This window comes from Carcharodon carcharias, chromosome 12, assembly GCF_017639515.1.
Source record: "Carcharodon carcharias isolate sCarCar2 chromosome 12, sCarCar2.pri, whole genome shotgun sequence".
Classification (NCBI taxonomy): domain Eukaryota; kingdom Metazoa; phylum Chordata; class Chondrichthyes; order Lamniformes; family Lamnidae; genus Carcharodon; species Carcharodon carcharias.
In genome coordinates, this window is record NC_054478.1 from 55,461,964 (window position 1) to 55,523,075 (window position 61,112).

The 61,112-nt window shown below is 42.3% G+C and overlaps 1 protein-coding gene across 1 annotated transcript; it reads left to right on the plus strand.

Moving 5' to 3' along the window:
* The first annotated feature begins 9,736 nt into the window (after nt 1–9,736).
* tmem37 (transmembrane protein 37) lies at nt 9,737–56,311 on the plus strand. The gene is made up of 2 exons (XM_041201064.1): nt 9,737–9,888; nt 53,232–56,311. The coding sequence occupies exons 1-2, from the start codon at nt 9,865–9,867 to the stop codon at nt 53,799–53,801; spliced, it is 594 nt and encodes a 197-aa protein (XP_041056998.1). The 5' UTR covers nt 9,737–9,864; the 3' UTR covers nt 53,802–56,311.
* The last annotated feature ends 4,801 nt before the right edge of the window (nt 56,312–61,112 follow it).

The following is a 61,112-nucleotide window of genomic DNA, read 5'->3' on the forward strand; positions in this document are numbered from 1 at the left end:
GCCACACATGGACAATTATGTTTTGGAGATCCATTTTATATTTATTCCTCACTATATTTTGCACATTATAGTCCATAAATCATTGTTACATCTTGCAGAGGATTGTTAATTCTTTGGGGAGGCTGGATGGGTAGGTGTTGTGATAGATCATGCATATACAGTGCTAAATGCTATTGTGATCCTTGGAGATGTGCACTTCTCCTTCATTTCCACACTTCAGTAATGTTTGCAGCAATATAATGTCTAACTCATTGTGAGCAATGCCACAGAAGATCTGCTAGTAGTTGTAAAATATGATAGTTAACTCCCTGAAACTAAAATAAAAGCAAAATACTGTGGATACCAGGAATCTGAAATAAAAGCAGAAGCGATGGAAAAACTCTGCAGGTCTGGCAGTATCTGTGGACAGAAAAACAAGACTAAATGTTTCGAGTCTAATATGACTCTTCATCAGAATTGGAGACAGGTAGAAAAGTGATGGGTTTTATGCTGTTAAAAAGAGGGGAGGGGCAGAAGGAGCAAAATAGAAAATCAGGGATAGGTTGGAGGTCAGGAGAGATTAAATGGCAAAGATAGCATGGAACACAAGGCAAAGGGAGGGGAATAAAGGCAGTGCTGACTTTTATTCCACTATTAACACCTGCTTTAATCTTTAATACTATTATTACCACTCCCTTTGTCTTATGTTCCACGACATCTTTGTTATTTAATCCCTCCTGACCTCCAACCTATCCCTGATCTTCCATCTTATTTCACTTTCCCTTCCCACCTTTTACAGCAGGATAACACCCATCACATTTCTATCTCTCTCCAGTTCCAATGAAGAGTCATATTAGACTCGAAACGTCAACTCTTTTTCTCTGCACAGATGCTGCCAGACCAGCATTTTTTATTTTTATTCTTGAAACTAAAATTGATTGAACTAAAGGAGATCACATAGCAAAGATCATAAACAATGTGCACAGTTAGAGTTATCAAATGGAGCGACTGCATAACAATGCAACATGTTTCATTGATACTGTGCCTTTCATATAAAAAAATGTCCCAGAGTGCTTCACTGAGGCATAATTTATAAAATACATACTGAGTCAAAGAATGAGTTGCTCGGAGTGGTGACCAAACATTTTGTGAAAAAGATGAGGTATAAAAGGATCTTAAAGGCAGAGAACAAGATGGAGAGCTGGAATTCAGAAATTAAAACAGAAAATGCTGGAAATACTCAGCAGGTCTGGCAGCATTTGTGGGGAGAAAAACAGATAACAATGCAGGTCGATAATCTTACATTAACTCAGGATTGTTTCTAACATCATAAAACCAGAGAAGAGTACAGCACCACGGGGGCTGCTCAGCCCTTGTGTCTGTGCCAAGGCTTTGGTGAGAGTAATCCCAAACAATCCCATTACTTTATTCACTCCCCTGTATCTTTCTGTTGCTCCTAAGAACACTCACAGTAAGAGATGAATATATTAAACAATTCCATACACAATCACTAGATGGAGTCAGTGTACTTCTTCAATAAGTGAAATTTTACAAAGCTACATTCACTCTGAGTACGTAATCGCACATGATTTATCGTTCACAAACTGTATAAACAACCCATAAACGGAGCTTGTGGACCTCTAACTCACTTAGGCAGGATTTTGAACTTTGGTGCAAAATGGGCACAAAATTGGCAATACATCGTGCCATTTTCCCAAGTCGATAACCAGGTGGCCTGAAAAATGGGCAGGATTTTTCTGCCCTGCAACCATTTAACATTCCATGGAGTATTAATTATCTGCAGATGACACATCCGCCCCCTCACTCGGCTGGAGGCCCTGCCTCAGTGAGCTGCTGGCCGGAGGCTCTGTAGTCCCAGCAATGCCAGTGGCAGCAATGGCTGGGACTGGAACAATAAGGGGAGGTGATAGCAAAGTGGTATTGTCTCTGGGCTAGTAATCCAGAGGGGTAATGTGCTGGGGAACTGGGTTCGAATCCTGACATGGTAGGTGGTGGAATTTGAATTCAATAAAAAACTGGAACTTGAAACCATTGCTGATTAGGGAATGGTTAGGGAAGAAAATCTGCCGTCCTTATCTGGCCTGCATGTGATTCCAGATCCACAGCAATATGGTTAACTCTCAACTACCCTCTGAAATGGCTGATTGCTGTTACTCAGTTGTATCAAATCACTGCAAAGCCTCAAAAAAGGAATGAAACCTGAAAATATGCAGATGACCTGGGCACCAGAAATGACAACAGCAATCAGCCCTGTTGACCCTGCAAAGCCCCTCTTACTAACATCTGGGAGTGGGTGGGTGTCAGTGCCAAAATTGGGAGTGCTGTCTCATGGACTAGTCAAGCAACAGTCTGAGAAAGTCATCCTTGTGGATTCATATCTTATAGATAATGTTCCCAGACACCAACACCATCCCTGCATTTGTCCTGTCCCACAGGCAGGACAAACCCAGCAAAGGTGGTGGCACGATAGTATACAGTCGGGAAGGAGTTTACCTGGGAGTTCTCAAAATCGACAGGACCCCATGAAATCTCATGGCATCAGGTCAAATATGGGCAAAGAAACCTCCTGCTGATTACCATGTACTGCCCTCCCTCAGCTGATGAATCTCCATGTCGAACACCACTTGGAGGAGCACTGAGGATGGCAAGTGTGCAGAATGTACTCCAACTTTAATGTCCATCACCAAGAGTGGCTCGGTAGCACCACTGCTGGCTGAGTCCTGAATAACATAGCTGCTAGACTGGGTCTGCGGCAGGTGGTGAGGGAAAAACATACTTGACCTCATGCTCACCAATCTGCATGTCGCAGCTGCATCTGTCCATGACAATATCAGTAGGAGTGACAACTGCACAGTCATTGTGGAGATGAAGTCCCGCCTTCATGTTGAGGATACACTTCATTGTGTTGTGTGGCACTACCACCGTGCTAAATGGGCTAGATTTCGAACAGATCTAGCAACTCAACACCAGGCATCCATGGGGTGCTGTGAGCCATCAGCAGCAGCAGAATTGTACTCAAACACAATCTGTAACCTCACGGCCTGGCATATCCCCCACTCTACCATTACCATCCAGCTAGGGGGTCAACCCTGGTTTAATGAAGAGTGCAGGAGAGCATGCCAGGATCAACACCAGGCATACCTAAAAATGAGGTGTCAACCTGGTGAAGCTATAACACAGGACTACTTGCTTGCCAAACAACATAAGCAGCTGGTCATAGACAGAGTGAAACGATCCAACAATCAACGGATCAGACCTAAGTTCTGCAGTCCCGCCACATCCAGTCGTGAATGGTGGTGAACAATTAAACAACTCACTGCAGCAGGATGCTCTGCAACTATCTCTATCCTCAACGATGGAAGATGCCAGCACGTCAGTGCAAAAGATAAGGCTGAAGTATTTGCTACAATCTTCAGCAAGAAGTGTCGAGTGGATGATCCATCTTGGCCTCCTCCGGAGGTCCCAAGCATCACAGATGCCAGTCTTTAGCCAATTTGATACAGTCCACATGATATCAAGAAACAGCTGAAAGTACTGGCTAGTGCAAAGGCTCTGGGCCCTGACAATATTCCGGCAATAGTACTGAAGACTTGTGCTCCAGAACTTGCTGCACCCCTAGCCGAGTTGTTCCAGTACAGCTATGCACAGTAGACAGAACAAACCCAACCCAATCAATTACAGCCCCATCAGTTGACTCTCCATCATCAGTAAGGTAATGGAAGGGGTCATCAACAGTGCTATCAAGTGGCATTATCTTAGCAATAACCTGCTCACTGACGCCCAGTTTGGGTTCCAGCAGGACCACTCAGCTCCTGGCCTCATTACAGCCTTGGTTCAAACATGGATAAAAGAACTGAACTCCCGAGATTGACTGCCCTTGACATCAAGGCAGCATTTGACTGACTGTGGCATCAAGGGGCCCTAGCAAAACTAGAGTCAATGGGAATCAGGGGGGGAAACTCCCCGCTCATTGGAGTCATATAGCACAAAAGAAGATGGTTGTGGTTGTTGGAGGTCAGCCATCTCAGCTCGAGGACATCACTGCAGAAGTTCCTCAGGGTAGTGTCCTCGGCCCAACCATCTTCAGCTACTTCATCAATTACTTTCCTTCCATCATAAGATCAGAAGTGGGGATGTTTGCTGATGATTGCATGATGTTCAGCACCATTCCCGACTCCTCAGATACCGAAGCAGTCCATGTGCAAATGCAGCAAGACCTGGACAATATCCAGGCCTAGGCTGACAAGTGGCAAGTAACATTTGCACCTCACAAGTGTCAGGCAATGACCATCTCCAACAAGAGAGAATCCAACCATTGCTCCTTGATGTTCAATGGCATTACCTCACTGAATCCCCAATTATCAACATCCTGGGGGTTACCATTGACCAGAAACTGAACTGGACTGGCCATATAAATACAGGTCAGGGGCTAGAAATCCTGCAACAAGTAACTCACCCCCTGACTCCCCAAAGCCTGTCCATCATCTACAAGGCACAAGTCAGGAATGAGATGGAATACTTCCCATTTGCCTGGATGAGAGGAGCTCCCACAACATGCAAGAAGCTTGACACCATCCAGGAAAAAGCAGCCTGCTTGATTGGCATCAAATCCAAAAACATTCACTCCCTCTACCGTCAATGCATGGTAGCAGCAGTCTGTACCAACTACAAGATGCACTGTAGGAATTCATCAAGGCTTCTTCGGCAGCACCTTCCAAACCCACGACCACTACCATCTAGAAGGACAAGGGTAGCAGAAAGATGGGAACACCACCAACTGGAAATTCACCTCCAAGTCACTCACCATCCTGACTTGGAAATATATCACCGTTCCTTCACTGTCGCTGGATCAAAATCCTGGAACTCCCTTCCCTAACAGCACTGTGTTACATGGACTGCAGCGGTTCAAGAAGACAGCTCACCACCACCTTCTCATGGGCAACTAGAGATAGGCAATAAATGCTAGCCCAGCCAACAAAGCCCATATCCCATGAATTAATTTTTAAAAAAGCAGTCCCCAGATTCTATGTCCCGGAGTCCTGGGCTAGGTAAGTGTGGGAGCGTCTCACATGGGGAGGGGAGGGGAGTTGAGACTGGAGGAAGATAGGGAGAGTGGTGGGGGTCTTGATGGAAAATCCCGGGGCGGGGAGGGAATATCCTTGGGGATGGACCTTGAGTGGGGCACCCGATGTGGAAAGGGTGCCCTTGAGGGAGGCATCCACCCCCCATACCCAAAGCCTGAGCAGGGTGACTTGGCAGCTTCCCCCTGCACTCAGTGTCTGAACTCCTTCTGTCAGCCTCAAAATTGAGGCCAGGTGGGAAGCAGGCCACTTAAAGGCCTCAATTGAGATGAGCGAATGGGTGGTGGGAGGGTCACCTGGGGAATTTTACCAGCCCACACCCGCCCCTGCCTGCAAGCCCACCGGTAGGGGACTGTAAAATTCTGCCCCATTTTCCAGTTCAGTCCTCATGTGAATTTTCATGGTGAGCTGCAGGCACCAAAAGATCACCCTAGAAGGTATTTCACCACCTTAGAAGCTTTTTAGATGCGGATCCATATGTGTGACACTCTAATGGTGTCCAAGTCCATGTGGAGACAGCCAACTAAGAGGCTGCCTTGAGCAGTCCTGCCCAACTAAGGATGGCAAATAGACTCAGCAGGTGGAGGGCTAAATGGAGCAATTGAGGCTCCAGTTGGCCAGCATTCCCAGTGAAAAAGGTAGGCACTGCTAATGTTGGATGAAAACAATGAGGACACCTTAAGATAAGACAGGTTTTTATTTGTTTTTAGACCTCCCTGGTGACAGGAAGTGCATTAATTATACATCTAGCTCCATAAAGAATCTTCTGGTTTGTTGCTGGTCCATTCATGCCCTCAGTCCCCAGAATCTTCACCATTCCCCTCCAGGCTTCTCTATACAAGAACTAGACAATTTTCCACTATTAGTAATTGGCAAGCTACAGGGCCAAATCCTAACAGCTGCTGAGGAGCATTGTTAGAGGCAGGAGAATTTATGAAAGCTGTATGTTGGGTCACCACCTGACGTATTTTTGCCTCCGAGACATATAGCGAAAGGCTTGTCTAGAATGGCAGTATCAGCAATTAAGTGCTCAGTTAGAAGCAGAGTGGTCACGTTGCCAAAATCTCCCATCTCCAGCCTTCAGGCTTCAGCCTCAGTCAGGGGCCTGTCCAGTAGATCTTGGCAGCATGACCATTCCACCCCCAATCGAACACTTAATGCCAATAATTGTTACCTGGATAGCCATTGCCATTCTGAACGCACCTGCGGCAAGATTGTTGAGAGACTGGAACCCATCAGGTATACGACCTGACATACAACTTTCACAAGTTTTCCCTCCATCCCGTCTCCAAAGTCAGCTTTGCATGGCTGATAAGAATCTGCCTATGATCCAGCTTGTCCACAGGGGGCCGGTTAGCTCAGTTGACTAGATGATTAGCGTGAGATTCAGAATAATGCCAACTGCACGGGTTTGATTCCTGCGCTGCCTGAGGTAGATTTGGAACCTGCCTTGTGACCCTGCCCTGAGAGTGGAAGGCAATGGCAAACTACCACTAATGAAAAGGCTCAGGATGAAGCATCAATAGACAATGAGACAAAGGACCCTCTTTTGGGCAGAACACTCATGACATGACACTTGATACAAGCTGCCAGTTACTGACAATGGAAAATCACCTCATATCTACATGGAGAACATGGTGGGGAATGGTGAAGATTTTGAGGGTGTGTATGAACTGGGGACATGCCTGAAGATTTTTTTTGTGGAGCTAGATGTAGCAATAACACACCTCCTCTCACCAAAAAGTTCCAAAAAGAAAAACTTACCTTTTCCTAAGCACACTCCAGGAGTTCCTTAAGAACTGTTAGTTAGGCTGCTAAATACCTGGTACATCTGGGTTTATAATGCACAACATGTGGAGTGCCTATTTGTTAATTAAAATTACAATTGAAATCGTACAGCCTAGGGTCCCAATTTACATATTTAAACAACCTCCCACTTGTCTTGCGCAGAAAGGCTGGGCCCCAATTGGAAGTTGCTGGGAAAATGGGTGTCCAAGATGTCCTCCAGATATTCCTTTACCAGTCATTCCTTTGTCAAGTGAGAAATGAGCAATTAGCAGTCAAATACCCCACTGGCACCACTTATGTTAATCTTAATGCCGTCCATTGTGCATTTTTTCTTCAGCATCACCATCCAGAATAAAATCTCATCATGAATACATGATAATATCAGCAGGAGAGGTGTCTACTTTTAATGGTGGCACCATCCTTTAACACTTTAAGGAAGTGCTCAGGTAGCATGTTCAGTGGTACCAAGTTATAGCTAATAAATGTTACATCATTTACAGCACAAATAATTAACAGGACCTCTGGTTAAAGGTGACAGATTCTATTATTATTACATGATATTATGGAATTTGTAGGTGTGTTGGAAAAATCAAATTCCTTAATTTTATCATCTATTCTATAAAAATAGTAAATAATTGGCCTCGATTATTATTAAATGTTTTTATATAACTTTAAAAATAAGTTTTGCTTCAAGTTTTTTGAAAATACAATATTCACAGCAAGATCATGGGCATATTAGAGGTAGATATCTGGAAGTTGGTACTTATTGATGATCACTCCTGTGAAGCATCTTGGTGCGTTTTATGATGTTATATGCATTCTATAAATGCAAGTTGTCATTATTATTGTTGGCAGTAATGGGCAGTGAGGAGAATATTGTGGGATTTAGCAACAGTTATGGAAAGTTTTAAGCGTTGGTAGTGTTGGAGTTTGTTTTGTGGCAGCACTGCAGAGGGGAAGCTTGGGGTGTAGTAACACCAAGGGGAGGAATGTAGGCTTTGGCTTACTGATTAATTGTGGTGTACAACATGGAAAGATTGGGAAGTTTTTGGACTTTACTTCATATTCTCAAGTTCAATTCCAAAGGCCACTTGGATAGATGATCTTCACATTGTGCGGAGTAGAGTGTGCTTTTATCTGCTCATTATCTAGGGAACTGTAATGATTAAACATTCTCTCAGGCCAAGCTTCAGGCTAAAATGTACAAAATAAATGTATTATTAGCAAGTAACAACTGTTGTTACAACTCAGACTGCCAGGCAGTGAAGGGTATAACTGGAACCTAGTCTTTATGTGCATGAAAGCTTTTATTTACAGAGCTATACATTATATATCATGCACCGTAAGATCCAACAACCCTAGCTATTTCCTTTGGAACATGGGCTGAAAGTCCATGGGATGGCAGGGAATGCACTGCTAAGTGCAGAGGGTGAAAATAGTGTAGAAAGAGATCAGGGTCCAGAATTGAACTTGTTCTGAGCTTTTGGATGTGCATGCATTAGTGAACCAGATGGGTTTTTATGACAATCTGGCAGATTTATGGTCACCATTACAGATGCTGTTTTTTAACCCCAAATGGAAATCGAGTAGAGATCACTGATTTGTGATAAACTTCAATGTTTTATGTTATTAATTTCATTCTAGAACTCCTTGGAAAAGTTATAACTTGGTGATTGACGTGTAAGGGATTTTAGCTGTGTAGTAAGTTACAATTACTCCAGAAAAACTCTCAGATCCTGAAAACCTCATATAGTTGTGGAATGTTAAATGTCTGTATTCCACACTAAAAGAGCCCTTGGATTTTTAAATTAATAAAATTTAAGTTGTTTTTTGATATTTCAGCTTCACTTTCTAAAAAGTTATAAAATGTAAATGTTTAAAACCGCTGCTAATTCCTGATTTGCCCTTTCTGAGAATTCTTCAATATGATTGGGCTGCTTAGTGTCTGCTTGATTGCATCACTGTTGCTCGAGGTCAAGAGATTCCCTGATGGTGGCACTAGACTAAAATAAGCAACAGAAAAGGTGAGGTCTCCACCAGAAAGCTCACTGGATCTCTGTAGATAGCTTTCTTCAAGATCAGTTGTCGGCAGTGTCACTTTGTCCTCTGACCACAGAATCTGGCTGTTATCTCCCATGGTAACTAGGTGTAGGAATTGTGACAATCATTTCATAACGGCAGGCACTGCACAATCAACAGTTTAATATCTCACAGGTCAGTCGGTCTCCCCAAATGTCGTACGCAACCCCTCAGTTCCAAATTACAAAGTGCATTAGTTCAAAAGGGGTCATCAGTGTGCGTCATCCCCGTCTTTAGCATGTGATATCCTCCCTGCAATAGAGAGTCTTATTCCAGTTCACTGAAGTCAGTTGCAGCCGCACCAATTTGACAGTGTAATACAACACTGTCAGGGAATTGGAGTTGCTGAGGATTTCTAGGCATAAGTGGTGTAGCTGGCCCATGAAGTTCGTCAACACATTTTTTGCTCGCGGATGTTTACACCACACACATATAGATTAGGGATTCTTTGTACATGGGTTGCAACCTTTCAACCGTCATCTAATGAGTTTCAACCTGGTAACTGGTGATTAAGTCACCGTCTCCAACTTCAGCCGTGCGTGAAGCACGCAGCTTTTACAAAACACCAGTAAACAGATGTTTCTGCACCACCGAAATCAAGCCTAGCCCCGTATGAATTGACAGTTTTCCATGTCGGCTCCACCTAGTCCGCCCTGAAGCCACTGCCATTCTGTTTACCATTGAACCGTGCAGCGCCTGACGTTCCAGTCAAGTCAGCAAAATAGTAGCTTTTCCGGACCGCCCGTCTTCTATGTAGCGCATTCGTTAATCATAAACCACCCCCCCCCCCCCCCCCCCCCCACCCCGCCTGCAATGTTGGACTCTTGACTCCAGAAATGATCGCGAAATCTTCAATGTTTGCAAAGAAACAGCTTCGCCTTTCTTAACCATCTCTGCCGGCCGTGCTCCAAACACCATGAAGCCTACTTTCCTCTTAAAGGTACATTCAGTCTCAAAATGTTTTGTTTTGCAATCCTGCAATAAGGAAAAATAGGGGAACTTTGCAGTTATTTACCCGAAGAGCGACAAATATGATTTTTAAAAAATATATATCGTACCTGTCAATTTAAACTCAGTATTTTGTGAGATTAACAATCCAATGGTTCGAATTTAGGTATAGGTCTGCGAGGGAGGGAGAGGAAAGTCTGGAGGATGGGATAGAGTGATTGCTATTAAACCATTTCAACATTCTTTTAAAAGTTTTGATTGTCCTTTAATAGTCTCAAGAAAATCTGATCGACTTTCTAGCTTCTCCTCTTCTGCCCTCCAGTAATTGACAATAAGAAAAATGAATTGCGAACAGCCCCTTAAAGGGGACCTGGTAATATGAGGCACAAAGACTCAACAGGCTGGTCAATGTCTGAAAATAAATTAAAGGACTCCAGCCCCGATTGTTATTTGCTGACCTGATGGCAACTCCTAATTTTATGTCATTGCTTTGATTTGAAAGTTTCTTCTCAGCTTAGTATGGAACAAATTGTTTAAACAAATTGTAGTGTTCCAGAAAAAGTGCTGCTGGTGAATAAATGCTATACATTTGCAAACAAGGCAGTTTCCTCCTAGATTATATGTCACAATGTACCCCTCATAATATGACAGTTGGCTGCAGCTTGAGCACTTCACATTGCCCCCCATTTTGATTTTAACTTTGGATGAGCACAACAATCACCCACCCCATCTGAGGTATAGGTCTGAAAGCATTTGGAATAGTTTTACATATTAACAGTTTGTGAAAACAACAATGCAACTTTAAAGCCCCTCTCCCGCCTCCATTTATAGACTGGTAAATGCAAATTGGCAATTGTTTATGGTCTCTTATCAGAATTTGCTGGAGGAACACTAACTGGAATAAAAATAGAAAATGCTGGAAAAACTCCGTCAGGTCTGGCAGCATCTGTGAAGAGAAAAATTGGACTAACTTGACATTTCAATGAATCCCAGTGACTGGCTTAAAAAAAGTGACTGTAGAACAGAAATCTTCAATGTGTACTAGAGTCACTGACAACTTATTTAAGTTCCATTTCACAGCAATTACAGTTGCGATACTTGTAAAATAAAATCTGAAACCTCAAGTGAAAAGAAAAGAAAAATTATGCTTCAATGATAGCATAAAAATGCTCTGTTTAAAACACCAATCGTGTTTTTAGTACTCCATGTTATGCATACTTTCAAATTGTATATTTAAGTGAGGAAGAAATGTTATGAGTTTTTTGTTTCAGTTTCAGATTTGTCATGCATTAATTGGATTGCAGAAACATGGAAAATGGCCCTCAGATATAGTTTTGAGAATTAAAAACGATCCTTGTTCTAATTTGTAAGATGCATGTTCTCAGAGCTTGGTGTAATCTTAAAGTAGGAGCAGTGAAGTGTCTGATCACCTTCTCAAGGAGTTATACAGTAGTTGTTGAAATGCCTGCTATTATTTAAAATTCATAACTTGCACAGAACATCTTACATGAAAAACTGAAATAAATAAGCAATTCCTTCTGAGTAGAATTCCTGTTTACAGTTACCAATAATACCTAATCTTGTCTGTTGATTTAGGATTTGTTTCTTCCTATGTGGCCTGGTGGCAGGTTTTATTTGCTAATGCTGTATGAAACTACTTGGGACACTTTACCAGACAGAATTTTCTGGCTCCGCCTGCCGGCAGGATCCTCCAGTCCTGCCAAAGCCAATGAACTTTAGGCTGGCTCGCCGCATCAGTCGTGGGGGAACCCGCTGTGGCAGGGCCAGAAAATTCCAGCCACCATGTTAAAGCAGCTATTTAAAAGCAAGTTCTTGCCCTTTGTATTTCTGACTCTTAACCTTACAACTTATAATTTTATGTTTTTGACAATACAGCTTATGTTTTCCGTCTAAAGGTGCGTAAATTGGGAAAGTACATAGAATCACTGAAAAAGCTTCTGTTTATTTGTGCTCAATAACATTCAAACAGTACAAATCAGTGGATAGCATCTTACGACTGCCGGGGTGGGATGGCAGCCATCAAAAGGTGTGTAAAATTGGATGCCATAGCAATGATGTTATTCCCAACGCCTACCCATCCCTCTGCCATTTTACCAGCGTTAGGGGAGGCAAGGGTGGCTCTCTCACCTACGAGTCAACTGAGGCCCTTAAGTCGCCAATTAATGGCCATTTAACGGCCTCTTGTTGGCGCTGGGATTTTGCCTGTGACAGTGGATGCAGGCACCAAGGGTTGAATTTAATGGTCTCAGTGGTAGGCCCATCCAATGGTAGAGAGCTGGTGGCAGCTCTCTCACTCTCGGGCGTTCACGCCTGGTGCCTTCTCACTCTCGAGTGTTCACGCACCATCCCCCCCCCACCCCCCAACCTGATTGGCCAGCTTGATTGGCACCACATCCGCAAACATTCACGTCCTCCACCACCAACGTTCAGTAGCAGCGGTGTGTACCATCTACAAGGTGTACTGCAGGAATTCACCATGGCTCCTTAGACAGCGCCTTCCAAACCCACGGCCTCTACCATCTCGAAGGTCAAGGGCAGCAGATGGATGGGAACACCACCTGGAAGCCCCCCTCCAAGTCACTCACCACCCTGTCTAGGAAATATATCGCCGTTCCTTCATTGTCACTGGGTCAAAATCCTGGAACTCCCTTCCTAACAGCACTGTGGGTGAATCTACACCACATGGACTGCAGCGATTCAAGAAGGCAGCTCACCACCACCTTCTCAATGGCAACTAGGGATGGGCAATAATTGCTGGCCCAGCCAGTGAAGCCCACTTCCCGTGAATGAATTTTTAAAAAAATTAATACCAATCAGGCACTATCTTTATTGGCAATGAGGTCCTCAAGGTGTTCAGGGTGGATATTTTGCCACTGAAAGCTGCCAGCCTACCAGAAGTGGTGTTGCTGGGACCAGAGAGCTGCCAGCCAATCAAATGGCCAGCAGCTGTCTAAGGAGGGACTCCCCGAATGGGAACAGAAATCTTTCCTCAAGCTAATGGCTGTTAAATGGCTGCAGGGTGGGTTAGCCAAGTGGGGGCTTGCCCACCCCTGGTTTTTACAGAAAGGAGCTTGGGTGGGGAGGTGGGGCTGCGGGTGACCCTGCCCCCAGCCTAAAATTTGGCCTGGTGTTGCTGAATTGTATTGCCAGTTGACATTACGTTTTCTCCATGTACTTTTAAAGACCACAAGATTTCCCTCGGCATTCTTCATAGTGAATGGAGGAGGATGAGCTGGCTGATTTATAACAAAAGGGTTGTTATGCCATGTAATGTATGCTATGTTATCAGCACCACTGATTTACAATACATAAAATATTCTTTTTTATTCCATGGTTTTTCACAGCAGCATGTGTTCGAATATAGGTTTTGGTTCCCTGGTGAACTACTGAGGTTTCTCAATTGTGAAAGGAGGATAAAATAAGGGTCAGATTTCAATTATGGTTACATTATTTCTTCCCCTAGATAATCAGAGAAAATACCAACTATTTCTAAAAATCTTAAAGCCTACTCAATATTCATAATAATCAAATTCTATATAGATAAGCAGTGATTGTTTATTTTCAACAAGGTGTAGGTATACATTTTTCAGTATTATTTTAAAAATACATAGAATTACATACTCCAATATCTCCTCAAAAAATTCAAAAGCTTAGTCAAGCAAGATTTTTTCTCTTGAAATCTATGCTGACTATTCATCATTGTATTTTTCATTTCTAGATGTTCTTCTATTGTCTCCTTTAGTACAGATTCCATTCTTTTTCCTATCGCTGATGTTAAGTTGATGGTCTGTGATTCTGTGGACTTTTCTGTCCTCCTTCTTAAATATAGGAATTACGTTAGCTTTCCATCAGTCCTTTGGCAATACACCTTTTTCTAATGAATTATTAAATATGAGCAGTAATGCATCTGCTATCTTTTCTCTAGATTTTTAAAAAATACATAGATGCAGTCCATCTGTGCCAGGGGTTTTGTCCTCTTTGAGTTTGTTTGAATTTATTTTATTTGTTCAGTACATCGCTTTTTAATTTTAAATGCACTTATCTTATTACTCATCTCATCATTCAATATCAAGTCTACCTGTTCTATTTCCCTGCTAAATACTGAAGCAAAATAATTATTTAATATTTCTGCCATCTACCTCTTGTTACCTCTGGTATTATCTTTCCTGTCACTCCATGGTCATATTCCTATCACAATCTTCCCTTTTGATTGATGTGCCTGTAAAATATTTTACTTTTTTTAATGTGCCAATCACACTCTCCCTTTCCTGAACCTATTCCCCTAGGCTGTGGCTATATTCTGGGTAAAACTGTCCAGAAACTTCTTCCTCTCCCCTATGTGTCAGAGTCTCTCCAATTTGAACTCCAGCTCACTGACTTGGAGCTGGAGTGATTTGAGAGTGAGACATCTCCTGCAGATATGTTTGCTTCAGACAGTCTCACTGCCCACAAACTCCCACATTCTGCAGTCCAGACACACAACCTGCTCTGCATATCTTAGACTCGCTTTATGTGTTTAATTAATTAAGGTCTTTATTCAACAAATTTGTCATTATATGAAGTAGTTAACTAGTTAAGCTATAATTTTAATAGGGTTCATATACTTTCCTAGTCCTAGGTGAAACTATTTCCCTAGTTTAGAGAAGATGAAAGAAACTCACCAATCAATCACCCATCTACTTACCTATTTAATGCCTCTGGACCAAAGCTCCAAGGCACATTGCTCCCTCTCTCAGACTACTCCTTGTTCCATAAAAGACCAGGACAGCACCTCTTCCCTCACTGCGCCAAATTCCCCAAGTTAAATAAATACTCTGTCACAGCAGTACTCCATCAAGTTGGGCTTCATGCTACTTACTGTGTGCATAAGCAGTACCTCCTGTATTTATATTATCTGAAATTTCAAAGACCTGAGTTAGGCCCTGCTGACTAGGGAACCAGTTCAAACTAGCCACCTAATTATTTAACTAACTGTGTGACGGCCACCAGCGGGCTATTTGTTTACTACTGACGAAGACTGAAAGAAACTACATGTTAGAGTTAATGTTAAGTTAAATGCTAAGTGCAAACTTGACCAGATTTTAGAAAGAGATCTACCCTTAAAATTCTCTTATTCACCAAATTCCCCAAGTTAAGTGAGTACTCTGCCACAGCAGTACCCTTTCAAGCTAGACTTCATGCTACTTATACAAGATATGTTTTAAAACCTCTGGAAGGCTAATGTTTGTTAAATTTTGTTTTATATTGCGGAGAACAGAGACCAACAACCTTAATCCTTAATCCTTAGGGAATCATGCAGACTTGATGAGGGAAGGAGGCAAATATATTTTGGAACGTGTACTATTCATGTTTGTTATTGCTGTGCTAATCATTCATAATTTCCCTGTTTGTTAAGGTCATTAACACAGGTATGGCCTGAAGTCAAATATTTGCTTGTCAATCTGACCCTGAGGAAAAATGCTGAAGTTATCTTTGTGCACATACCAAACATCAACTTCTTTGTAATAATAAAAGCAAAAAAAACTGCGGATGCTGGAAATCCAAAACAAAAACAAAAATAAAAATACCTGGAAAAACTCAGCAGGTCTGACAGCATCTGCAGAGAGGAATACAATTAACGTTTCAAGTCCGTATGACTCTTCAACAGAACTGCTGTCAGACCTGCTGAGTTTTTCCAGGTATTTTTATTTTTGTTTTTGTTTTGTTATCAATTTCTCTGTTCTCTTCACGAATGCTGTTTAACTTGCTGGGTGCATCCAACATATTTTGTTTATGTTTTAGATTTCCACCATGTGCAAAATTTTGCTTTTTATTCTCAAATAATTACCTCCAGTGATAAAATTTATTCTTTTCACTCACAAAATAATCTTGTTCATTTCTTAGGATTAAAATTAACAATAGGCGGAAGTTATGGCCCAGTTTACGAAACAATACTTCCTGAAGTTAATTCTATGGACTGTTGCAGTACAAACTTTCTTAGCAATTAATGTGCCAAGTTGAACATGGTTCAAGGATGTGATCCAGCTTCAAAAAAATTGAGCTCTTTTCAACTGCCACATTATTTAGTGCTTTTTTGTGATAGATTTTTTTTATAATAGAGAACCATGGTTCCTGACATTAAATCTTATGTTTATAAAACTGAAGACTGTTGAAAATAATTTGGCAACAGTTTGTAGTGAGAAGTCTCTTTATAGGCATAACATTGAAAGACCTATGACCCATATGAAATAGCAGCTAGTATAATTCAAAGAGGCATGGGTGTGTTTTGAGCCAGGTTTAAATTGAATCATTGAATTTTACAAAACAGAGGGAGCCCATTGTACAAGCTCTGTGAAAGAGCTACCCACATAATCCTTTCCTTGCCCTTTTTTCATACCTTTCTAATCTTACCCTTTTCAAATATTTATCCACATCCCTTTGAAAAGGCAATTTAGATTCTGTATGATGATTGTGTTTTTCAAAGCCATGACTGTTCAGGACATCTTGGGAACGTCTATTGGTGGACTCTTGGACTCAAAGTTACGGACCTTCAGAAACAGTTGGAGACAGGCTTCATTGTATGGGAGAGGAGAGTTTCTATAGTATACATTGCATGACAGGCACCCTATAGCTAAACAGGAATAAAGAGACATCGGGTGGAATTTTACGCCAACAGGATTTTACGGTCCCGCGGAAGTCAATGGGCAGAATTTTGCCCTTGGTGGATGGACGGGCCTCACCGGCTTGGCGGCGGGCAGGCAGCTGATTGCCGCCGCCGAAGTGGGCCCTGCCGCCATTTTAAGTGGATGAGCCAATTAAGGCCCGCCCAGCGGGTTGCCCGACTGTGCGGGGGTTGGGGGGGTGGGGGGGGGATTCCCCAACTGTCAAAGTGCGCCCTTTCGTGCACATGCGTGCGAAAGAGCATACATCTCCCTGATACTAAGTGCTGTCTCAGGGAGATCACTGACAGTGCTTCAAAGTTCAAAAATAGAGTAGTAAAAAAATTATTAACATCTTCCCCTCATGTGACAATGTCACACGAGATGGGACATGTTAATAGATATGACTTAAACTTTAATAAACTTTTTAAAACAGACATGAAACCTCATCCCGCCGGTGGATGAGGTTTCATGTTTTTTCAGAAGCCCATTAGGGCTCCTGGCCTGCCCACCAACCTTAAGGTTGGATGGGCAGGGCCTTTAATTGTCTTAATTATCTTGTCAATGGCCTCAATTGGCCATTGACAGGTCGGCGAACAAACAGCTGATTTCACTGTCCGCCCGCTTTCCTGAATATTTAAATGGGGCGGAATGATGTCGGGGATTCCCCCCGACGTCATCACGCGTCATTTTCACGTTGGAAAGGGGGCCCCGTGCCCAACTCGCCGACAGAAAAATTCTGGCCAATGGATTTTTGAATGACTCATCACATTTAAGGCCAGGCCTTCTGGCTGCAAGGGGGCGGTAATATTCCGTCTATAGGAAGCAACTATTTGGGGAAATTGAGGATTGGGAGAGTATTGCAAGATTCTGGGGAGTCTTAAGTTGTCTGAAAGGTACATGGTATCCTTGTCATGTATAAGAATGATGACTCAGGAGAGGGAATTCACAATCAGCGCCATGAAGAGACTGGTTACTCAAAGGTAAGGAAAGTGGGAGCTGTATGGAAAATAAATATGGTAGTTATAGCTTATTCTATCATTAGAGGGTGTCAAGGAGCTACGACCTCTTTTTTTATTTAAAATATATATATATCATTATGGCTAATTTTTTAATCTTAAAAATTGGGCAAAGGCTTTAAAATGACTGAAGCCATGACTGGCTATGACTCAAACAACAGGAACTTCTTGGCATTCAGAACAGCTGCCTCGTTATCTCTGAAGAGACACTAATGATCCCTGTGACTGCAGACATCAAATCCAAGGGAATTGTATAAAGGCCATTTACATTTCTAAGGCCAAGCCTGACCAGCGGAGACAATCAGGTTGATAGGACAAAGGACCTTGAAACCTGTTTTGAAATTATTAATGGTTGAAAGATTAACCATCTCAAAAATCTAGACAAAGCAATTTATATTCTTTGCCCAAACCAATGTGAAGAAGTGGGAGTCATATCACCTGACCCCACCCTCACCTCCCCCCACCACGTTTTGGTGTGTCCACATCTGGAGTACTGTGTAGTTTGTGACTCCACAGGCAGAATTTTTCCCCCGTTGGTTGGGGGTGGGGGGGATGTTTAGGAGCGGGCGCATGGAGGCATGCCTCTGATTGGCACCCCTGATTGGGGGCGTGCTGCCATTTTATGTGGGCAGGCCAATTAAGGCCCGCACAGCGAGTCGTCCGCCGGGAAGCGCTATGCACTCCCTATGCAGGCGGGGGGATTCCCTGAGCCGAGAACGGACGAAAGAGTGCACTCATCTTCCTGAGGCTAAGTGCTGCCTCAGAGGGATTGGCTCCACACTAAAAAATCTTAAAACTAGAAAAAAAAAAATTCCCTGACATGTCCCCTCATGTGACACTGTCACATGGGTTGGGACATGTCCATCACTTTCAAAGACACTTTTGTTACATTTTTAAAAACATACATGAAATCTCATCCCACCCGTGGATGAGGTTTCATGCTTTCTCTAATCCCCGCCAGGGCTCCCGGCCTGCCCACCAACCTTAAGGTTGGATGGGCAGGTCCACTAATTACTTTAATGAGTTTGTCAATGGCCTCAATTGGCCATTGACAGGTCGGCAGGCACACAGCTGATTCTGCTGAGCCCCTGCCTACCTGAAAATTGAAATGGGGCGGGGTGACATCTGGAGTTCCGCCCGACATCATCCTGGGTCATTTTACACATTGGCGAGTGGGTCCCACCGCCCCCCCCCCCCACCTCCCCCCCCCACCTGCTGCTCGCCGACCGGGAAATCCTGGGCACTTTTAAGAAAGGATATACTTGCGTTGGAGTTGGTACAGCGAAGGTTTACTGAATTGGCCCCTGGGATGAGGGGAATATGAGGCTAAGTAAATTGGGCATAAATTATCTTTGAAACCTACAAAACTCTGAGGGGACTTGATAGGGTAGATGCTGAGAGATTGCATCCTCCGGTTAGGGAATCTAAAACATGTGGGCACAGTCTCAGGGTAAGGAGCCAATCACTTAGGACTGAGATGAGGAGAAATTGCTTCACTCAAAAGATTATGAATCTTTGGAATTCTTCGAATTCTCTATCCCAGAGGGTAAGGTGAATTATACCAAAGAAACGTATGAGCATTATTAAGGAGGATAAAAAGGAGAATGAAAGAAAACTGGGCAGTCAATATAAAGAGAAATGGTTAACGGTCTTTATAAAGACAAAAGAATTAAAAAGATATTCAAAGGATAGATGGGCTTACTCTGAGAAGAAGTAGGGCACATTGTGCATAACACTGATGGAATGTGGAGGTGTGGAGTAAGTATTTTGGAGTAGGTTTTTAGAGGTGAAGGTGAAAATAGAACTCTAGGGATGCCGGAGGAAAGTGTAGAATTTCCAGTACAGGAAATGATTATTCAAAATTGCACCAAATTAAAAATGATATTGAAATTAAGAATAGATAAATTACCATTGCCAGATTCATCCTGGAATTCTGAAGGAGGTTGAGGAGGAGATATTTTTTTATTTGCTGATGGGATGTAAGCACCACTGGCAAGACTAACATTTGTTGCATATCCCTAACTGTCCTTGAGAAGGTAGTGGTGAGCCACCTTTTTGAACCACAACAGTCCGTGTGATGTAGGTACATCCATCGTGGTGTTAGGAAAGGAGTTCCAGGATTTTGACCCAGCAACAGTGAAGGAATGGCGAGGTAGCTCCAAGTCAGGGTGGTGTGTGGCTAGGAGGGGAAGTAGCAGGTGCTGGTGTTCCCAGTGTCTGCTGCCCTTGTCCTTCTAAGTAATAAGAGGTTGCGGGTTTGGAAGGAGCTGTCACAGGAGGCTTGAGGAGTTGCTGTAGTGAAGACTGGGAGAAAGTCAATGGTTTCAAGTACTTGTGGTCAGTGGTGACAGAAAATGGAAATATGGAAATGGAAAATAAGCAACGGATTAGCTCTAGTTGGAGCATTGGAAGAAGTGCATTGGAGTGTTTTGTGATAGAAAAGTATCGCTGAAACTGAAAGGAAGAATCTACAAGACAAATTGAGACTGGCGTTGTTAAATGGTGCAGAAAGTTGGGCAACATCAAACAGAGAGGAACAGTGACTGGCTAGCAATAAGCTGCAGATGCGGAGATAGATGTGTGGATTGACAAGAAAGGACACGATCAGGAACCAGTACATTAGAAAGTCAGTGAAGATTGTAGGAGTATCAAAGTAAGTAGCCATGAAGAGATTGAAGTGGTATGATCATATGTTGCGATAGAGAGAGAGGGCATGTGGTGTGGTGAGTGATGGAGATGGGGCTGCCAGAAAGAAGGAGAAGAGGAAGGCTGAAAACCAGATGGAACGATGTAGCAGTGAGAGACTTAAACACAGCAGGGCTGGAAGAAGAATGGTTTGACTGACAGGAGGAGGTGAGGAAGAGTGTTCAACCAGCATTGTGGTGACCTCAAGTAAAATGGAAGAAGCTGAAAGAAGATTCAATCATTTTGGACCTATGACAGAATAACTGATGTCCTGCAGTGTGTGTCTGAAGAGTAGAGCTCAATTGACAGCTCCATGTTGGGCTAATAAATACTCAGGAGTCTTAGCTCTTCTGATTCTGCTGATTAGAGACAAACATCTGAAGGCTCTATAAGATTAGATTAAGCGTCATGCGTAAATTTTTAATGGGCGCTGGTCCACATTGAGTGATAAATTAGGAAATTTAGTGGAGTGTTACATTCTTTTTATGTATGACTAAATGTAAATTAAAATATCTGTGATCAAAGGGATAAGCTCTATTAATTTCCTGCTACTGTTTAATTTTTTACATTTTAATAAATTGTATTTATAGTTTATTACATTAAGTTTACTGTACAGAAACTGGTCATTTAGCCCAATTAATCTATGCTGATGTAGCCGTCCCTGGCAAGGCCAGCATTTGTTGCCCATATTTGTTGCCCATACTTAATTGCCCTGGAACTGAGTGGCTTGCCATACCATTTCAAAGGGCAGTTAAGAGCCAACCACATTGCCTTGGGTCTGGAGTCACATGTAGGCCAGACCATGCAAAGATGGTGGATTTCCCTCCCCAAAGGACATTAGTGAACCAGATGGGTTTTTACAACAATCAGAAATGGTTTCATGGTTATCATTACTGAGACTAGTTTTTCAATTCCAGATTATTAATTGAATTTAAATACCACTAGTTGCTATGGTAGCATTTGAACCCATGTCTCCAGAACATTAGCCTGGGCCTCCGGAGTACAAGTCCAGTGACATTACCAACTACACCTCAGTCTCCACCATATACTCTTTATCATAACCCTTGTGCCCTTATTTATCAGTAGAGAATTCCTGTGAGATAGAAAGGAAAAATGGTAAAAGCTGGAAACATGGGCCGGAACTTTATTGGCATATTATGAGTCCCAATGTTGGGACTAAAGGCAGGTCTCAAATCCACACGAATGAACAGCAGGGCTGTGCCAACAATTTTCAATGGCAGGGACCACCATTCCATTAAGCTTCTTTGAGCTACCAACCCAATCAGAGGAATGGCAGCTCTACAGCCATGGCAGTAGCACCGATGGAGGTGGTCGCTGTTGAGGCTACAAGGAGAAGGAGAAGCGACTTTATATTGAGGAGTCCTCAAAGGCCTGGTAAGAAAGTAATAGATGTGCCTGGCCAGCAGGCAGGCCCTGGCAATCAGATGGAAATCTCTGCTGCAGCAGCAGCAAGAGGGCAACTAGGACAGTCATTGCCACCAGAGGCCCTCGCTTCAGGCTATGGAGCCTCCAGAAAGGCTCCCCACCCCATCAGGAAGCCAAAAGGAGGCTGCCTCAATGTAGCTGATAGTTTCCAAACGTGAAGGGAGACTGTTCTGATGCCGGTCAATGGCCAATCAATTACCTTAATTGGCCACCCACCTCCAGGCAACTGAACTGCAGTTGCGCCTGCTGCTGGGAATATACGAACAAGGAGCAGGAGTAGGCCATTCAGCCCCTCGAGCCTGCTGTGCCATTTAATAAGATCATAGCTGATCTGATAGTACCCTGAAATCTGCATCCCACCTACCCTCGATAACCTACCACCCCCTTGCTTACCAAGAATTTATCCATCTTTGCCTTAAAAATATTCAAAGACTCTGCTTCCACCACCTTTTCATGAAGTGTTCCAAAGACTCATGGCCATCTGAGTTAAAAAAAAAAAATTGCCTCATCTCTGTTTTAATTGGGCGACCCCTAGTTATAGATTTTTCCACAAGAGGAAATCCTTTCCACGTTCACCCTGTCAAGACCCCTCAGGATCTTATATATTTCAATCAAGTCTCCTCTTACTCTTCTAATTCCAGTGGATACAAGCCTAGTCTTTTCAACCTTTCCTCATAAGACAACCCACCATTCCAGGTATTAGTCTGGTAAACCCTCTCTGACTTCTTCCAATGCATTTACATCCTTCCTTAAATAAGGTGACCTGTACTCTAGTTGGTCTCACTAGTGCCCTGTACAACTGAAGCATAACCTCCCTACCTTTGTATTAAATTCCCCTCAATAATTGATAATATTCTATTAGCTTTCCTAATTACTTGCTGTACTTGCTAACTAGCCTTTTGTGATTCATGTAGTGGGTTCCCAGATCTCTCACCATTTAGATAATGTGCCTCTCTTTTATTCTTCCTGCCAAAATGGGCAATTTCACATTTTCCCATATTATACTCCATTTTCCAGATCTTTACACACTCACTTAACATATCTATATCTTTTTGTAGCCTCCTTATGTCCTCTTCACAACTTACTTTCCTACCTATCTTTGTGTCATCAGCAAATTTGGCAACCATCCCTTCAATCCTTTCATCCAAGTAATTTATATGAATTGCAAACATTTGAGGTCCCAGCACTGATCGCTATGGCACACCACTCACTACATCATGCCAAGTTGAAAAAGACTCATTTATGCCTAATCTCTGCTTCCTGTTAGCCAGCCAATCTTCTATCCATGCCAATGTTACCCCCATACCATGAGCTTTTGTTTTCCGCAATAACCTTCGATGTGGCACTTTACCAAATGCATTCTGGAAATCGAAGTACAGCACATCCACCAGTTCCTCTTTATCCACAGCACATATTACTTTCTCAAAGAACTCCAATAAGTTGGTTAAACACCGTTTCCCCTTCACAAAATCATGTTGACTCAGCCTGATGACCTTGAGCTTATCCAAGTGCCCTGCTATAACTTCTTTAATAATAACTTCTAACATTTTCCCTGTGACAGATGTAATGTGGAACATGTGGACCATGTCGCCATTCCCTCCCAATGCCTTTTGCCTCCATTTTACCATCAATCCCATCTCCCAGCCTGTCGCCAAAGTGCTTGTATTCGGTCCTGAAATAAAAACAGTAAACATTGTACATACATTGCAGTTTATCAGCATATGTGAAGAGAAAAGACAAGCTGTGACATTTTGGATGGTATCCTTTATCTTATGTAAGGTATGAACCTGAATCAGTGAGCACAGGTGTGTTACAGGTAAACTGGATTTGGTTTGAGTTAGGATACAGGCAACAGAGTTTTCGATGAGTTCAAGTTTATGGAGAGTGGAAGATGAAAGGCTGGCTAGAGCTTTGGGAAACACTCAAGTGTAGAGGTAACAAAAACATGAGTGAGGATTTCGGCAGCTGAGGAACTAAGGCATGAAATGGGTGATGTTACATAGGTGGAATAGGTAGTCTTGTGACGGAGCAGATATGTGGTTAGAAGCTCATTTCTGGGTCCTATAGCATGTCAAGGTTGCCTAAGGTAGTAACCAGGAAGAGGGGTGGAATTGGTGGCTAGGGATCAGAGTTTGTGACAATGGCTTAATTCTTCCCAATATTTAATTGGAGAAAATTTCTGTTCATCCAGAACCGATGCTGGACTAACAGTCTGACAACTTAGAGATAGTGGAGAGATATAGAGATGTAATAGTGAGGTAGAGCTGGGCATTGTCAGTGTGCGTATGGAAACTGATTCTGTGTTTTCAGATTATGTTGCTGAGGGACAACAATGAGATAACAATTCTCAAAGAAGGCTACATTGACTAAGGTAGGAAAGTTAAAGTTTGACTAAATAAATTGATAATCGATTCAGATGAATATTTAGCAGAAAATGTGCTTGACCGACCTAACAGTTATGTCAGTTATTTGCAATGCAGCTCACAACATTGATTAGCCATCCAAAGATTAGCTTTTATCACAAAACAAGTTAAAGATAATTCAAACAGACCAATTTTAAGTTAGGTTCCCTCTCACTTGAAAACCATATAATCATACCAAAACAACAATTCTATTTTTGTCAGAGCAACATCTGCATTAATACAGGAGCTTCAATTGAGTGAATAAATATCTATCAACAAGGTATTAAGGGAAATCCATTTAATGTTCTATTTCAGTCTTTTTCTTGTTGAATATTTTCTCTTACGTTTTTGAAAGATAGAGCATTTATGGATTAGTTTACCAAGCACAAACTGATCCTCTTGCCATGCAAGAGATATTAAAATGTTGATGCCAATCATAATAGGTATCTTAACTAGAGCTGAACTGCTTATGATAGCACTGGTACTCGTATATTCCAGTAACAGTGTTACTGACAGAATGTTTACTTTGAAAGTTTTGATGTTTCTTGCCTCTAAAACATTTGGAAGATCTTCTGATCTGTAATGGGAGTTGAAGGAAGATCCTGAGGTCTGCTTCCCAGCTCTTAAGCTGCTGCACCATACATAATCAGTACATTTTTTGTAGATTTTGCTAGGCAATCACATTTATTTCAATCTGTTTCTTAAATTGAGACGTGTTACATTGAAACATTGGTAATCAGCCTGGCTTTGCATTTACGGAACAATCACAAGAGGAATTTTTGTTGAACTTTGCACAAGCTTTACGGGAATTGGAAACCATATGAAATCTACAGATCAAGAGCAGTATCTTCGGTGCCAATAGCTGGAATGGATCTATAATTTTTAGCACAAAGTTCAATGGTGAGCAGAAATTATCTCTCCAAAGGGTACATTTGCAGACTGGTGCCAGAACACAAGGCAAGTGCAGACTAACAGTGGCAAAGATGTTCATACCTAAACAGATTGGATATTTTGCTAAAAATAAGTTTTTAAAAATATACCGTACCTCAAAACATGCTTGGAGATTTTTTAAAAAGCAGCTTATCAAATTATGTTGAGCATGCAGCTCATAAATGAGGCCTTGGGTATTACAATAAGGAGATTATTGGATGCAATGGTTCAGAGTTCCTACAGGAAATGTTGCCTGGGTATTCCCCTCAATTCCAATTTTCTGTTTGTAATTTGGTGAGGAGTTCTGTTTAGGGATTGCTGGTTTGTGAAAAAAACTCTTGTCTTAAGCTCACTTGTAACCTGTGCAGACGCCTATTATTTAATTAATTTTGTTTTCTGCCCATTAGTCACTAACATTTGATGAAATCTCACATCTCTCCCAATCAGAATTGCAAAATTGTCAACATGATTTGCAAGCCTTAACTTTGTCACCTTCTTGTACAAATTGACAGTTATTCTTGCTGAATAACTGAATGGTACTGCAGCGATTTACTGGTTTTCCATTATGCTTGCTTTTCTGCAGCAAATTGTGCCACCTACTGGAAACAACATTTTAGGGGAAAAACACGACCTACGAAAGTCACTACAATTGTTGACTATCTTAAATTTGAACTGAAAGCCCAACTATGTTTTAAATGGAAACTCAATGTTCTATTTTCCTTCCTTAAAGTGTTCATTGCTCAATGTTAGAAATGGCTACCTTGCTAATAATTAGCTTGTGATTGAGCTGGTTCAAACACCCCCACATACAGCGCTATATCAAATATATCAAAGCATTTTCCCCTTTTCCTCTGCTCCCTAACCCCTCCCACCACCATTCCTCATTAGAAAGCTCACTCAAAGATTTTACTATATTCAAAATCTGAACACAAGTCTCACATGGCTTTGTCCAAAAGAAGTAGTGGACTCTCCTTCATAGCCCCCTACAAGTAGTACCAAAAGATAGGGAGCATGGTCTGTCTTTGCACTAAATGAATCTTTAGTCAGCTGTTAGAATTTGTATAGGTTACAATCATTTTTGTAGAGTATCATCAGCTGAAGATTGGTTCATAACTGAAGCATTAAAAATGGAATATCTTGAATTAATTAATTTGTACCAATAATGCACGTATTTTAAATTGAATTCATTGCTTATTCTAAGAGGATCTTCAGTTTTCTCTCTTTTCACAGTCAGTAGTACTCAATGATCTGATTCCTGATAGGTGATCAGTTGTGGAAAATCAGATTTTGCTCATTGTATTTTGTAATTTCTTCCTCATTAACCAATAAAAGCAATATCATTTTCAAGCTATAAGATGTTAGGTTAATTGCAAAGCCAAATGCAAGAATCCTGAGGGTAATATTGCCTGCTAATGAGCACTTTATATGATTATGTTTAAATAACACTGTCAAGAGAAAGCTATCATTAACTCATCCTTTAAACAATTTAATTTGTTCAATTTTCATGGCTAAATTACAAATTATTAGTGTAGCAACAGTCTTAGGAAAAACAAGGAAGTATTATTACTGATTATAAAAAAATCACAAATACTGGAAAATTGAATGGAAGTATAGCACCTGCTGAAAATACACAGTCAGCAGATGGAAGAGAAAGTGAAGCAAACATTTTGGATATTACTTATTCATTAGAAGCTGAAGTGCTATTCTGTCTTCTTTGTGATGCTAAAAAAAATCTTATGCATTGTCAACATTTTCTGTTTTTTAAATTATGATTTATGTCATTGAAGGATCTGTGGAATTATTCTGTTATTTTCCACCTACACTACAATTCCAATGATCTACTTCAAAAGACTTCAACCCTAAAAAAAATTATAGCAAGAGACTTTTTTTCTTATTTCTTTCATGGGATGTGGGCATTGACATTTGTTGCCCATCCCTTGTTGCCCTTGAACTGAATGGCTTTTGGAGGGCAGTTAAGAGTCAACCACATTGCTGTGGGTCTGGAATCACAGTGTAGGCCAGACTGGGTAAGGATGGCAGATTTGTTTCCCTAAAGGACATTAGTGAACTAGATGTTTTTTTTTATAACAATCAATGATAGTTGTCATTGTCACCATTACTGAGACTAGCTTTATATTCCAGATTTGTTAATTGAAGTCAAATTCCACCAGCTCTGGTGGTGGGATTTCAACCCGTGTCCCCAGAGCATTAGCCTGGGCATCTAGATTATTAGTCCAGTGACATTACCACAATGTGGCCCATCATGTCTTTGCAGGCCAAAAAGAGTTTTCAATTTCCAGCTCTTGGTCCACTGCCTTGTAGGTTACACCGCTTTGAGTGCATATCTTAGTAATCTTTTAAAACGTACAATGATAGTTTCTGCCACTACCACCCTTTCAGGCAGTGAGTTCCACCCCCCACCACCACTATCTGGGTGAGAATATTTTTCCATAACACCCCTCTAATCCTTCTGCCAATTACTTTAAATTTATGCCCCCTGGTTATTGAACTCACTGCTAAGGAAAATGGATCTTTCCTGTCCTTTGTCTAGGGAACTCGTAATTTTGTCCACCTCAACTAAATCTTCCCTCAAGTCTCCTCTGTTCTAAAGAAAACAACTCCAGCATAATTAATCTTTCCTCATAACTAAAGTTCTATATTTCTGGCAGCATCCTAATAAATCTCAAGTGCGATCACATCCTTCCTGTAGTGCAGGGACCAGAAGTAGTTCTCAGTTCTCTAGCTTTGGTCTAACTAGTGCTCAAAGGAGTTGCTTTTAACCTTTGGATGGCTGACCGATGGAGTGAGCCAACCCAGCCAAATGTCCTCGTGGTGAAGATTCATAATGATTTTGAGGGCCTGATCTCATTTATATCGACCCAGTGAACTCCAGAGCATGAAACCGGCACCCCGAGTCACCTCACTGGATTAAAGTTATCTCATATCAGTTCACCTCAGCTGGCAGCAAAGTATATGTAGGGGCCATGCTCATGTAGGGCATCCCAAGATACCAGTAAATTAAATTAATTTTGTGAAGCCTGGAAGAGAACACCTGACAGCCCTGACAAAAACAATTTCTAATTTACTTCTGCTGGGCCTCTGATGGCTTTCTAAAATGGAAGTGATGTTCCCTGTACGTCATAGTGATGAAAACTCTACAAGGTACTTAATCTTAACCTTTCTTCATTATTCAGGCATCCATCATATACTGTAGAAGCCATCCCAAAGTAACAGCAATTAAATGGAAAGAAGCTTCAGCCAGGAGACCAACCAAACTCTGCTGCCAAAACAGATTAGTTTGAAACTCTGTCCTGGATGTTGTCCAGATTTAAATAATCATGTCTGCTGAAATGTGAAGGATAATCCACATAGCTACCTTTGAAATACTGTCAATGGAAACCGAAATAAGAGAGCCCAAGAGCAGTCAATGCAAAGAGTAAATTAGTCTTTCATCAGTATCTTTGAAACATGTATAAGCTAAATGCTACAATAGATAAAATACTGCATAGAGTATTTTGTTCTGATCTGTTTTGTGTTGAAGCTGCCTAAATCTCCTTTCACTATAACCTAAATAACTGCTGGGACCTCTAAAACTCCTGAGATCAGTGAACATAAACACAAAGTGCTCCATACACATGACACTGTGAAACCTATAATTAATGAAGAGGTGGATTTAAAAAAAAAGGATGGAATAGTTTTCTAAGCCTAATACAACGAAGATCACCTTGGGAGAAACATTGGGTAAAGTCCAAAAGTTATTTCATCCTTCCACTGATCTACAGTTAGTCTGCGGCTGACTTATTCTTCAGGCTGAAACTATTGTTGCCAATAATGCTGTCAACCAGGTAAGAATTGCATGTTGAAAAATTTGTGAATGGTAAGGTCCATTTGGGATTAATTTAAGTTATTAGTTAGGAATCCAGGTAGGTCAATTTGTATGGCAGCTGTGATTCCATTGGTAGCACTTTTGTCTCTAAGCCAAAAGGTTGTGATTTCAAGTTCTACTCAAGACACCAGCAGGAAACCTAGACTGACACGCCACTGAGGAAATGCTGAACTGTTGGAAGTGCTATCTTTTGGATGAGGTATTAAACCAAGGTCCTGTCTGCCCCCTTGGCTCTATATAAAGATCCGATTACATTATTTCAAAGAAGAGCAGGGGAGTTATGCACGGTATCTTGGGCCAATATCTATTCCTCAATCAACATCACCAAAAAAACTGATTACCTGATCTATGTCATATTGTTGTTCATCCGAGCATGCTGTGAGGAAATTGGCTGTTGTGTTTCATATATTCCAACATAGGTACTTCACTGGCTGTAAAGCACGGTGGAATGTCTGGTGGTCATGAAAGGTGCTATATAAATTCAAGCCGTCCTTTCTTTGCATATATGTAGCTTATGTAGAGGGAAACAAAGAATTTAAAAGCTACAGGACCTGATGGTAATGCTTTATAAAAGGTTGTAACGAAAGCCACATGTACTAAAATAGAACTGAGCTTTAAAATCCACTTAAATAATCACTGTAGATATGTTGGCATCGCAGGATTTTAATGGCACAGAAGGAGGCCATTTGACCCATCATATGAAATTTGCATGTGCTAGGCAGATTAGATCCAGTTATGCAACATTTTGCAATTTCCAGAACTTGATATCATAAACCAGGACAGTGATTGTTTCCAAGTAATTGAGAACAGGAAGAATAGTCGCAATGATCTGGCGGTTAATACTGTTCAGCAACAAAGCATATATAAAGCACAGACAGAGGCAGAATATTCCTGTCCCACCAGCAGTGGGAATTGTGGCGGGCAGTGGCACCTAATTTGGTAGGAGGCAAAAAATCTGTTTCCCGATGGAGGGATAAATTGTTAGAAATTAGCGTGTTAAAGGTGGGTCAAGCTTCCCGACGAACAATGTCGGGAACGCAGTTTGCAGGCATTAGCATCTTATGCATGCTCAGAAAAAGGTCAACTCGCCAGGATTAAGTTTGTCCTCCAAATTACGTTCCTGGTCAGTGAGAATTGAGAACGTTCACTTTTATGACTAAAGTGGCATGCACCTGCTGAGCTGCTCCTCTTCCACAATTTTGAGGATAGTAGATGTTGCTTTCTCCTTCTTGGGGACATTGCATAACTTCACTCGTATTGAGGGAAACCCGTAAAGGGCAAACTCACTTAATGTATCACTTTAATTAGTTCACACGTCCACTGAGGCGTCAATGATGCAGTCTGCAGGCAACCCTGCCTTGGTAATGGCTCTCATCCAGATGAGGAGGAGAAGGAGGGCCCATCGCAGGTTGGCACAGGGCCAGGAGGAGCAAAGTTCTAAGCAACAAGAGGCAACAGTGCTTCTATAAGGTCAGGAGCCTGGCGAAAATGGACCACTGCAACAATGAGCATTAACCCAACCATGGGTGTATTGCTGGTAGTGCTCTTATCTAGAGATGAGCTAAAGGCAATGACAGAGGTGCTCTCATATGTACTGGGATGTGGTTGTTCACATCAGCCAGCTTCTCCAGTTTGAGCTGCAGCTGCAAGGACTCTGGAGGAGTAGTGCAGAGCTCCTGTCCTGCATTATGTGTCCCGGTGCCATTTAAATATGGCTCCATGACCTTTGACCCCATGAGTTAATGGCAGCCCACCCTGCCACAAAATTCACCGAGCTCCTTCTGGACACATAACAAATGAGCTCACACGCGTTCACCCACACTGTCACACAGCGGGAATTATGCTGACTATCCCGCCCACCACCAGACTTAATCTCCAGAATGGAAAATTCCACCCAGACTTTTGCACATGAAATATCACTCCCAACCGTACCACTAAACCCACTACCTCTCTCACCTCCCTCATAGTCTCATGTGGGGAATTTTGATCCCCAGTATAAGGGGGTTTGGGGGTTGGGATCTTAAAATATTAAAAATCTGAATCCCAAGCCCAACCCGCCACTTCCAGTTTTAATGAAAGCGAGATAAGGAGCAGGAAATCAACCCCCTCAAAGAAGGTGGGTTGGCAATTTAAATATTATAATGAGGCCGCACGCCTCATATTTTGCCACCATTTTAAATTTAACCATAGCTGACCAAAATGTCGTGGCCCCGGGAAGCCTGGTGCTGCTGGATCCAGGAGATAAATGCCTTTCCACTTTGCTGCGGTATTTAGTATATTTGTTTTACCAACCCTTCCACCATGAACGGATACACAGTGACCCTTCTGATCTTCTACATGAGGCCTTCGTCTCCCCCTTCCCCGCCTTCCCCCCACTCCACCCACCACCGCACCGACCCTTTCAATTTTCCCTGACTCTAGTTTCCATTCTGCCTCATGTCCCTGATCTCCCCCAGCTCTGGCCTCCCAGTAGTTCCTGATTCTATATCCCAATCTGGAAACATCCCAGCTCCGGATTCCAAGCTTTCTCCCTACCACCCCAGCCTCCCTGATCTACCTTTGCTCTGGACTCTGGTTTTCATCTGCCCCGATGGCCTTGCCAATTCTCCCAGCTCCAGACTCTGATCATCCTGCCTTATGGCCTCCCTGATCTTCCCCAGCTCCTCTCCATTCCCCAGTTGCAGCCAGCTACTAAAGTCCTACCTACCTGACAGCCAGCCTAACAATCTGGCTGGCTGCAGGCAGGAAAAGAACAATGGTAATTAAATGGCAGGACCTGAGGATAACCTGTTATTCCAGGTTTCCCAACTTCAAGCTAGCATCCCACTCCCTGCTCTCTCCTTGCCTCTGGGTTATTATCCAGCCCATAGTTTCTGCCTTTACCACTAACACTGGCAGTAAAATCATGACTCTCTATGTGAAGATGTTTCTGCTGGGCAGAATTTTGCCCTTAGTGGGCGGGCTTGGTGGGACAGGTGATGGTGGCTGGGAAGCCGACCACCACCCGTGATTGGCACCGCACCGTGATTTCACACTGGCAGGCTAATTAAGGCCCACCCAGCATGAGTGGCAGTGCTGAGCGCTGCCTGTGCGGTGGGGGTGGGGAGAGGGCGTGGGGGGGAGTGCAGGCAGGCCGAGCGCGAGCTTCGCGCATATGTGTGAGTGAACACTGCATAATCTCCCTGAAGCACGGAGCTGCCTCAGGGAGATGAAGAGATATTTTAAAAATAATAAAAATGTAATAAAACATGACCCTCTCACGTGAGCTGGGACATGTTATTAATGAAAATTTCAAAGTTTTATTTTAGTTTTATTACTTTTGGAAAACTCATCCCGCCTGTGAATGAGGTTTCCAACAAAATGCGAAGGTCGCTTGGCCCTTTTTCCTGCCCGCTAACTGCCAACCGTTAGGCTGGACGGGCAGTGAAAAATTTACGTTGATCGAATATTTAATGGCCTTAACAGACCTTCTAATTGTTAGTGGGTGCGCTGCTGACTCCGGCGCACACCAACTGACCATTGCACCCCTTTAAAGCCTCAATATCTTTCCTTTGGTGTGGAGCCCATTCCTGCACATATCACTCTGAGGTCTCATTTAAGGCTTTAAATAGACTCTTCATTACCTTGTAGCTTTTATATTTACTACCTTAAAATAAAATATAGGGCTGGATTTTTAGACTCTTCTGCCAGCAGGATTGAAGGTGTAGGCGGCATGTAAAATCTAGTGAGCAGCCACACTGCCACCTACCTGCCCATCTCTCACCCCAACAGTTTTATCAGCCGTGGGAGGTGGCCTTGGTGACCTGTCCACCAGTGGACTGATTGAGACCTTGAAAAGGAAAATTAATACCCAATTAAGTGCCTCATCTTACTGCAGCCAGGATTTAACTATTGGTGGGCGAGATCCAAGCCAAACAACAAGCTCGGCAAGCTTCCCTGCACTGGTGGAAGGCAGGGGTGCCTCTTTAATGGGCCCCTGGGTCCACTGGAGAGCCCGCCCCCCAGCAGGGTCTTATTCCCCTCAAGGTTCCCCCCGCACCATGGCCTTTCAAATCCTGACCGCACCCCCCCCCCCCCCCCACCCCAATGCCATTTGCCAGGATCTGGCGAGAACCCCAAAGACTTACAAAGTTGCAATCCAGCAGAGCTCACCAGCTCACCTCATTAAGTGCCAGATGCAGTACCGACAGTGGCCACTGCTCACTGTGGCACTGCTGGTACTGGAGAGCTGCCAGCCTCTGATTGGCTCCCCTGGCTTTTTAGCCTGCAGGGCAAAGACCACAGCACCCCATGAAATCTAGCTCATAGAATTTGCATCCTTATTAACGTGTGATGCCTTTAATGTTTTGTGAACCTAAAACCCCAAGTCCTCCTGCTTTTCCACAGCAATGAGCCTGCTTCATGTTTAAAGTATAATTCTTGTATTTTTTTTAACCAAAATGCATCATTTCACATTCATTGGCATTGACTTCAGTTTGTCACTTATTTGCCCATTCCTCTGAATTATCAACACCTGGTTTCAATTTCCTTTGGTCTCCTAAAGAATTAACTATAGAAGTAAATTTTCTGCTTTCTCTTTGATTAAGAATCAGGCAAAAGGCATATTTAGCACTTATGTGTAGCCAGTGCAGCTCCAGTTGTTATGCCCTTGTGCGATCTCACTTGCAGTGGCATTACTCCTCCCTCATTTTGCTCTATCTTAATATAACTAAAAATCTTTTGTTACTATTCTTCACTTCTCTTGTCTTTTAAACTCAAGATTTTTTCTATACTTTATTGAGGCCCTTTTTTACACTGCAGACATGCATTTTGGCATTGAATTCTCTTAATCCTGTGTCATGGCCTTAAATGACTTTCATTTTTTTTTTGAAGAAGGCCAGAAACCTTTTCTTGTTGTGGGAAGGAAGTGGTGGGGGTTGGGGGGAGGGTTCTGCAGTGGCAGGCAAAAGGTCTGCCCTCCTGTCTCCAACTATAATTTAAAAGTCCAATCCAAGTAAGGATTGCTGGCAAAGGCCAGAATCTGGTCCATATTCTGCCCTCTCCTTCCAAGGCATGAATTCAACTTACATATTCTCCAGCCCCAAAAATTTCAAATCCAGTATTTATATGGCCTGGAACTTCGACATTCAGTTTAATTTAAAAACCATAATTTTAAGTGACTTCATTATTCATTTTAAACAATAACAAATGATTTGTAAATATGTCCCAATATTATAAATTTTAACAAAATAAAAGTAAAGTACACACTGAAACACTTTGACTAAAATAGATCATGCACAATGGAAGTGAGTTTGCTACTATACCTGTAAATCAAGAACGCAAAAGAATAATGGGAGATTCTCCAGCAACAGAATGGGGAGCTTTCTACAAATGTGCATGGAAATTGTGCTATATCTCTTATCTTTTATAACCTGTATACTTCATATATGTATGATATAAAGTTAGGTTTAGCACAGTCAATGGAATTTATCTATTCTATCCTAATCCTCAGAAGAGAATACCAACTGCACCATTTGAAGCATTTCGATTTCCCACCTCAAGCTTTGGTTTCCTTGCATGAGATTGCTAATTTGTGCCTTTTTGTGGGCAATTTAGTGTCATGGTCTTGCACACAGGAAGAGATGCATTGGGATTTAAAAGACCCAGTTCTCATAGAACCTTACAGTCAGCAGAGAGGCTCCTTTACCTTATCTGTCCTGGGGGAATTCAGTGACAATTCCCAATCCCAAGTTGTCAGTGTTAACCTCTGAAACACTGCTGTGAAAAATTCCTAATGGCTGCTCCTGTTAAAACACTTTTTTCTGTATCAACAATCACATGGAATCTTGCTGAATTCCCACTATCAGCATTCTGGGGGTTACCATTGACCAAAAACTGAACTGGACTAACCATATATATACTCTGGCTACAAGAGTAGGCAGAAGCTAAGAATCCTGCGGCAAGTAACTCACCCCCTGACTCACCAAAGCCTGTCCATTATCTATAAGGCACAAGTCAGTAGTGTGATGAAATATTTCGCACTGCCTGGATGAGTGCAGCTCCAACAACACTCAAGAAGCTCAACATCATCCAGGAGAAAGCAACCTACTTGATAGGCACCCCATCCACAAACATTCACTCCCTCCAGCACTGATACACAATAGCAGCAGTGTGTACCACCTGCAAAATGCACTGCAGAAACTCACCAAGGTTCCTTAGACAGCACCTTCCAAACCCACAACCGCTACCATCTAGAAGGACAAGGGCAAAAGATACATGGGAACACCACCACCACCTGTAGGATCCCCTCCAAGCCACTCACCATCCTGACTTGGAAATATATCGCCGTGCCTTCACTGTCGCTGGGTCAAAACCCTGGGACTCCGTCCCTAAGGGCACTGTGGGTGTACCTACACCACAGGGACTTCAGCTTCTCAAGGGCGATTAGGGATGGGCTATAAATGCTGGCCTAGCTAACGATGCCCACATCCTGTAAATGAATTTTTAAAATGTTGTTATTATCTTTGTGATTAGTTTAACTTCTTTCCACATCATTTACCATTTTCTGAATGCACATTTATTAAAACTTCCACATTGCCAATAGAAACAATACGAGAAGATTAGACACTTAATTAAGAACATGTTTTCAAATTCCAGTCTCCACTATTATTGTTATTCACACTTCATGTCAGGGAGGTGAGTTTGATTTCTTACCTGGAATATTTATGAGGGATGAATTCCATTGTAGCTGTGAGGGTTTTCATTCCTGAACCGTTGGAGCATGTTTTTCTGGCACACCAGTCATATGAAGGAATTGATGGTATTTGTTGGTGACTGCAGGGTGAGCTGTTTAAAAGTCTCAATGAGGGAAAGTAACATAGACCGTAGGAAGGCTTGTGGGGGGTGGTGGTTACTGTTTCTAAATTTGAGGCATAAAGTGTAAAACAACCTGATGTCCTTCTATTCTATTCCATGGCATAAAAATATAACAATAATTGACCAGGATTTTCCAGGCTCCTAGGAGACAGGCTGGGCGGTAGGGTGGGGATAGGTAAAATTGAGGCTAGCCTTGTCGATAAGACCATATGACGTAGGAGCAGAAGAAGGCTATTCAGCCTGTCGAGTCTGCTCTGCCATTCAATGAGATCATGGCTGATCTGATTATCCTCAATTTCACTTTCCTGCCTTTCCCCCATAACCCTTGATTTCCTTACAGATTAAAAATCTGTCTATCTCAGCCTTGAATATACTTATCCACCCAGCCTCTACAGCCCTCTGTGGTAAAGAATTCCACAGACTCACTACCCTCTGAGAGAAGAAATTCCTCCTCATCTCTGTCTTAAATGGTGACCCCTAACTCTGAGATTATGCCCTCTGGACCTAGACACTCCCACAAGGGGAAACAACCTCTCAGCATCTACCCTGTAAAGAATCTTATATGTTTCAATAAGTTCGCCTCTCAATCTCCTAAACTCCAATGAGTACCGGCCCAGCCTACTCAATCTCTCCTCATAAGAAAATCCCTCCACACCTGGGATCAACCTAATGAACCATCTCTGGACTGCCACCAATGCCAGTATATCTTTACTTAGATAAGGGGACCAAAACTGTTCAAAGTATTCTAGGTATAATCTAGCTGGTGCCTTGTATTGTTTTGGCAAGAATTCCTTATTTTTATGCTCCATTCCCTTTGAAATAAAGGCAAACATTCCATTTGCCTTCCCTATTACCTGCTGAACTTGTATGTTAGCTTTTTGTGATTCATGCACGAGGACCACCAAATACCTCTGTGCTGCAGCTTTCTGCAGCCTTTCTCCATTTAAATAATATTCAGCTCCTCTATTCCTGCCAAAGTGCCTTACATCACATTTACCAAAGTTATATTCTATCTGTCAAGGTTTTGCCCGCTCTCTTAACCAGTCTATATCCCTCTGTAGACTCTTTGTGTCATCCTCACCACTTGCCTTCCCACCTAGTTTTGTGTCATTCGCAAACTTGGCGATAGTACATTCATTTCCCTCATCCAAGTCATTAATCTATATTGTAAATAATTGAGGCCCCTGCACTGATCCCTGTGGCACTCCAGTAGTAACAGGTTGCCATCCTGAAAATGTCCCCCTTATCCCAACTCTGTCTTCTATTAGTGAGGCAATCCTCTATCCATGCTAATATACTGCCCCCAGCACCATGGGCTCTTATCTTATTAAGTAGCCTTATGTACCTTATCGAATGCCTTTTGGAAATCCAAAGATGTTACATCTAGGCCTGAATTTTCAACTCAGTGGGCAGGCGCGATCGGTGGGCCCAGGAGCAGCCAGGAAACAAACTACTGACCATGATTGGCCCCCTGCCATGATTCCATGCTGGCTGGCCAATTAATGGGCAACCAGCATGAAATGCGTGCTGAAATGCTCAGCGCTTCCTTGGTGGGGGTGGGAGGAAGGTGGGCGATGACATTTCCGTGGGCGTGGACAAGCACTGAGAGATAGCTCCCTGAAGGCAGCTCTTTGCCTCAGGGAGCTGCAGACCTGAAAGCCATGAAATAAAATTTTGACAATCAGGAAAAAAATGTCAAAGCATCACAATCAGGCACCCGAACATTTAGATGATAAAAAGGTTTGACGGACCACTGGAGACAGTTTCACCATTAATGGGCTTAATTGCCCACTTAATTGTCAGCAGCCGTGCTTCCGACTTCTGCGCGCGCCCACTGAGCGAAATATCACGTGACCATGGGCCGACGTTGGGATGCACATCTTCTTGCGCGATTTTGCGCACAATTGAGTCGGGCACGCACCTGCACACAGGACATTAAATTCTGTGCCTACTGCTTCCCCTTTATCTATCCTGCTTGTTACCTCCTCAAAGAATTTTAATAAATTTGTCAGGCATGATTTCCTCATCATGAAGCCATACTGACTGCTTGATTATATTATGCATTTCTAAATGCTCTGCTATTACATCCTTTATAATGGACTCTAACATTTTCCCAATGACAGATGTTAAGCTAACTGGCCTATAGTTACCTTTTTTTGTCTCCCTCCCTTTTGAATAAGGGTGTTACATTAGCAGTTTTCCAATCTTCTGGGGCTTTTCCAGAATCTAAGGATTCCTGGAAGATTACAATCATTATATCCACTATCTCTGTAGCTACTTCCTTTAATATCCTACGGTGCAACCCTTCAAATCCAGGGGACTTATCGGCCTTTAGCCTCATTAGTTTCCCTAGTACTTTTTCTCTAGTGATAATTATTGTATTTATTTCCTCTCCGCTTTTGCTCCTTGATTAGTTGGTATTTTTGGAACGCTATTAGTGTCTTCTACCTTGAAGATTGATGCAATGTATTTATTTAACTCCTCTGCCATTTCCTGGTTCCCCATTATTGTTCCCCAGCCTCATTCTCTAAGTGGTTTATGTTCACTTTGGCGTCTCTCTTCCTTTTTATATATTTAAAGAAGCTCTTACTGTCCATTTTAATGGGCAGGATTTTTCAGTCGGCATGTGGGGGCGGGCCCATCATGCCAACACGTAAAATGATGCGCAGTGATGTCAGGCACACATCCCAACGTCATCGCGATATTTCGTTTGGCCGGCACACGCTGAAGTCAGCTGCGCGTCCACCAATATTTAAACGGCCTATTAAGGCCATTAAGGAAGTGATTAATGTAATTGTTAACGCTGCCCGTCCAACCTTAATGTTTGCGGGCAGGCGAAAAGGCCAAGCGGCCTTCACGTTTTTTAGGAAACCTCATCCACGAGCGTGATGAGGTTTCCTAAAGCTTTTATTAATACAATTAAATTTTTTTACTCACTATTCTAGCACAGTCACATGAGGGGACATGTTTAAATAAATTTGTAATCCATGTGTTTAATAATTTCAATGGTGATTCAATTTCCCTGAGACAGCTCCATGCCTCAGGGAGATTGAAGCACATGTGGCACTGAGCGCTATGGCTCATGCCTTATGCTGGTCAGGCCTTAATTGGCCAGCCCACATAAAATGATGGTGCGGAGCCGATTGCGGGCAACGATTGGATCCACGACTGCCCCTGCCTGCTCCCGGTAAGCCTGCCTGCCTCCTGAAAAATTCAGGCCTATATTACTTGCTAATATACCTTGTTAACTTACCCTCAAAGTTTATTTTCTCCTTCTATTTTTTTTTGGTCATCTTTTGTTGGTTTTTAAAACTTTCCCATTCTTCTGACTTACCAATAATCTTTGCCACATTGTATGTTTTTTTCTTTCAATTTGATACTATCCTTAACTTCCTTGGTTAACCATGGTTGGTTTATCCCCTTCTTAGAATCCTTCTTCCTCACTGGGATATATCTTTGTTGTGAGTCATGAATTATTTTCTTAAATGTCTGCCATTGTTCATCAACCAACTTTTCTGCTAAACTCCTTCCCCAGTCCACTCCAGCCAACTCTACCCTCATTCATTTGTAATTACCCTTATTTAAGTTTAGCACAGTTGTTTCAGATGCAAGTTTCTCACTGTTAAACTGATTGCTAAATTCTACCTTGTTATGGTCACTGTTTCCTAGGGGATCTTTTACTCTGAGATCATTTATTAAACCTGCTTCACTACACATTACCAGATCGAAAATAGCCTGATCCCTGATTGCATCCATAACATGTTGTTCTAGGAAACTGTCCCAAATACACTCTATGAACTCTTGCTTGTGTCTACCTCTGCCAATTTGATTTTCCCAATCTACATGAAGATTAAAGTCACCCATGATTAATGTACTGCACACCAGCGTGGCTCAGCTGGTAGCACTATGGGCTCTAAGTTAGAAGGCCAATTAAGGGCTTCTTCTCACCACTGCTGACATTTTATCAGTGGCAGGTGGACCCTCCATCACATGGGGAGACTGGTGAATCCTAGTGGTATCCCTGGGGGCTTAGGATATGGGACCTGCTAATGGGCAACTTTCACTTGCCCTCACCAGGACTCACTTCCTTTACTGAAGCCTGCCTGACCAGCCCTGGCAACCCCAGACCCCACTTACCGGTTGCAAGAATGACCTTCTCCCATGGCATCCACTCTGCTGGGTGAAGTCCCTTTGGTGGCACCCGCTTCTAGTGGCATAGCTGAAACTGCTGTACTGCTGGCCCTCAGATTGGCTGGCAGCACTTTGGGGTAGGTGCTCATCCCTTAAATGGATGGGAGCTCTAATGTCAGTTAAAGAGTTGCCACTTGGCTGGAAAATGCAGCCAGGAGTCTCAGAAATATCAGAAATGGTTGAGGGGTGTTGCCCCCAGCTTTCAGGCCTGTGACCTGAATCGGCTGTGCCGACAATATCATAGTTTGGGCATCCTGAGTTCACTACAAGAGCGCTTATTCCAATGACATGCATTGACATAATCAAAATGTAAGGCATTGCCCTGTTTTTAAAACATTCTTTGCAACAGCACAAGCAAACAATATCTGTTTTCAGCTCATCAGTCCTCTTTCAAAGCAGGGGAATATTGCTCAACTTGACAACCACACACACTTCTTTCAACATTGCCATGTTTTGATTATCTTCAGTTGCCCAAAGTATACGTGAGTAATAGAAACCTCAATTTCAACTACAAACAATACAATCCCCAGTTGTTGGTTAATTTCAACGAAACCCAGAGCAGGAAGTAAGTAAGACATAGCCAGAAATTTTCCCTGTTGGGGTGGGGGGGTTGCGCTGGGGCAGGTACAAACCCGATCGACGCCGCCAATCAGGGCCGCACTGCCATTTTACATGGGCGGGCCAGTTAAGGCCTGCCCATCATGACGCACACCCAGAAGCGCCGTGCGCTCCCTATGCGGGCGGGGGTTGGGGGGGTGGGGGATTCCCTGAGTGGTTCCCATGCATGAGCGCGAAAGAGCGCAGAGATCTCTCTGAGGCATTTAAGTGCCTCAGGGAGATCTGTTTCAGTCTAAAACTTTAAAATAAATGTTTTTTAAACTTTTAAAACATGTCCCTTCATGTGACACTATCACATGACCTGGGACATGTCAAAGAATAAAGTATAAATTTTTATTAGATTTTAAAACAGTTCATGAAACCTCATCCCGCCTGTGGATGAGGTTTCATGAAAAATGTGAAGGCTGCCTGGGCTCTTCGCCTGCCCGCCAACATTAAGGTTGGACAAGCAGCTCATTAAATTGAATTAATTAGTTTCTAACAGGCCTTAATAGGCCTTTGACAGTTCTGCCAGCATGCAGCCGAGTCAGCTGCGCGCCCGCCGAACTGACAATCTAAGTGACACGCAGTGACATCGGGACACATGGCTGACATCACCGCGCGTCATCTTACATGTCGACGAGCAGTCCCTGCCCCCACTTGCCGATGGAAAAATGCTGCCCATAAGGTTTTTAGAATAAAATTCACAGTTTCAATAAATGTACATTCTTTGAACTTTATCTTGGAAAGCTTATAAAAATCACATCTTATGAACCACAGCTTTCTTATAATGCTGGTGAGAGAGTTCTTTCATGATAAGAAGGTGATCTTGATTCCTTTATCCAAGATATCTCACTGTTCTACCACAAATGAAAGAATCACTATAGAAACACCTCTGTAATTTGGCAAATAATTCTATGTAGAAACATGGAAATACATAAAGAATTTCAGGATAGTCATCTGCTGTGCTTAACATGGCGGGTGTATGGGGGTTGGGAGTGTACGGGAATGAGGGTGGTTGGGGGGGGGTTGAAGGAAGCTGCTGTGACCACTTCTCTCTTCATTGGTGAATTCCTTTACTTTGCCACTGCAATCCATGACTGTCTTCTGCATGTGGCGGGGAACTTCAGGGCTTGGGCCTTGTTTTCATTTCTGTTTTTCAAGTGACAGAGGGAGAAAAATCTCAGAAGGGTGATTAGATAATGGATGGTAGCATTACCTAAATTTCTCCACAATCTTCACTGGGATCCTGTCAAGTCATCTGTGCTCATTTGTTTATTCTGGTTTTTCTATAATGTGCTTCTCCAATGGCAACAGTATGGGAGGGGGGGAGGCTGCTAAATTTCTACTGAGGACACGTGGGAAGGCAGTGGTGGAGCACTTCATGGAGCCATAACCCTACAGAGCCCCGCTGTAGATGATATTTTCTCATCATTGACTGGGGAAGTGTCACGAAAATATAATAATTCTCATCATATTATTGTGAATCTTTTGTAAAAGTGGGTTAATAGTGGGGTTTGGATAGTTTCTGTGTGTGTGTGAGTGATTTAATTGAATTGGAGAGAGCTGGTCTGGAGGCTTTGATTCATCAAAAGAAGCTAGGTTTGAAATGCTAAGTACTTAAACATGGCTGAAGTTTTAGAATGTGAGGTGTGGAGAATTTACATTTTTAGGTAAATCAAAGGGATGTTACACTTAGCCAGAGAAGCTAGGCCAAGCATTGTGTTTATTTTTCCCAAAAGTTAGTAAAAGCATTAGCACCCTGAAAAGGTTTATATTTTGAGAAAGGTAAAGTTCCAAAGACATGTGGGAGCAATGGAATTTGCATTAAAAGGGAGAAACATGTAAAAAGAAGAGACTATCGGCAGAATTTTCAGGTCGGTGGGCGTAGGCATGTCACCACGCATCATTTAGATTGTCAGTTTGGCAGGCGCGCAGCCGACTCGGCTACGCGCTTGCCAAACTGTCAAAGGCCTATTAAGGCCATTAAGAAAGTAATTAAAGTTGTTAGGAATGCTGCCCGTCCAACCTTATGGTTGGCGGGCAGGCGAAGAGCCCAGGCAGCCTTCACATTTTTCATGAAACCTCATCCATGGGCGACATGAGGTTTCATGAAGGGTTTATTAAATTAAATGAAAATGTTTGAAAAAATTAATGGATATGCCTCAGCTCATGTGACAGTGTCACATGAGGGGAGATGTCCTTAAAATGTTTTTTCCCTTTATTAAATTTTTCTGAACTTGAACTGATCTCCCCGAGGCACCTCCGTGCCTCGGGGAGATTTCTGCGCTCTTCCTCACATGTGCGAAAGAGCTTCCGGGTGTGCCTTAATTGGCCCACCCACATAAAATGGTGGCCGGGACCCGATCGGGGGCACCACTCGGGTTTGTGCCCACTCCCACCTGCCCCCGCACAACTCCCCCTCCTGTCAGGGGAAAAATTCTTCCCTATGTGTCAGAAAGAAAGGTATTGTAAGATCTACCAGAAGTATGAAAAGCCTCAAGTATTTGTGCAATAAGCAGCTGTCTACAGAAACTGAAGCTGGGAAAAACCACTTGGAATTCTACTGTCCAAAGTATTGTGTTGACTTGCCTGGATCTGTTTAAAAATTTTTTTTTTACTGTTGCCTAAAGGGGGGTGTAACTGGAAGCCAGATTAATTAGGGGCTTTGGGAGTTATTATAGTAGTAATTTGTAGACCTATGTATGTGTTTGAAATGTTTTCTTTTGTTAATAAATGTTTAATTTTTTTTTCTAAAAAAATCTCTGAAGTCATGGTGAACTTATAACTACTGAATTCAGGGCACACATCTCGAAATAAAATACAAATTCTTTGTGACCACGTGATCAAGTTTCCCTCGTGGATTTGATCTGTCTGGCACACATCATCTGCCATGTCATAACAGGAAGCCTTGCCCAGCTGGCTGTCATCAGCACTGGCACTGTTCAGAGGCTGTTAGGGAAACAGGCATTTTGTGACCTTGAGATAGAACAGCATCTGTCCCATGATACCAATGTCACTGTCATGAGTCAATGAGTGTAATCATACTTTTTTGTGGGTGAACAGGAATGATATGATGCCAGAGCATAATGCTCCTAACTTACAACTGCTCTGGCACCTCTGATCATTAATGTCACACAGCTTGTCTTGTCTCTTCTCTGCATTCAGGAGGAAAAGTCAACTTCCTCCTCCTTTGGACCTCCTCGAAAGGGGGTACCTTTCTCCATCACATCTGCTTTCTATCTTTTTTGTTCTAAAGGCAAATCAGCTCACAGCAACCAAAGTGAACCTCCCTTTAAATGGCATCACTGACACCCTATTCTCACCAGCTCCTACAAATTCAAAAGCTGCCAATTAACAGTGCAAAGAGGCCAGGTAGCTTGTCACACATATTGAAATGAGGCCAAGTGTAATTTTGCTTCTTGCTTCTGTCATCAGTCACACACTTCAATACATCGCCAATTCTACAGCAGTTTTCCTGACAAATTTCTCACTGATGTTCCACAGACCATCCATAACCTATTAGAACTATAGGGTCACAAGTTCCCAGGACCAGATGGCCTGCATCCTAGGGTCTTAAAAGAAGTGTCTGCAAAGATAGATAAATTTGTTATTATCTTCCAAAATACCTTGGATTCTGGAAGGACCCCAGTGGACTGGAAAATAGCCAATTTAATTTAAATTTAATTTATTCAAGAAAGGAGAAGATAGAGAGCAGAAAACTATAGGCCAGTTAGCCTAACATCTGTTCTAAGTAATTTGTTAGAATCCATTATTAAGGAGGCTGCAGCAGGATACTTTGAAAATCCAAGTCAACATTGCTTTGTGAAAGGGAAAGGGGAATCATGTTTAACTAATTTATTAGAGTTTTTTTGAGGAAGTAGCAAGCAAGGTGGTTAAAGGGAAACCTGTAGATGTGTATTTGGATTTCCAAAAGGCATTTGATAAGGTGTCATATCAAAGATTACCATACAAGATAAGAGAACGTGATAAGGGGTAACACATTAGCATGGATAAAGGATTAGTTACCTAACAGGAAGCAGAGAGTCATGATAAATGTGTATTTTTCAGGATGGCAAGCTGTAATTAATGGAGTGCCACAGGGATCAGTGCCAGGTCCTCAACTATTTACAATCTGCATCAATGATTTGGATGAAGGGGTTGAATATGTGGTAGCTAAGTTTCGAGTAACACCAAGATAGGAAAGTAAGTTGTCAAGAGGACGTAGAGAGCCTACAAAGGGATTTACAGGTTAAAAGAATGCACAAAAATTAGCAGATGAAGTGTAATATGGGAAAATGTGATCTCCACTTTGGCAGGAAGAATAGAAAAGCAGTATACAATATAAATTGAGAGAGATTGCAGAACCTGGTGGCACTGAAGGATTTGGGTGTCTTGGTACATGAATCACAAAATGTTAGTATGCAGGTACAGCAAGTGATTAGGAAGGCAAATGGAATGTTGGTGTTTGTTGCAAGGGGGATGGAATATAAAGGTAGGACAGTTTTACTGCAGCTGTGGAGAGCATTGATGAAGCCACATCTGGAATATTGTATTCAGTTTTGGTCTCCTTATTTGAAAAGATGATATAATTGCATTAGAAGCAGTACAGAGAGGGTTCACTCGATTCATTCCTGGGATGATAGACTTATCCTATGAAGAAAGGTTGAACAGGTTGGATCTATAACCATTGTAGTTTAGAAGAATGAGAGATACTCTTATTGAAACATATAGGGTAGAATCTTACCTATGGCAGGCAGGCTGGGCTGCAGGGGGCAGGGGCAGGCGCAGAGCCGATTGCCACGCTCGATCAGCTGCATACCACCATTTCACGTGGGCGGGCCAATTAAGGCCAGCCCAGCGTGACACGCAGCCGGTAGCGTTCGGCGCTACCTGCGCAGGCAGGGGGAGGAGGGAGAGTTGGGGCCTCTGCTCTTTCGTGCATGCGCATGGAAGAATGCAGCAATCTCCCTGACACACACAGCTGCCTCAAGGAGATTAAGTACATAATAAAAGTTTTTGAAAGATAAAGTAAAAAATTATTTAAACACGTCCCCTCATGTGACAGTGTCACATGAGCTGAGACATGTTTGTGAAGTGTACAAAATTTATTTATTAATTTTATAAAACGTTCAGGAAACCTCAATCCACCCATGGTCAATTGCTTTCCTAATGGCCTTAATAGGCCGTTGACAGTTCGGCGGGTGCGCAGCCACCTCTGGTGCATGCCCACCGAATGCAATATCGAAATGATGTGCGATGATGTTGGGACGCACACCCGACGTCATCTCGCATCATTTTACACGTCAGTGTGTCAGGCCTGCCCCCGTATGCCGACAGCAATATTCTGCCTATAGGATCCTGAGGGGACTTAATAAGGTAGATACCGGGAGGATGTTTCCACTTGTGGGGGAGACTAGAGCTTGGGGACACAGTTTAAGAATAAGAGGTCTCCCTTTTAAGATGGAGATGAGGAGAATTTTTTTCTCTGAGGATCATTAGTCCGCAGAATTTGCTTCCCCAGAGACAGTAGAGGCTGAGTCATTGAATTTATTCAATACAGAGTTAGATTTTTGATCAACAAGGGAGCCGAGGGTTATGGGGGGAAAATGGAATTAAGACCACAGTCAGATCAGCCATGATCTTATTGAATGGCAGAGCAAGTTTGAAGGGCTGAATGGCCTGCTTCTGCTCCTAAGTCCTAAGTTTCAATGTTCCCAATTTCCCAATAATATCCTATCTGTCTAAAACACTGATAATAAGAGTAGATAACCAAGGCAGAATTTTTGCCCCAGTATGGAGCTGGAAGGGATGCAGGCGGGCAAATAAGTTTGCCCTGCCAACCGGCATACCAACTTACTGGCATAGTCCTGGAACTGAACCATTTTGGAGAAATGGAGGCACCCTCTCCCTTAACTGCAACAGCAGGCTGCAGCTCCTTCCTTGCTGGAGTGCCTCCTATTGGCCATCCAGCTTCAAGTGCCTTCCCACTGTCTTTAATTGGATGGTCAGTTCTGGCCACTAATTAGTCAGTCAAGGTAAAATTGATGTTGGGTGACTGTTCCTAACACTGTGCATAGTTGTGACCCACATTTGTCACTGTCTTCGGAGTCCCAATCCAAAATGCAAAATCGTTCTTCCTCTCCATTACCTCTTTCAACCTCTCTCAATTTCTTCATAGCATTTATATAATTGTCTATAGAATAACTTGTCTGATGTCCACAGGAGAATTCCCTTTAGACTTCTGCCCACTCCTCTGAATCTACCCTATCCTCAACCTATTTTTCATGATCACCATATGTACCCAGTGGGATTCCTATTGCTAAGACATGCTCACTAGTGCAAGATCGGAAATTTCTAGTGATGCAGTAGTAGGGATGTTGCTGCATCACTGAAACAGGGAGTGGGAGACCTTAAAGGGCTAAAAAGATCCTGAAATTAGAATACAGGCTCCAGCTGAAAGTATTGGCCAAGGCTTTCAACAGGTAAGTGCTGAGCCCAACTTGTGGTGAGGGAGAATGGGGGAGGGGGCAGCTCCAAGCCCCTCTGGGTGAATTCTGTCTTTCCCAGCTTCTGAGTGGTAGCTCCAGGAAGTAACAATAAATGTGGAGGGAAATCCTTTGAATCCTGAGCCCCATTTCCATAATCGTTTTTATGTGGTGGGGGAGTGAAATCCTAGGGTGAAGAGGTTCTAGGAGGGCCTCGTAGCTAATATATTCCCTCATTCTTCAACATAATCTTGCTCAACTTTGAACAGGATCACAGAGGAGAATCCTGGCCCCAGCCTTGGATGAACAGTAGCTTCCTCCAGTTAAACATTGAAAATGTAGTAACAGGAGTAGGTCATTCATCCGCTGGAAGACTGAAGTCATTGTCTTTGGCCCCAGCCATTTGAGGGTATTCCAACTTCATCCTGATTCTGAGTAAAATAGCCTTTTTAGACACAAATCTGCTAACTTCCTTCTTCACAGAAGGCTGGATTTTCAATGAGGGTTTGGGTATCTAACACCTGAGTGAATTCTGGGTCCCAAACCTGCTCCTGAGCTGCATTGCGTTCAGTGATCCTCAAATACAAATGGTATAATTAGCCAGGAGGTGAGCCTGGAACCTAATTAAAAGTGCTGAGCACCTCCACAAGGCATGAGCTTCCTGCCTGGCACCAGTATAGAAATTATAATTTGGATAAACATAGGTCTGTAGCTTGAAGAGCAATCCTGTGTTGTAAGATGACATGAGCTGTGTAAACCAATGTGTTAGCAGCAAGAGAGAATTCTTCTTTTGTTATGGAGTTTGATGCACACGTGTAGTTTCTGCTGCTGTCTTGCATATAAAGTTAAATGAGTCCACTAAGAAAAGTTGTCTGGAAGATCCTCCTTGAAGGGGGTACAGGAGCAGAAAGACCTGGGTGAATATGTGCATAGATCATTGAAGGTAGCAGGACAGGTGGAGAGAGCAGTTCATAAAGCATATAGTATCCTGGGCTTTATTAATTGGGGCACAGAGTACAAGAGCAGAGAGGTTCTGCTGAATTTATATAAGACCCTGGTTAGACCTCAGCAAGAATATTGTGTACAGTTCTGGGCACCATATTATAGGGAGGATGTGAACACATTGGAGAAAGTGCGGAAGAGGTTTCCAAGAATGGTCCCAGGGATGAGAAACTTCAGCTATGAGGATAGATTGGAGAAGTTGGAATGTTTTCCTTGGATAGAAGGCTGAGAGGAGACTTATAGAAGTTTTCAAAATCATGAGGACAGAGTAGATAGAGAGAAGCTGTTCCCGCTCATAAAAGGATCAAGAACAGGAGGGCATAGATTTAGTGATTTGCAAAAGAAGCAAATGTGACGTGAGAAAAAACTTTTTCACATGAGTGGTTCGGGTCTGGAATGCACTGCCTGGAAGTGTGATGAGGCAGGTTCAATCAAAGTCACCAACATCAGGCGCTACCATAGAAAAACGACACCAGAGTTTTGTCATCCATGGATTGCCAGAGGTAATCGCCTCAGATGATGGTACTGTGTTTATGAGTGCTGAGTTTCAAAGATTTGTCAGTATCAATGGTATAAACCACATGAAGACTGCACCATACCACCCATCATCTAACAGACTGGCGGAAAGAGCAGTGCGAACTTTTTAGGCAGGAATGGAAAAGTTAACAGATGAATCGTTGGAAAACAGACTTGCTCGTTTCCTATTTCACTACAGAACAACCCCCCACACTACAATAGGAGCAACACCTGCAGAATTACTGATGAGGTGCCATCTTTGAACCAGATTATGCGTAATACTTCCCAATTTAGAGGGGGAGGTGGAGAAAAGTCAAGGAAACCAAAATGCTCATGATTTGCATAGTCGTGAATGTCAATTTACTGTTGGAGAAGCAGTATATGTAAGGAATGTTGGGGAGGACTGAAGTGGTTACCTTCTAAGCACTGTAATCGGACCATTTTCGTACCATATGGAAGTGGAAGGCTGGATCACTTGTAGGCACATGGATCATTAAGAAGAAGGGAGATACCCCAACAAAATTATGTTCCACCTGTAACCGTTGCTGAACCAGTGGTTCCTGTTAAAGTTGCTCAACCAAGGATAGACATGCCCAATGTCTATTTCAGAGTGGAAGACACTGAACTGCATGTGCCTAATGAGGTACCTGAATTTAACGTGGTTCCAAGGAATATGTTTCCTACAAAGAATCTGAAGTCGTGGAGCTACGACATTCCACATAAATCAGGAAACCACCTGAAAGACTGAACTTGTAATTTCATGACTTGTGTTAACATTATAATGTCAAGAGATAAATATCCTTGTAAATACAAAATATACAGAAAAGTTAAAAGAGGAGGAATCTAGTAATCATAGTTTGAATAAACGTAGGAGTGTAGCTTTAAGAATAATCCTGTGTTGTAAGATCACATGATCTGTATAAACCAATGCATTAGCAGCACGGGAAACCTCCAGTAAGAGGGAGTTCTGCTTTAGTTATGGAGTTTGATGCACATGTGTAGTTGCTGCTGCTGTCTTGTAAATAAAGTTAAATGTGTTCGCTAAGAAAAGTTGTCTGGAAACTCAACTCTATAACACACCAGCAGTAAAAACAGGTAAAAGCCATGCTCCTACCACTGCCTTCCTCCAGGTGGAATGCGGCTGCAAGTGGCCATGGTTGAGAAAGGTAGGGGCAGCACGTGCCAGTGCCCATTGGACCCACCAATGAAATTTGAAAAGTTCTGTAAGGCAAGTTATCCGAGCTGCACAGTAAACCTGACAGCTGTGCACTAACATGCACAGAAGTGTTTGGGGTTGGCAGGAAAATAATCTTAATCTTCAAAAAGCTTAAGGAGATTAAGGGGCCATTAATTTTAGCGAGCACCTTACCCATTCCCACCCCCAGCGGCTAGTTGTAAAATTGAGACTGTCCCGAAGGCGTTGTGATCTGAACATGACTTCCTGGCCCGCGATTTTTAAAGGCTGTCCACGTCGGCATCCTTTGCGAAGTCTGGCCTAGATATGTAAATCATATACAGATCAAAATCAGCACTTTGTAATATCTAAATGATAAGATGCTGGAACAATGGAGGAACAGGAAGATTTAAGGGTATGTGCACAGAAATTGCTACTGGACAGGCACAAAAAATCATTAAAATGGCTAATGGAGTGTTGGCCTTTATATGAAAGGAACTAGAATACAAAGAGGGTGGGAGTTATGTTACTGTTATATAAAGCCCTGGTTAGACCCCAGCTGAAGTACTGCATTCAGTTTTGGGCATATACCTCAGGAATGATATATTGGTCTTGGAGTGGTTTAGAGAGTTAAACTGAAGGCAATTTGCATAAACCTGGCCTGTAGTTTCTTGAGTAAAGAAGATTGAAGGTGATCTAATTGAGGTATTTAAAATGATAAAAGGATTTGATAGAAAAAGAATAATTAATTCTTCTGAGGGCCAGCAGAGGAAATGCAGTTTATGCAGTGAGTGGTTACAACCTGGAATGCGCTGCCTGTGAGTGTGGCAGAGGCAGAGACAATCATGGCTAAATTTCAAACAAGAATTGGATAAGCACTTGAAGGGAAAGCAATTGTCGGGTTCCAGGGAAAGAGCCAGGAAGTAGGACTGGCTAAATTGTTCTTGCAGAAAGCCAGCATGGACTCATTGTGCCAAATGGCCTCCTGCTATGAGCATACAATGTTTCTACAATGAGGAAATCTTGGATCATGTTCACAGAGTCGGGAGATTTCCTGGTTCAGCGAACCCGGCTTTTAAAAAGGCCACCCGTGGGTCGGATTTTCAGTTGTGGGAGGGCTGAAATAGGCGCCAGGGTGGGTGACCCTGGAAAGAGTGTGGAGGATGCCGAGTGTGGAGGCGGGTTGGGTGCTTGGTGCAGGCTGAGTGTACAGAGGCTGGCTACCTCTGTGCTCTGGCACTGTTTTTAAATTGAAAAAAAGTAAAAACGTTCCTCCATGCCTCATCCCTCACCCCCCACACATTTCCTATGCCCATCTATGTCAACCCATACCCGCTTCACCCACGCCCCATGGCCACCCACGTCCCATGACCCCTCATATCCCCATGACAGTCCAGGCCCCTCTATCCACCCCAATTGGCCCTCATACACCCTATGTCAGCCCATACCCCTTTAACCACTCCCGTGGCCCTATACCCCCATGGCAACTTAGTACTAATTCATACCACCCCATACCCCCACCCACCATCTTTTGCTCTTACTCCCTCTATATCAACTCACCTAGTATCCTTTGACACTCCCTGGATAGCATGACAGTTCATTGACAGCTCCAATGAGTTTGTGCATAAGAAGTGCATAATTATGTTTAACCCTAACAATTCCAAAGGGTGCCTTACCTACCCCAAAGGGAGTGTTACTCCTTCCAAAGGTATCTCAAAACCCTCTCCAAAGGGGTACCCTAGCTACCCAAAGAATCCACCAAGTTCAGACCTCTGACCTGGTCTGCTCTGCACACTTTGGGTTCATGCAGCTAGGGTTCCAATATAAAAACAAAAAACTGCGGATGCTGGAAATCGAAAACAAAAACAGAATTACCTGGAAAAACTCAGCAGGTCTGGCAGCATCGGCGGAGAAGAAAAGAGTTGACGTTTCGAGTCCTCCTGACCCTTCAACAGAAGGGTTCCAATATACCACTTCACTGGTGATTTTAATGGCCAGCTGCCTCCACAAATCACATGTGTGTGAACCTTGGCCTGACTCCAGTTCTGGCCCAGGGGGTGAGACATAGAAATTTTGTCCATTCCCAGGATTTTTCGAGCCATAGTCTTAACATTTAAGCCAGGCCAAGCAGGACTGAAAACAAGGAGCATTTATTCACACAAAGGCCAGTAGAAATCTGGAATTTACATCGCCCAAAGATTTTGTTAGGTAAGGGTATGAGCAGGTTATGGAGCAAGTGTAAGTTTGAAGTACAGATCAGCTATGAACAAATTGAAAGGCAGCAGATCAGGCCCAAGGGCTAAATGTCCTACTTTATCCAACCACAATTTCAGTTTGTTCTTATTTATTCAATGTCTCTTCCGTTTCATAGTTTTGCCATTGTGAGATTTGAACTCTTGATTCCTTTCACTGTGGAGCCAGTTGGAGGTTTGTAACTCTTTTGAGTACAAACCTGTTTCCATCTGTTTCAGATGAAGTTATATTGTTTCATAGTTTGCCATTGTGAGATTTGAACTCTGGATCTTGGGGTTACAAACCCAGTACCATAACCACTTGGCTATTTAGGCCAAGCCTTGTTCTTATTTATAGAGGCACAAGTGAATCCCCAGATAATCCCAATCACCTGTATAAAGTTAAATACAATTAATATACGATTAACAATTGCACAGAGGGGATTATAACAATCTCACCCAGTGGAAGCCTGGCATCCTTGTTTGTGACTGCCTTTGCCTCTGGACTTCCCTGACTGGTAGCCTTACGCTGGAGACCATTCCTTTGGATCTCGTTGTTCAAAATATCACTACTGTCTGTCAGTCTCTTTGTTGTTCCCACCGGGTTTGAATGAGAATCCGTAAATGGAAATGTTGCTTAGCCATTAAAATTGAAGAGCCACTAGGCCTCTCTCCTAGATAGGCTGGCTGTTAGCTAGCCAATATTCCCAGGAGCAACCATCATCCCCACTCGTCTGAAATGGCAAGAATCCTATCCCCCCTGCACTAACATCATTCATCTTACTGAGCACAAAATTAGCAGAAATACTTCACTTTAAAATGGATGTAACAAATTGTATACAGCCTAATAAAATACCCACAGTATAATGGGGGACTCCAGAGCCTTTCCAGTTTTTAAAAATTCAAATGATTATTTAAGGTGTGTGTTTCTGTACACGCACACGATTGTGTCTCTGTCTTGCACTGTCATCTGACATTCTGCTGTCAAGGTTTATGATTTTCTCTGAACTACTTAATTGAGCTTATAGCCACGAGGGCCTATTCCACAGAGAGTGCATTACAGACATGGAGTTTGTGATTTTGCAGACCATTAATATTTTCGAGGATGCACTACCTGAGTGTGAAGCTCCCTGTGTGGTGGTGGAATGGGCCCTATTATCTAAGTCTAACAACTGAAAGAAAAAAAATAAAATTCATTGAATATGAATTCTGATGACATGTCTCTCACGTAATAATGTGCAAATTTCATTTTAGGCACAAGAAGAACTTCAATGCAGGAAGGCTGGAAAATCAGTACTGGACACATTCATCAGGACTCTGATAATTCTCTGCACAGCAATAGCAGTTGTTCTGTCATCCATTTCTGTGTGCTCTGGGCACTGGCTGTTTGCAGACAGGAAGCTATTTGGACTCTGGTATTTCTGCACTTTAGAGCATGACCGCAAGCTTCAATGTACAACAGATTTCAGTGTTGCTGAGGTCGACGGGTTGGACACTGTTCTTGTTTTCACTAGGATCATCGCCACTTTTGCTGCGGTGCTGGCAATGTTTGGTCTGGAGATGCTAATCACCTCTCAGATTTGTCAAGATGCCTATTCCAGGCGCAAATGGGCATATGGCTCAGCATTGCTTCTCCTGGCTTTCTTCATGACATGTGTTGGTGTGCTCGTGTTTGCCATTCAGTTGTGGAACTTTATTACTCTCACAGGCATCAGTTTGGCGTACTGGTGCGAGTTTGTTACAGCTTTTCTTTTTTTCCTCAATGGTATTAGTGGTCTTCACATGTACAGCATGACAATCTCAGATAATTCAGTAGACATATGAGTAATTCTGTTTGATTGATGTTTTTCCTTATACTAACTTTTCACTTATGTAAAATAATTTGGCCTTAAAGTCTTTATATGTGAAGTGTGGGCATTCCAAATCTCTCAAATCTTTGATGGGTATTGCAATTATTGACTATTTTTAGAATCTCAGTGAAAAAGCTCTTACTATTTTGTATTCTAATGTGCAGTTTTGTGTTCCTATTTTTCAGTAGGTTAAAAAAAAATCAACAATTCTGATACAGAAATCAGACAACTAGTCATAGTACCTGAGTTTGTGGTGGTGGGGGTGGTGGGGGGGGGTAGTGGATAACCCACCTTGGATTTATAATCTCACTGACATAAATTTCTAGAAACATTGCAGTGTGGCTAAGAAGGAATCATTTGGCTGAATATACTCAAACCTAGATGATCTACAATAATGGTGGGCAAGGGGGAAGGTGAGAACATTATTGTTTTAATACTCACAAAATTAAAAACTGAAAATTCTCACCATTTCTTTTAAAAGAAAATAAAAGTTAGACCTTTTAAGGGATCTTGGCTTCTGAGTAAGAGCTCCACTGTTCTATTTTGAAGATTGCTATCCTTTATGAATTAAATGGCACCTGATTTACCACACTGTGTATTTTACGTTTTTGGATTTGCATTTGAATCTAACACAGACTTCTGGATGAAAGTCTCCTGTGCTTTTACTGCAAACACTCTGCGTAAAATGAATATGGAAAGTCTTAAACCAATTCTGATGGGAATAGGCTCCGATCATAAAACTGTCTACTCGTTGGCATTAAATTGGCTGATTCACTGAAGTTTTGCGTATTGACTGACTGGTGAGAGAATTTGGAGAATGAATACTGAAGCAATGCAGGTGCTCTTTTGAGATTGTGTTGAAGCACATTGTTGGAATAAAACAGAAGGAACTTTGCTCTGCATCTCACTAAACAATACCTGACATGTGACGCTTGATACTGATACTGAACAGTATAATTTTATCAGAGTGTGTTGTCAGTGGGGGACTTCTCCTGGAGGGAGGGCATAGTGGAAATTTAGGTGTGCATTGCCCCATGGTTGGAAAATTGAGGGCAGCCAGTGCCTGAATTTTTCATGAGTTCTGCCTCATGAAGAGCAGTGGAAGCATGTAAAATTGTTCCTATGGTGCCCACTATGAGGGGAAAACTGTTGGTTGCAATAATTCCAGAAAGAAATAATGCCACATAAATTCCGGAATAAAATTAAAACATTGAGTTTAATAAATTGGAATTGATCAGTGTAGTTTATAACCCATAGATTGCAAATTTAGCAGGAACTCTGATAACTGTAAATGAACTATTACTGTTATACAGTTAAAGAATCTTATTTTATTTCTCCCCATGATCTCCTGGAAATTCTTGGTTTGATGACACATATTGAAGAGATCACTGCATGAAGTATGGAAAAAACATTAAGCTTTCATAAATATCACAGTTGGCAAAAGGTAGTCTTAAAAATTGTAAGTTATACTTACTAGTTTATGCAATAACCAAGGTCTAAACAAATTCATATGGGAAGGCCATCACAACAAGTTTCAGGTTTACACCAAAAAAAGAAGTGTTTACAAAAGAAAGTGATCACATTCAAGACTTATTCTATAATACTGCACTTAAATGCTTCTGACACAAACGTAATCTCTTTCAGGCATTTATGATATTAGTGTGCTTTTTAAGCAGGGTAGTGTAGGGTAAGCATAATATCCTCACGAAGTATAATTATTTGAAATGATATGCATTTATAAAGTCTTCATAGATAACTTGCTTGTTTTATAATGCTGTTACTTTTGCAAAGCAATGAAAGGGCCATTCAAGAAAAAGTGTATTTTATCCAGACAACAGGTTTAGTAGGATGTCAGTATTATCTATTTTAAAATGCCTAATTCGTAAACCATCCAATTTTAACAGATCTGACACATAACATGCACTAAAGAAGACCTTAAACCTTTTTAGTAATGCTCTGCACCAAGATCTTTATTATCAATAATTTGTTGCAACATTAAGTTTTCTGCAGTTTCACAATGGAATTGCAGCTGAACCTAGCCTGATCAAATTGACTGCACTCCATAATAGCTTGGATTTATGATCACCTATACTAAATTAGAGATGTACTGAATTATTTCTATTGCACTTGCTTCATTTTGTGAATGGTCTTTAAGCTGTTACCCTGATTTAGATTGGTGGGAAGTGAATTGCTATTGTTTTGAAACCAGCCTATATTGTTTTCGTTTTTTCTTCTCTGAATTGTAAGTTTAATGTAATAAAATGCAATTTAATTTAGACATGCTCTCCACTTTCCAGATACTGCCTGATTAAATTTGCACAAATAACTGATGTTAGTAACTATGTTTCCAATTTTGTTCTTAAAGTGCTACTCAATGCCACATATTCAAACTTCAATATACACTATATTACTGAAAAGAGGTTGCCAAATTCTCCATGTTGTTTGCTGTTTTTGCAATTGCAAATTAAAATGTCTTTCATATGACATGTCAGTGTGGTGGTGTAATCACTTTTCAACGAAATGGATGTCAGATTACAGATACAATCCCAATTTCTTGTTGCAAATCAGCTAATGGCATCTAGCTTTAGTTAGACTTGCCCTTGCATGTTTAAATTTTAAATTTCTTTGTGTGGCAAGTTGGTGAAAGTGCTGAAAGAGCTGATAACATCGCAGCAAGGGAAACCGAGCACCTGGGACCTGAGTGATTTCCTTGTATTTCCTTAATCAGATTGAAAGATTGTAAAATTAATAGTGCAAGGACAGAGGAAGAAGTGTAGAGTGGGTGAATTTAATGTCAAATCAGGTACAGAAAGAGAGGGGTTGGGGAGAGCTAGAAAGGAAAAGTAAAACAAAACACATTTTTAATATTTTAAACTTTTAAACAACAATTAAAACCTGAAGGAATGAAACTCCACATTTGTAATAGTTAATTTTCAGTCCAGAAGAGGTTGTTTGACAATACTTAACATTTATCATATTGTTAAAAAAGTGCTTACACTGAAATGGATATGACCAAACTTTCAGTGGCGAGTTTAGTTCATATCCATTATGAAAATGCAGCAACTTCTGGTGATTTAGTGCATTTCAATAGTGAGGCCGACAGCAAGATGCTGATTTTGTGAAACTAACGATGGGTGGTACAACTCAGACAGTAATTTGCCTGAAGTTACTGTGCTATTTGCGTATAAATAATACGCAAATTCTATTTCTTCCTGCTATTTTGACAACATATTATGGCCCATTGTTAAGGTCCATTTTTTAAATTTGAAGCTATGGGTTGAATATTCCGTTGTATTTGGTCTGAATAATATTCCTTTTAAGTTTTGTATAATTTTCAAGCAATCCATAATCATGTTTGTGCACGCTGTTGTGCATCATGTAATTTTATAGTTCCCAAAAAAATAATTTTTCTTAAGGAAGTGGGGTATGATCATACTGGCACTAACATGAACTAAGGAGGATAAGTCTCTAAAGTAAAAGGAACTCCTCATCAAAGCTGTTGAACATTCTGCGTTTTCCCTTCTTCTGAATAAACATATATGACTGTCTCATTGCTGTACTATTTGTGAACTAAGATTCTGTCTGTGTTTGTGTGTGTGGTGCCCTTCTGACAAATTCAAACAACTGTAAACAATTCCTGTTGCCTTTTATTTCCAAACAGCTTGAAATTATAAAATAGTATAATGATCATCCTGAAAATGCTTCTTGCAGTTTGTTTACCCTGAATGGAATATTTGGAATATACATTTTCTAATTTAGTCCTGGGCTGGATTTTTGTCCTCAAGTATTTTTCTCACAACTTTTCTCTCCTCAGCTGCTTGTCTGAAGTCATTAATTCCTTGCTAGAATATGATGCTAAGGGTTTTTACAATTCCTTTGTACCTCAACAAACTGGTTTTATTTATTCATGAATCTTGACAACGAGTGTTGCTAGGCTAATTGACAATGGGGGAATCGTAGCCAAGTCCCATCCTGTTCTCACCCAACATTTGCACATGCAAACCTTCAAAAGAGTTGTTGAATAGTAATTATTATTGCAAACTTGGCTGTTTTTTCCCCTCCCTGACCCAGGTGTGCTGGAACCCATTGTAGTACTCTGGGTGAGACAAACAAATTTGGCACAGACGGTTGAACTGACAAGGAAACCTCTAAGTGATTTATTTCTCCTAAATACAACAATTCATCAGTAACCTACAAATACTGTTTTACACAAGATGATGAATTAATTCTAATAGTTAACAGTTTATACATCATAGAAACATAAGAACAAGAGTAGGTCATTCAGCTTCTAGAGGTTGTTCTGCCATTCGATTCGATAATGACTGATATATGTCTTAACTCCATTTACTTGACTTAGTTCCATAATCCTTAATACACTTGTCTAACATAAATATATAAATCTCAGTTTTGAAATTTTTGTCCTGTACCCAACAGTTTTTTATGAGAGAGTTTCCCAATTCCTGCTATCCTTTGTGTGAAGAAGTGTTTTCTGATATCATGTCACAAAAGTATAACAATTCTTGTAATATCATTGTGATTTATTGTAAAAGTAGGTTAATAGTGGGGTTTAGGCAGTTTGTGTGTGTGGGTGGAATTTTCCCAAATTTGCACTAAGTGCGATAGCAGGTGGGTAAGACGACATTTTACCCACCAGCCATGATGGCAGGTTTTCACACCATATTGTCCAAACCCATCTCATTATTTATGCACTCCCGGGAAATACGCCGTTTCCATGCTCTCGTTCACCCGCTCACCATCACCCCACTGCTGCATCATGCCAGGCGCCATGTTTAAAGTCCAGCTGTAAGCACACGCCTCAGTGCTTCTAGCTCACCACTGCTACATGGAAGACATGGCCCTGAAACTGAAGAAGACTGCAGCCCCCAGGTTCAACAATGTGTCCCTCAAGTGACTTTTGGATGCCATGGAGGCCCGCTGGGATGTCCTCTACCCCAGCTCTGGCCGGATTAAGCAACAGAAAACAAATAGGTCTGAGTTCCCTATGCTCATAGGCCACAATTAGGCTTGGGAGGTGGTGGCAGCGGTGGTTATTGCCAATGCCCTGCAAAAGAGGGCAGCCACCCAGTGCCACAAGAGGATGAAGCTCCTCTGTTCCGCCAGGGTAAGTCACTCATCTTATCGCTCAACTCACACAATCACAACCCCATCACATCCACCAAGGCCTGCAATCACTGCCAGTTTAAGGAACATCACCATTCATTCTCTCACACTCACCGCCACTGTCCTCATCCCATCCATGGGACCACTCAACACCCACACAGGCCAGGTATACTTGTCATATGGCCTGGCAGGCATCCTGTTTACGCTTTTTCCATTTCTATCTGTGCAGGACAAGCTGGCACACAACATGAGAAAGAGATTGTTGACCAGTGGCAGGATGCCCAAAATCAAGGATTTTGAAAACAGCCATCCAGCTGGCCGGCGAGGATCTGGACCTGTCCTGTGCTGACGGTGAGGCTGGCGCTGCTCTACTAAGAAAGGATCCAGCAGTGCAACATCCATCAGACAACCATGCCGTGAGTGATGTGTCCTCTTTCACAGGCCACTGCCATGCGCTAATTATCTCTCCTTGCTTTCGCAGGCTCATCTGCCAAACAGCCGAGAGAGTCCATGACCCAGGGTCTCCAATCAAGCCCCTAAGAAACCTCTGAAGAGGAATCTGGAGGCACCCTCCATGAAGTCCCGTCACAGCACTCCCCCTCACCCTCAAAAGTCACCTCAACGGCAACACTGCACTTGCCCCCCTTTCCTCCTCACAACCTGTCGGGCAGGGCAGCACTTAACCCTGAACACCCACCCCCCACCCCCCCCGCGCCCCTGAAACCTGCCAAGAGGCAGGTGACCCTGGTGAGCTCTGCAGAACATTGCTGTGCACTCTCACCTCCAGTTCACCCAAAGTGCAGGCCACCATGTGCATATCGCCTCCGTGCTATTGCATGCTTTCTCGCCGATGTGGACGGATGATCCAGCGGAAGTGCAAGAGCCTGATGGGATGGCCTGATGATGATATGCTGATGTATTTCAGTGAGGTTCCCGATGACCGATGGCGGGAAACGTGGCCCGCCGTTGGTGGACTGAAGGGGCAATCATGACTTGCCTTCCCACCAATTGCGCCTTATTGTCCACTTATACCACCTATCACGCCCTGCTGCCAGCGGGCACAGAAAACTCCGCCCTGTGTGTGGGATTTCATTGAGTTGGAGACAGCTGCTCTGGAGGCTTTGACTCATTAAAAGAAGCTACGGAAACATGGCTAAAGTTTTGGAATGTGAGGTGGGGAGAATTTGCATTTTTCGATAAATCAGGGTAGTTTGAATTTCAAAGAGATGGTAGAATGTTACACCTAGCCAGGGAAGCTAGGCCAAGCAGTGTGTTTATTTCTCCCAAAGGTTACTGATAATATTGGCACCGTGAAATGATTTACATTATGAGAAAGGTAAAGTTCCAATGACATTTGGGCATATGGGAACAATGGGATTTACATTAAAAGGGAGAAACATGTATAAAGATGAAGAGGCTATGTGTTAGAAAAGGAATTGTAAGATCTAGCATAAATGTGAAAAGCCTCCAGTATTTGTGTATCAAGCCTGCTGTCTACAGAAACTGAAGCTGGGAAAAGCCACTTGGAATTCTACTGTCCAGGGTATTGTGTTGACTTGCCTGGATCTGCTTAAATCTATTTGTTTATTATTGCCTTAACAGTGTGTTAACAGGAAGCCCGATTAATTTAGGGTTTTAGGAGTTATTATAGTAGTAAGTTGTAGACCTATGTACATGCATGAAATCTTTTTTATTAATAAAATTTTAATTTAGTATTGTAAAAACATCTCATGCCTTGGTGGACGTATTACTACTGAATTCAGAGCACGCTTCTCAAAATAAATACAAATTGCAAAACTGTTATAATAGCTGGATCGAATTTCCCTCTTGGATTCAATCCGCCTGGCAGACATCATCCGCCACATCATAACACATCACCCCTGAATGGCTTAGCATTAATATTAAGGTTATGTCTCCTTGTTCTGGAGTGTTCTGCCAGAGAAATAGCTTCTCTCTATCTAGCCTATCAATTCCTTTAATCATCTTAAACACCTCAATTGGTTCATGCCTTAGTCTCCTACACTCAAGGGGATACAAGACTAGTCTATGCAATATGTTCTCATAGTTTAATCCTTTTAGCCTCTGTATCATTCTGGTGAATCCGTGTTGTACCATCTCAAAGAACAATATCTCCTTCCTGAGTTGTGGTGTCCAGAACTCACTG

Excerpts from the sequence above, each read along its gene's own strand:
- tmem37 (XM_041201064.1), top strand. The coding sequence starts at position 9,865 with ATGAAGCCTACTTTCCTCTTAAAG. Across the intron at positions 9,889-53,231 it reads AGCCTACTTTCCTCTTAAAG|GCACAAGAAGAACTTCAATG; the intron begins GTACATTCAGTC and ends ATTTCATTTTAG.